Here is a 72089-nt window from a genome sequence, read left to right as displayed (position 1 = left end):
CATATACCATAGTATTTTCAACATGGAGTTCACAATGAGCTGGAGCATCACAAAGATTTTCTTTCAGACCATTGGGATACCTTCAAAGAACTGATAGAGGCAGGAAGAATTGTGGAAGGTGAAAAGGTTTTTGTGCATATAAATCATATTGTCTCCATTGACATGCTGAGGTACCATGTGAATAGAAGATTTGACAGCCTACCTGATCAATATAAATTCAACTGTAACTTGCACACCAGAAAGTGCAGAGTGCTTGAGGAAACCATGGCATTCCTTATGTACATTGTCTTCAGTCAAGACTTTTTGGATGAACAAGGGCAGGAGACTGAAGAAGAAGACACATCTGAAGCAGAGGAAAAAGAGGATGTTTCTTTGGTAACAGAAATGGCAGAGCAAGAAGAAGATATCAACCTTCAGGATGAGGGGCTGTAAGTGGCTACTCTTGACCTTGTTCAACTGAGGACAAAAACTCTTAGGGGAGCACAGCCAGTTGAAGATTTTGATGTTCAGAGCAGCAACTATGCAGTGCCCATGCTTCCAGGTGTCTTGATTGGTGGAAAAGATTATGTTTTCCTCCATGATATAGAGTGTATGTTGAATTTGAGGGAGGACTATGCCATTTCCCTTATTGCCCAGGCTTCAAGGCTTGACAAGGAGGTTGGCATAGAGGATGACCATTCACTACTGGCTTTGGAAACAATTTTTGATCCTGCAGAGGCCCTTACTTTTTGTTTCAAAGAGGCTGAAAAGTTCCAAGAGCCAAATGAAGCTGCCTTCCAGCTCACACAGGAAGCTATGAATCTCTTAGCACTATACATGAAAAAGCTTAAAGAAGAGGCTGGACTGGAGGGGAGAGGAATAAATCTTTGGAAAGATGAACTGCTTGTTGATGATGAAAATGAGAAGATACTTCAAATCAAATACTTTGTCTTCTGCTTAAATGTTTTGTAGGTTGTGTATTGTCTCACTCCAATCTTTTGATACAAATTGAGGATGACACATTCCTCCAGAGATCAAGTGGAAGCAGGCCAGTTGGTTTCGCAAACTATCAAGCCTAGCTCATTATATTCATGATCTAGGCAGTGCTAAGATCTTGATTTACCATAGGCAGTTGAGCAACAATGGAGAAGCCATTGTTTACTTCTTAAAATGTTTGTCCAGGGTTTTAGGTAAACATGATCTTTCATGGCAAAAGGAAAAGATCATTTTGATAGAGAGGTTGTCTGCCATAGATATATTTGGAGATTATGTGAATAAGCAGGCCTCTAGGGCCGCTTACTTTTTGTCTTACACTTCTTATGCATTAGCATGTGGTGTATCATCTACAACCACCTTCCCTATTTTGTCAAAAAGTATGGATGCCCAGCAATTTGGTCTACCCAAGGCATGGAGAAGTCTCACTACATGGCACGTAATGCATTTTTCAGACAGACACAACACTATGGAGGGAGTCAGAAGGCAAATAGTCTAAAGGAAGTCTTCTAATGGTTTTACCGAGGCATACTACAGAGGCTGCATGCTAAAAGAAAAGTTGCTAGCTCCAAAATCAAGCTTGCTTTTCTTCTAGCCCAAAAGAAAAGACGAAGACAAACTCTAGACAATTCAATGGCAGCAGAGAGACATAGACAATGGAGGGAATCAAAGATATTTAGAAACCATAAATGGACAAGTAAACATGAATAGGACTCATTTGTAACTTATTGGTGTTATGTCCACATGTTTTCAAACTCAATCAATAGAATTTTTTTTTGTGGAACAAGTGACTCTTGGTGTTATGCCTATATGATTTGAGACTCCATCAACAGTATTTCTTTTGTGAAACATATGATCTAAACGTAATACAATTTGTTCACAATTTCAATATATTGTTTGTTTAATATTTAACGACACCACTCTATCTAAATGTAAAAATCATTTCATCTTCAACTTATTGTTCATTTATACAAGATCATACCAGACATCAAAGACTTTGTACAAATCAGTTCAACTTCAATATAATGTTTGTGCTATATTTGATGACTAAATCCTATTTCTCCCAAGGCCTGCCGATCGGAACTCTCTTTTTTATCTTGATTGGAGTCTTTTTCTTCTTTATTGGCTTGATGTCGACTGTTTTTTTATCAATGCTTGCCTCTGTTGCTTGTTTGGGAGGGGTATCCTTTCAGCTGTCTCCACGTGTTCTTCTTCTTGGATTGTGTGGCTTGATGCAATCATGGGTGGCTCTCGAAACCTTATGAGCTTGTATTTTCCATAGCCCTCCAGACATTTGGGCTCCAAGACATAAGAATGCATAGTAAGTAATAAAAAAAAGAGGATCACACTTAAGTAAAAGAAGAAGACAGAACCTTACCATGTAGTGAGTTATATTGCGGGCTGTCCATGCGTCTTTCATTGACTTCCCAAAATGTTTAATTGCCTCCTCAAAGTTCTTGTAATCACTCTTTGTCCATGTTACTTTGTCACAGAACATGAAGAGTTGATCAAGAGACCTCCACACCTCTGCCTTCACATTTCGTGCTTCCCCATCTGCCTCATGATCTGTCACAGCATTATGGACTTGCTTCCACAATCCATAATTAATCTTTGAAATTGTTCTACCTTGCCTTACTTGCTTACTGTGTTTGGGTCGAGACAAGAATCTTCTTGCCTTAACACCACCAATAGAGGGCTTGATTGGTACCTCCTTGCCATTGGTAGACTTTTTAAAATCCTTTGTGATTTGAACATCTCCTCCATGCAGACCTATATCGGATAACACTTTTTCCAATGCTTGAAGAGCATCCTTTCTATTTTTTTCGAGATGGAGTTTCCAAGCAAATCCAATATATAAAAATACCAATTTCTCAATAATTCAACATAGACCATGCAATGTGTACAGATGTGAACATTACATAGTGGAATGTCCAGAATGGCCTTGAAGTCAGGGTCAACTTTATCTCTATTAGGTGCTCTCTTCCACCATTTTGAATCCATTACTTGAGCTGAATCTTTGCAGTAAAGACAAGGAGACTTTGAGTTGCCTCCTTTACTAACGTTATACATGCACTTAAGTGTTTTAAGATCCCCGGCCATGTGCCACTCTACTTGAAAATCACCTTTTCCTGCAACATGGAGATTCTCGCCTTGCACTTGTCTTTTGATTATTCTTGGTATTTCCGTGTGGTGAAACACCCAATCTAGTGTTTCATGGTCTTCTGTCTTCACCTGCCAGATTATAGAAAACAAAAGTCTTACTATAACAGATTTGAAAACAATGACCAAAATCAAGTACAAAACAAAAAATGATCATACTGGAACGAGCCTAACCACCATATGTGTTTCTCTGATTGCACACTAAAATACTTCGAACTCGCTTCAGTCAATGATGTATCAATTGCTCCATTCATCAATGTAATAGTAACTCTTTCCATTTTCTTTTCCTTTACAACCTCACACTCATCCAGTTTGATAACAAATTTCAAAATTCCTTTGCACTCCTCAAATGTTATTCCATAAAACTCAACCATTCTTCTTTGAAGTTGTTGTAGATCTACAAATATATTGTTCCAAGGATCATACACAGTGGTTCCTTTACCACCTTGAAATATTTCTTCAATATGGATATATTGCCCAATAAATTCATCTATACTTTCATTCAAATGACCTCTTATCCTCCACACGGTTGCTGGATTTGGCAGTAAAACTTGTTTAATCCTTTGGTCTTTCAAAGTTGAGGATATCGCATGGAAAATCGAAATATATCCCTTCCTGCTAACTCCACTAACATCAAGAGCCTCTTGCATTGTAGTGCCATCAACTTGATTATTGGATACAAAGTCCTCTACAACATTACGTTTGACTGTTTTGTATTTTTTTTCCTCAATCAAACCTTTTGCTACACCACAAGAAAGCAATCCTTTCATTTGTTTAACAGGAAGAAGGTTCGGATCCATATTTTCTTTTGCAGGCTCCAATAATTTCCTATAGTAACAACACAATATGCCTATATCATTCAGCACCTCCATTCTTGTTTTGCGGTAAGGGATGAAATAGATATAGTCATTTGAGAGCCTTTTTGAGTATACAAAATGATAAATTTCAATCTAACCTTGCTTCCTGAATTCGTCGCTTGCATCCACTAGTCCCAGCCTTCAAATTTGCAATGTTTTTAATCTTCCTGCTACGTAGTCTGTCTCCAAGCACAGTTCTCTTCTTTCTTGCTCTTGTCAACTCTTTTTTACTCTTTGAATGCTCCTCAATTTCATTCTGCAACTGATGCTCCAATTTTGCACGAATGGCTATCTCTTGTATCTTGGCCCCCTTTTCTTGTAGGTACATCATTTTATACGTTTCCGCAAATGCAGATTGCACTGAAATATAACCAAGAAGTCCATTTTGTCCATCGCCGGCAAACCTCAGTAATGTGGTGGGATGGACAAATGGAGGTGTAGAGTTTTTTACTTGACATTTTGGATATATGCTTCCATCGCACCATAAGTCAATATGTTGAAGCCCTTCTCTTCTCATATTTTCCCGCTGTTGAGCATTCAGCACTGTATCCTTTCGTCTTTTTTGTGCTGAAGCATATTGTTCTTCTAAATCGATGTGAAGATGGTGTAATCGCTTCTTCTAAGATAGTGACTCACCAGTATCGGCCATTTTTTGTGCTTCTGAGGTTGTGAAGTTCGCTTGTCAATCTCATAGTCGTTTTGTAACATGAATCGTGGAAGTGTGGCGGTATCCATGTGAATATTTTGAAAACTTGCAATCACCAAGTTCAGTGATGGATTCTTTATGAAAGGCCTGCACACATCGGCAAAAGAGATGTGGAATCTTTGGTAAATTAAAAAAAATCTAAGGAGATATTTAATGCAAAATCGTGTTAGTCAGACAAAAGATTATCTTATTCCTTTCTGAATTGACAGTTCTGTAGTCCTTACTGACAGTTCTGAGCCACGTTTTTGTATTTTACTATTTTTGAGGTCTTTCAGGAGAGAAATAAATCAAAAAATAGTGAATTTCTTACAGGGCCCCAAAATGAGTTCCCTTTTTTCCTAATGTGATAGCATGGAGCAAGATGATCTTTTTACTACAGCATTGACACCACTATTTGAGGGGTGCACATTCTCTGTTCTATGTGCCTCCTTTTAGTTACTAAACTTGCAGACCATCTATGGATGGAGCAATGCAAGTTTGAATGCATTACTCAAGTAAGCTTTAAAGTCTATTTTGCAAACATGGTGAATTATGCTAGTGGGTCAATTACTAGAATTCTTTTTCTCATTTATGGTCTTCACGTGCAAGCTATTGTGTAAAATTCTTCTAAGGGAGAATAAATTACCGACCTCAAGAGATACGGCAAGGCAACATGTGACCTATCTGAGGATTGGATTACAAGCGTATCCATGCATGCGTCAATGATTGCGTTCTGTTTCGTGGACCACATAAGGAGGCAAGAGAGTGTCCTACTTGTGGAGAGGCAAGATATAGTGCAGATCTCAAAACTTTGGATGTGCCTCATAAGGTTCTGCGATATTTTCCCATAATCCCTCGCATCCAACATATGTTCAAGTGCAAATCCATTGCAGAGCTCATGTCATGGCATTCCTCCCATCGATTAGCTGATGGCAAGTGGGGAACTCTCGCAGACACTCCTGCATGGAAGCATATTGAAGACACAGGGCCAAGCTTCAAGGAAGAACCTATGAACTTGAGACTTGGATTGGGTATGGACTGTGTGAACCCATTTGCTGTCCCCCCAAAGTCACTCACTGTAGGATATTGGATGAGAATTTGGGATGGTTCCACGACTCCTCCACCCTTGTCATGAGCCGGTAAGGGTTTGTGACTATTATGTGCTATATTGAATGGAAATAAATATTGCATGCTAACACCATCTTTTGTTTAGATACTCCATCTTTTATCGGCTACCATATTGGTCCCACCTTAAGATCAATCACCTGCTTGATCCCATGCATATCTTCAAGAAAGAGAGAAAAAGAGAGAAGGAAAGAGAGGAGGAGAGAGAAGGAAAGAGAGGGGAAAAGAGAGAAAGCATATGATTATGCTTATGCATGAGCATATGAGTATTTGCTCATGCATAAGCATACGCAAATGCATATGCTTATCAAAAGAGAGAAAAGATGATGAAAGAGAGGAAGAAAGGATGAAAGAGTAGAAGGAACAGAGAGGAGAGAAGAGAAGGAAAAGAGAGGAGAAAAGAGGGAAAAACAGAGAAGTAAGAGAGGAAAAGAGAGAAAGCATATGATTATGCATATGTATGGGCATATGCTCATGCATAAGCATATAAGCATAAGTATACGCAAATGCATATGCTAATGAAAAGAGAAAAGAAAAGAGAGGAAAAGAGAGAAGAGAAGACAGGAAGAGAGGAAAAGAGATGAAAAAAGAGAGGGGAAAAGAAGAGGAAAAGAGAGAATGAAGGCTTAAAGGAAAGAGAGGAAAGGAGAGAAGGAAAAGAGAGGAAAGAGAGAAGAAAAGAGAGGACAAGAGGAAAAGAGATGAAAAAAGAGAGGGAAAGAGAGGAAATGAGAGAATGAAAGAGAGGAGGAGAGAAGGGAAAAGAGAGGAAGAGAGGACCAATTGAGAGGAAAAGAGAGGAAAAAAGAGAGGGGAAAAGAAGAGGATAGGAGAGTATGAAAGAGAGGAAAAGAGAGGAAAGGAGAGAAGGAAAGAGAGAAGGAAAGACAGGAAAAGAGAGAAGGAAAGATAGGAGAAGAGAGAGTAAAAGAGAGGAAGAAGAGGATGAAAGAGAGGAAAAGAGAGGAAAAAACAGAGAAGGAAAGAGAGGATGAAAGAGACGAAAAAGAGAGAAAAAGAGAGAAAAAGAGAGAAAGTATATAATTATGCTTATGCATGAGCATATGAGCATATGAGCATGCTTATGCATGAGCATATAAGCATAAGCATACGCAAATGCATATGCTTATGAAAAGAGAGAAAAGAGGATGAAAGAGAGGAAGAGAGGATAAAAGAGTGGAAGGAAAAGAGAGGAGAAAAGAGAAGAAAAAGAGAGGAGAAAGAGGGAAAAAGAGAGAAGTAAAGAGAGGAAAAGAGAGAAGGAAAGAGACGAGAAGAGAAGGAGAAGAGAGGAAATAAGTGAAGAGAGGGGAAGAAGAGGAAATAAGAGAGGGGAGGAAAAAGAGAGGAGAAGAAAGAAGGAAAAGAGAGGAAAAGAGAGAGAAAAGAGAGGGGAAAGAGAGAGGAAATAAGAAAAGAGAAGAGAGCAAATAGGAGAGAAGGAAAAGAGAGGAAAAGAGAGGGAAAGAGAGGAAAAGAGAGGGGAGGAAGAGGGAGGGAAAGAGGGGAAAAAGAGGGAGGAAAAAAGAGAGGAGAAGAGAGGGGAAGAAGAGGAAATAAGAGAGGCGAGAAGAGAGGAAAAGAGAGAAGAGAAGAGAGGAAATAAGAGAAGAGATAGGAGAAAAGAGAAGAGAGGAAATAAGAGAAGAGAGGGGACGAGAGGGAAAGAGACAAAAAGAGAAGAGAAGAGAAGAGAGGGGAAAAGAAAAAGAGAAGAGAAGGGGAAAAAAGAGAATAGAGGAAATAAGAGTGGAGAAGAGACGATGAGAGTTCCTATGCCCATCACTACAGCTAGCGCTTAAGGCGCTAGCTGCAAGCCAATGCAATCACGAAAAGAAAAATGAGATGGAGAGGTGTTGGTACCACTTTTGGTGGGGGAGGAGGTAGGCACAAGACTGAGGATGATCCATTAAAGGGATGGCTATTGCTCCAGATGGCTTTGCCTCCAATCTTTCTAATATGTCCAAACACGACCTGTAAATTTGATCCCATTTTGCTGCTTCCCTCCTCTACTGCCTCTTTCGCCACCTAGTGATTGATTCAAATGGGCATTCATTCTTTTCAAGCATGCTATTGAAGTGGATGGAAAACTGAAATCCTGCTTTTGTCTCTTCCACATGTACTGACCGGATTGTCTATTAGTATAATTATATCTGGATAGATTTGAAATAGATGTTTAAATATAGATTTAAAAAATTTTGAACCAATTTAAATTCAAGAAAATATGTATTTAAACAAACCTGAATAGATTTAAGTAGATCATAGTTAGATTTGAAATAAACATATGGTCATACAATCATAATGAACCATAAAAAGTCGTAGTGAATCATATAAAGCTAGACATATAAAATCAAACATATAACATCAGAGATATAAATTCATACATTTAAAAAATCAAAATGAGCCATATAAAATCAACATACAGACATATAAATATCCCAAAAATTACTTAGCCTAAATGGCTTTGATACAGCAGCTCTGTGATATGCTCTACACACCCCAATATACAGCCCAAATGGCTTGGATACAACAACTTTGTGCTGCACTCCACACACCCTAGTATACTATGTTGTGGGAATGACCCTAGAACCTAAGATATCCTAGCCCTTCTTCCTTATCATCCTTTTCATCAAGTGACCCAAGGGACTGTCATCTTGGATATCCACAGTTGCAATATCTTCTGGGTCATATCCTGCATCTATAAGGTCTTTCATGATGTTATCAACCTTTTTTGCAATTCCATCCTATAGCTCTAGAGTTGAAGAGTGTGCAGCTCTGTTATGTATTGATGGATATTAAAAAAATGACAATCCAACAACAAAAGCTCAAATAAGTGAGTACCTCTAGCTAGTATGTTTCTATCGATAAAACATTAGCTTACAATTGATATCTAACTAGCACACGAGTAGAAGTTTGCCAAGTTAGTACTCTATTCATGAATACTAACTAACTAACATAGGGTAGTTGGGACCATATGTATACCAGTTTGTGCCCAATAGCATAACTTGTGCATTGAGTAGAATATCTAGTACTTCGAGTAAAGTACCATAGAACATAAGCTAGTTAGCTTTGAATATTTGTCAAATGGGGGTTGCCATGGTAAGATAACAATTTTACAAGGGTTTTCCTGGAAACAGGGTATTTTATTTATCATATATAAAAAGGACTAAGAAGTCTTTACAACTGTAGGAGACCAAGTTACAACTACAAAATCTACTATACAACATATAAGGTTTTCAAAAGTAGAAGAACGCCATATGGACTAGACCCTTGGTTCCACCCTGGCATGGACCTCAACAACAAGACATTGTATATCACAACTTCTTGTATGCATGTGGTTTAACAAATTTCTTAACAATAGGATCCTCTGTTGTGCTAGATGGCATCTTTTGTCTCTTTAAGGGTTCAAGTAGAGAAGCCTGGCAGCCATGTTTTCCAAAAGACTGTCATCACCCATGTCCATCTGTACAGTAGAAGCAGATGCCTCCAATTGCCTCCCAAGCTTTCTCAAGTCATTCAATACCTCAGTGATATCATCTGTCATCACATCCACATCTTTAGGCATGGGAACATTACCAAACACATCTTCAATGGGGACGACCTTTGGGGGCAAGTTCTCCTCTCCACCCGATTCATTTGTTGCAACCACCTTTCCAAGGTCCTCCTTTGCATCCAATGAGAGTGCCCTCAACGGAAGCAAGAACGGAACAGGGAGAGAGAGAAACAGAGAGCCACACAAGTTTTGCTGGGTGCAAAACACCCTAATCTTCTTTTTCATTCATTTATATATGTGTTTGAGTATTGTACATAACCGGGGTAAAGGCACAGTGACCTTTAACCCCCACAACCCCCCACTTAAAGGACAATGTGCCTTTAAGGGAGAACAACCAGTGAGCATACTATCCAATGCCCATCAATACACGACAATACTCAAACCGCTGACTAGGTAGACTCTTCGTCAGCATATCTACAAGGTTATCATCTATATGAACCTTGACAAGCTCTATGCGCTTGTCCTCAAGTACCTCCCTGATGAAATGGTACCTGACCTCAATGTGTTTGGTCTTTGCATGAAAGACCGGATTTCGTGCTAGCTGAATAGCACTCATGGAATCACTATGCAATGTTGGTACACCTGTATGAATCCCTAAATCTCCCACTAGCCTATCAAGCCATATAGCCTCCATGCAACCCTCTATGGCTGCAACATACTCAGCCTCTGTGGTAGACAAAGTAATGCACTTCTGTGCGCGAGACATCCACGACACTGCACCACCTGCAAAGGTGAACACATAACCAGAAGTGGATCTCCTACTATCCACATGCCCTGCATAGTCTGAATCTGTGTACCCAAGTACACGCATGTCTCCTCTACCAAAGCAGATGCACATCTTCTTGGTACCCTTCATGTACCTCATGATGCACTTAACTGCCTCCCAATGCCTCTTTCCTGGATTAGCCATATACCAGCTAACAACTCCCACTGCAAATGCAATGTCTGGTCTAGTAGCTATCATAGCATACATAAGACTCCCAACTGCTGATGCATAAGGAACCTTGGCCATCATGGCCCTTTCCTCATCTGATTTGGGACTATGTATATGACTCAGTTTCACATATGGAGGCAATGGAGTACTCACTGCCTTCCCCCCTCCATATTGAAGCGCTGCAATACTTTTGTAACATACTCTTTTTGTGAAAGCCAAAGGAGTTTCCTACTCTGATCACGCGTGATGCGCATACCAAGAATACGACCTGCAAGTCCCAAATCCTTCATATCAAAGGCCTCATGCAACTTGGCCTTTAATGCATCTAGCTCATAAGTATTCTTGCTAGCCAATAGCATATCATCCACATATAGTGCCAAGATTATCAGGCTATTATCCTTAGCCCTTTTAGTGTAGAGGCAGTGATCAATTTCACTCCTTCTAAAACCCTAGGACCGAATGAAAGCATCAAACTTCTGATACCATTCTCTAGGTGCTTGCTTAAGACCATAGAGACTCTTCTTCAGCTTACAAACTAAATGCTCTTTGCTCTTTTCTTCAAAGCCTTCCAGCTGCACCATGTAAATTTCCTCATGCAAATCCCCATGCAAGAAAGCTGCCTTGACATCCATCTGCATAAGGTCCATATCCTCTGATGCCACTAGTCCAAGCATGCATCTAAGTGTGGTCATCTTCACAACCGGAGAGAATATCTCATCCAAGTCCACACCCTTCTCTTGCTTGAACCCTTTAGCGACCAAACGGGCCTTGTACCTAGGCACATCATCACCTGTGACCTTCATTTTGTAGACCCATTTACATGGCAATGCTTTCTTTCCATGTGGCAAAGAAACCAAGTCCCAAGTCTTACTCTTCATAAGTGAACTCATCTCTGATTGCATAGCATACTCCCACTTGCATTGATCCTCGCGCATCATAGCCTCTCTGTAGTAAGAAGGCTCCTCGCAATCAATAAGCATCACATAGTCTACCCCTGGAACAAACCTATCAGGTGGTCTAGACACTCTAGATGATCTTCTCAAGGGCATTTCAACTTGCTGTCCCACTTGCATATCAGCCACATTTGGCTCATCATTTCCACCAATAGATGATCCATCATCTACCCTTGATTGTATACCTGTGGGAGTACTTGGTGGTACCATTTCTTGTACATTTGGTGCATGGACAGCTTGCTGTCTATCAACATATGCAGGTGGATTCACATCCTGGAAAGTGATTCTCCTCATTTCCACATCCCTCATGGGTGCCTTATGCATCTTCTTCTCATTGAAGACTACATGGTTGCGTATGATCTTCTTTGCTTCTGGATCCCAGAGACGATGGCCCATCTCTCCACTTTCACCATAACCCAGAAAGATGCATTTCCTAGACTTAGGATCTAGCTTCTTTCGAAGCTCTTTTGGCACATGTGCATATTCCTCACACCCAAATATACGCAATGAGAGTAAGAGGGCTGCTTGCCACTCCATGCCTCTTTAGGAATACCACCATCCAAACTCTTACTAGGTGATCTATTGATCACATGCACTGCAATCTTCATTGCCTCAGCCCAAAAACCACCAGAAAGACTTGCATTGGAAAGCATGCATTGCAACCTTTCTTGAATGGTACGGTTCATCTTTTTTGCAACTGGATTTTGCTCTGGAGTACGAGGGGATGTGAGCTCCCTCTTGATCCCGATCTACATGTAGCAATTGTAAATGGGTGAAGGAGGGTGACAAAATCTCTATAAAAGGAGCCCTCCTCTCCCTTGTTCATCATCTCTTTAACCATTAGGCCTCATGTTGCTGTAGTTCTAGTCTCCTCAATCCTCTTCCATGAGCCTTCTCTCCCTTTTGTAGATATTCACTTATGTAGACTCTTGAGTCCATCTCTCTCTAGTTTATTCTCTCTCTATGAGTAGTCTTGGAGCTTCCGCTCCCTCTTGTATGTATGAAACCTCTTCTTCTCCCTTGTGTTTGTAGTTTTTTTAATTACATTGGAGTGGAGTCTCACTCTATTGGTAATAAAGGTCACTTCAGGTTCTCTCTTGAGTATCTCTTCCCTTTTTCCATTGCTTTCTCTTCGAAAGTGCTCAGAAGTGTTGTCTATTCAGCTACTCATTGCGCATACATGGTTTATCTATTTCCCAAGCCACAAAGGGGGCTCTTCCTTCCCTTTTAGGTGACCTCTATGGGACTTGGATCGTTGATGAAGTCTAAGCATGGAGGTAGTATTCTCCCAAGTCCACATCAGTAGAAGGAGTAGGTGTTTTTCATGACAATCTAACCCCCTGTCAGTATTTTGCTCATAAATTTTTGCTCGGTGGTTCGATTTAGACGAAACTTATACCAATGCAAAGCTGTCTTCAAGGAGCATCATCTTATGTCTTTAGTTATTATATTAGATGTTAAACCAAAAATCTATGACTCTTTGTGTGTGACTATTTCTTTTTTAGATAGTTTTTACCCCCGTCCAGTAAACTGCCCATATCTTTCCGACTGCTTCTCTGTTTCTTACGAAACTTATATTAGAGCGAAGCTCATTTCAAGGCGCATCTTAATATGTGTTTGAATATTTGATATCATGTCTCTACTAAAAGTTATGGTCCTATGTGTCTAATGACAGTTTGCAGAGTGTTTTGAGCTAATTGTAAAGGTATCTATGAAGGAGGTGCAATGTTTCCCCGGAACCTACCCATCCGACCCAATCAGCCCCTTCAAACTCCTCGATATATATCAGTTCATGTCATGTTGAGTCGCAATATCTTCTTTCAACAACGTATCGCTCTTCTCTTTGGCACAGACTGGCTTGCTATGATTATGGCCTCCGCTGATCCTTTCCTTCTCTCTATGCTTGAGTACAACATCACTTGGGATGTTACCATCTTCATTCTCATATAAAGGGGGATAGTATGATGTGGTCTCTTGGTATGAAAGCTTCTTTTTAATGTCCCTTTCCCAATGATGAATATCTCTATCACTCAATTCGAAAAGTAGCAGGAAGTGAAGAGGTGCGTGAAGTTTATTACCCCCAACTTTATGTCACAATGTCTTTGCGGATTTTTTTTCTTAGTCCTGCAACAATGAAGCAGGCTATGAGGTACTTATTATTGGGGCATGGGTCACATTTGGCAATTAAGCATTTCATCTTGCCTAGGTATGTGTGTACATCTTCGTGCCGACCTTGTTTGAGCTTGCTTAGTTGGAGAGCGGGATCATCTTGAAGTTTGTCCATTTAAAAGAGCCTCTTGAATTTAGCTTGCAGTAGGTCCCATGTGGCTCTTTCTTCCACTAGGAGGTCTAGGTACCATTCTGAGGCTTCATCAATTAAGGCCATGGGGAACCATGCGACCTTGGTTTCATTTGATTGATCTCCTCTAGCTCGGCATGCGGCATCAAAATACTGGAGTAATCTTGTTGGATCGCCCCAACCATTGTATTTGAGTTTGCCCACGAGTCACCTGTCTTGATTGTTATTGTTGCGGCCAAAATTGTTGCGAGGGTTAAAAAAATTGTCCCCATCTACTTTGAGTTCAAGGTCACTATCATCGCGATGGAGGTGTTCTACCATGTTGTGTCGTGGAGGAGTCAAATGCATTGGCTGAATTTCAAGGGGGGAATTCGGGGCAGAGTGTTGTTAGAGGCATTGGCCAAAGTATAGTTGCATGCAAATTTGTCAAGAGGTGGAGCAAGTGCCTCTTCCGCAAGTGTGGGCATTGATGTTCATTGCAAAGTCATAAGATAGAACCAATGCTCATGAATACTTCTCATCTGTTATGGGATGCCCATACACTCTTACAACCCATTACACTCGTCTTCACCTTCATTTACAAGGGAGTCCTAAAGACTCTTTACACCCATATTTTAAAGAATCACCATCACTATGTCTAGCACCACTCTACATCCATATTTACATACTCTATACATCAACCATAATCCCCCCCTCAAGCTCATCATGACGTTGTACATCATATAGGACTAGAGCCTCTCTAAAAAATAAAAGATTATCTTACCCAATGGTTGGGTAAAGATATCTACAACCTGTGAATCTATCTTGACATATCTCATGTATCTCTCCACTTATCACTTCTACCTAGTGAAGCTCTATGTGTTTAGTCCTTGCATGGTAAATGGGATTCTTGGCCAGATTTATAGTGCTTATGTTGTCATAGTATATCACAACTGGACCACCAATGCATACACCCAACTCATGTAGGAGTAATCTCAGCCAAGTTTCTTCGCTTGCTGCTATGGCAATCCGTCTATACTTAGCTTTAGTGCTAACAATGCAACTATGGGTTGCCTATTTATTGCTCCAACTAATCACACCAATTCCAAGAGAGAATGCATACCCACTAGTAGATCTCCTATCATCAATGCTACCAGCCCAATCTACATGTGTATACCCATGTAACCATATTCCTCCTTCCATTGCATATAACAAGCCAACATTGATTGTGGATTTCACATATGTAAGTATCCTCCTCAGTGCATCAAGGTCGCTCTTATAGGGCTTTTGCATGAACTAACTCACCACACCTAATGCATAGCTCAAGTCTAGCCTAGTGATGATGAGATAAATTAGGCTTCCAACCATCTTTGTGAACATAGTGACATCCTGCAAGTAGTTGCCATCATCAACCATCTTTGCATTTTTCTGAAGAGGAGTTTCAGCCAACATGCTATCATACCATATTTTTCCAGCATATCCAGGGCATAATGATCTAAACACCATGAGAAGTGTCAATGACCTCAATGCCTAGAAAGTAGCTAAGCTGTCCTAGGCCTTCCATGTCGAATTCCCTTATGAATTGCTTCTTTATGGCTATAATTCTTGCATCATAGTTGCCCATAATGTTCAACTCATCAACATATATGATTATGATCACCATTTTGGAGTCCTCTTGTTGCTGATATGAAATACTCCCCACATATGGTGTTTCTTTCCTACAATTCATAACTTCAGCAATATTTTTTTCCTTAGGGGCATGATAGACACTGTTAGTTCCCCCTATGTAGGTTTTCTCTCATCATGATTTCAATTTTCATGGTCTCATAGGATCTTTTGGCCTTTTTTATATCCCAATAAATATTTATCTCCTGCTCTCCCCCCAATCTCTCTCTCTCTTCTCTCTCTCTCTCTCTCTCTCTCTCTCTCTCTCTCTCTCTCTCTCTCTCTCTCTCTCTCTCTCTCTCTCGTTAAAGATAGTGTAAATTGCACTATCTACATAGGGCATAGGAGAAAACCCTAACCCTAAGCCTAAGGGGTTCACATGTATATCTTCATGTTCATTGTCAATACACTTAGTGTACAGGTAGCTATATCGTGTGCACTCCTCTCTCTCTCCCTCTTTATCATGGTATTAGAGCACCAGGTGCTCCCACTCCCTTCATGAGTGTAAAGCCCTCCTTGCATGAGGCATCTTCCATCGAGAGAGATTTTTGTCAGAGAGAGTGAAAGCCCTTGCTTCATCAAGGCATAAGCCCTTTCTTCCATCAAGGCACAAGGGCTTCTTCATGGGCTTTGAGGAGACACAGGAGATCCGTGAGTGGGGGAGTGACTTTGGTTTCAGATGGATACCGTGGGGCCAGACAGCGAGATACCTTGGATGCCAGGTGGGTATTGACATTCAAGCAGAGCAACAGATTGCCCTGGTCCTTGAGAGTGTTTGGCGCAAGCTTCTCTATTGGAGCTCAACCAAACTTTCCCTCGCAGGTCGCACCTTAGTGGCAAACCAGGTCCTCTTCTCTTCCAATAGTGTTTTTTAGTGTTCTCTTATTTCCCTTGTAGTGCCTTTGTCTTTTCCACTCCATCCCCCTTCCTTCTCCTCTTCTCCTCACCTTCTCCTCCCCTTGTCCCTCTCTTCTCCCATCTCTCCTTTCCCTCTTTCTCTCGTGGAAACACATTGCAACAGTCTAGGAGCCACTTGAGTGATACTTGCGGATGGCTCGTGCTTTGCATTGCTCTCATAAGAGTAGCTTGGAGTGGAGGCTCCATTGGCATTCCTTCAAGATCCCCATGATAGGTGAGTCACTGTAGAGACTAGACATCTTTGGCGTCACTACCGGGGAAACAAGGTATGGTCTTGCATTGCACTTGCCTTCTCTCATCATTTACCAATTGTTTATTGTTTCAAGCTTAACTTGGAGCTTTGATATTGGAGTTGTAGGAGAGGAATGAGTAAAAAAGTGTGTTTGGATGGAAAAGATGCAATTGTCATTTTCTTGTTGGAAAGAATTTTTGATAATGTAAAGTTGTTTTTTATGTTTTTAGTGCTTTGAATTGATAGGAAGAGAGTTTAGAGGATTGCTAAGGTGTGTGTGATAAACATCGCCAACAAAAACACCCAAAAATGAAGATTGAAGCTCAAATTCGAAGTGGCTTTAAAGTGTTGATAGTCCCACATGTAGAAATCTCTCATTTGTGGATTAAAAGTTGTTTTTTTTTCTTTTTTTTGCTTAGTATAGGTAGTTTAGGTAGTCTATAGCACTCACAAACACTCAAAGTTGGAACAAAAACTCAAAAATTACCAGAAATCACCCAATAGAGGTCAAAAAAACTCATGTTCTTAGACAGCTCTTATCCCCATGGGTCATCGCCTTAGCCCCTATGCTATACCTACGATTAAACATGCGTCGACCCATCACCTGCGGCCTATCCCTAGGACTTGATAACTATCCGCCACCATTGAACCCGTTTGAGATGCATTGACCCATGACCTTGTGCCTATGCCCATGACCCATCGACTTACTGTCAACCCTACGACTATTGCCATACTCACATCCCTCCAAGGAAGTTATCCTAGTGACCGTCTCCTTAAGTCTATCCCTACACCCATAGGCTTATGGCCAACCCTCCGACCATCGCCATACTCACATCACATCGATCGTATCATCTCGTCACCCATTGCTTTAGCACTAACCCAATGACCGTGGGCATACCATCCTCACCCCCAACCTGCTGACATGTGTCAACAATCTATCCCTAGCCTCCCTATAGCAAGAAGGCTCCTCGCAATCAGTAAGCATCACTTTGTTTGCCCCTAGAACAAATCTCTTAGCGGTCTAGACACTCTAGGTGATCTTCTCAAGGGCATTTCAGCTTGCTATCATGCCTGCATATTAGCAACATTTGTCTCATCATTTCCACCAATAGATGATCCATCATTTACCCTTGATTGTGTACCTGGGGGCACCATTTCTTGCACATTTGGAGCATGGACAACTTGCTGTCTATCTATTGGAGCACCAATGGAGCAGGAACTGAACTCTTTATTCATGGAGAATGCCCAATATATGGGCAAGAGAGTATACATCTTTGACATCATCAATGATCTTAGGATGGAATCCTTAGATCCTATAATCACTCCCTGATTCTCTCAATCACACCAAATAGAACCTTCTACTCTAGCACACCTACACTCACACACTCCTAGCATAGGACTCCTAGCCCTTAGGCACACACCCATACATGAATTTGTCCTTCATTTCCCCCCCACAAATTGATGACCTCATCCCTCAACAGTAGTACATGGGATGCTCCATGGCTTGCCCACCATCATGTGGCAACACACATGGCCCCAACCTGTGACTCACTCCTAGGACTCTTAGTTTACAACTAGGAGATAGGCAATGACTATGTATGGAGATTCCCATGAGTCCAACAAGGTAAAACCTCAAAAAAAAGGCTAACAATCATTTAAGGATGGACTATCCATGGCATAGAACCATTATTGACCTCACACACAAAAAACTTAGAAGACATATGGGTCATCACCCTTGTCAAGATTGACTTGGGTGGTGAAAGTAGTGAGAGCTTTGACATCCTCTAGTTCTTCTTCTTCTTCTTGCTCTGCTTCTTCCGCAAGGTTTGCTAAACATTTCTTCTTTGCGTAGCACTCTTTCTCAAAATGTCCAGGTTTTCCACAAAAGTTGCACTTCATCTCGCTCTTGTTGGTGTATCCCTTAAAATTGTTTTTTGCGAAATATGCCCCATGTTCTTTGTAGTCACCATGTTCTTTGTAGCCATTCCTCTATTTGATTTTCATTTCCTCTTCCAAGAGGGATGCCTCAATTTCAACCAAACTAATCTCTGGTATATTGGTGAGAGTAGTGACAATAGTGCCATATTCCTCAGTTAGGCTTATGAGTAAGATAGCAATTACAATGTCATCATCAAGATTAAACTTGATGCTAGATAACTAAGTCAGTATGCTCTTCATGGAGTTTAAATGTGAAGAGATGGATTCTCTTCTATCCAATTTCATATCAAAGAATTTGATAAGCAAGCTAAACTTGGAACACCTCCCCTGTGCTCCAAAGAAAAGCTCAAGATGAGTCCATGCAGCATGAGCAGTCTCACAGCCATCAATGTGGTGGATAAAAGAATCACTCAATCCAAGAGCAATTATGGCTAGTGCTTTTTCATCCTTAGGGAGCCATAAAGCTTCTCCTTACCTAGTGGTTGGTTCCTTTTCTTTTCCATTAGCCACATTCCCTTTTTCATGAGAATAAATTTCAGTTTGGTCTGCCAAGTATGAAAACTCTCTCCCTCAAACTTATCTATCTTGGTTTTGGTGGCCATTTGGGAAGGTCTTACCAATTTAATGGCAGTGTCTAATCCCTTTACAAAATTAGTCTTTCTAAACAAAGAAATCACCTTCACCATATAAATGCAAATTGCTAGATAAAAATTCCAAAAAACCTAGTTGTTTGGCATATGCATAACCAGTTGGCTTCTCCCAAATCCTCTTAACTAGGATCTTCTTTACCTTGTACTTGTCCTTCTTGTAGTCTTCTTCAAGTGCTTAGCATTGGAAGAGCATTGAGAACTTGGCATTTTGACAAGATATCAATGCCAACTGAACTTCAAACTAAAGAGCATTCTCTGAATTGTAGTTTAACCCCACTTCATACCTCAAGCATCAACTTTAGCATTTACTTTAGCATTAAACTTCAAGAACTGTCAAAAATGCTTGCAAAAAATAGAGCAACCTTGGAGGACGAAATTCAACCAGATGAGAGTAGCTCTTTGAGGGCATTTGATGTGCAATGAAAGATGTACTGATAGAGAAGACCCCATAGTAAGCTTGGGCAAAGCATCGCATTAGATCGCCATCGCCAAAAGCTCAAATGATGACTAGTTTTTTCATTAATACGCCTTGATTTCTAGAGCATTTGCCTTCAAACTTCATTAGCAGCCAGCTCATAATGTTGCTCAATAGTAGCTCAGAGCATTTGTTGAGACATGGCTCCAGCAGGTAGAATTTCAAGAAATGGAGCAAACTGTAGATGAAGGCGGCACAGGCTATAGAAGGACTAACTTCAAAAATTCTCCAAGGTAGATGTGCATCCTAGTGAGGGGAAGCTTCAACAAAAAGGGCTTGGGAAATGGTGGCCTGTAGGTGGAGAACAAGCTTAAGGAATTTCAAGAAGGAAGTGGAAGAGAAACCTTCATTTGGGGAAGATGAAGAATCTAGGAGAATCTAGTGGAATCAAAGAGGACTCAAGGAGGCTCATGGAGGCTGAGTGGCTCTGATACCACATGTTGGATCATCAATGGAACATGAACTAAACTCTTTATTCATGGAGAATGCCCAATATATAGGCAAGAGAGTGTACATCTTTGACATCATCAATGATCTCAGGATGGAATCCTTAGATCCTATCACTCCCTGATTCTCTCAATCACACCTAATAGAACCTTCTACTCTAGCACACCTACACTCATACACTCTTAGCATAGGACTCCTATCCCTTAGGCGCACACCCATACATCAATTTGTCCTTCACTATCAACATATGCGGGTAGATTCACATCCTAGAAAGTGATTCTCCTCATTTTCACATCCCTCGGGTGTCTTATGCATCTTCTTCTCATTGAAGACCACATCATGGCTTCATACAATCTTCTTTGCTTTTGGATCCCAAAGATGATAGCCCATCTCTCCACTTTCACCATAGCCCAAAAGATGCATTTCCTAGACTTAGGATCTAGCTTCTTCCGAAGCTCTTTTGGCACATGTGCATATGCCTCACACCCAGATATATGAAAATGAGAGTAAGAGGGCTTCTTGCCACTCCATGCCTCTTCAGTAATACCACCATCCAAACTCTTACTAGGTGATCTATTGATCACATGCACTACAGTCTTCATTGCCTCAGCCAAAAAATAACCAAAAAGACTTGCATTGGAAAGCATACATTAAAACCTTTCCTGAATGGTGTAGCTCATCTGTTCTGCTCTGGAGTATGAGGGGATGTGAGCTCCCTCTTAATCCCCACATGTATCACAAAAATACTGAAAGTCATGAGCGAGATACTCTCCACCATTGTCATTCCATAGGCATTTAAGCGTTCTACCTGACTAATTTTCTACCACAGCAAATCATTCTTTAAATACCTGGAACACACCACTCTTCCAAGCTAAAGCATAAGCCCACACTTTCCTATTTGCATCATCAATGAATGTCACATAGTATTTAGCCCCACCTAATAACCATGTAGTGGGACCACATACATCTGAATGCACCAAATCAAGCCTTTCAAGATCTTTCTTTCCCCTTCTTTTATGGGATGATTTAGTCAGCTTCCCATAAAGATAGTGCTCACAAAATTCAAAATCAGAAATACTCAAATGCGGTATATAACCCAAACGACATAAGAGTTTCATTCCATTTTGGCTCATGTGCCCCAACCTGCAATGCCAAAAAGAAGTACTTGGCTTCTCGCTTATTTCAACAACATGATCAGACACCCCTGATACATGTAAGGGATACAATGTCCCACACTTGGCACCTCTTGCCAAAACCAGAGCCCTTCTAAATTTTCCAAATCTGAAAGCCAAAGGTGGTCTGAAAATCAGAATCATCTAGTTGACCCACTGAAATGAGACTCTTGGTCAGCTTATGCACATTTCTCACATTTTTCAAAACAAATGCAGACCTGTTTGCAAACAAAAACTTTATGTCACCTACTCCCACTATGTCAGTCATATGCATAGTTATTTCCAATATGCACACAACCTATCTTTCCACTATCATAAGTGGAGAACCATTCCCTATGGGAACTAACATGGAAATAAGCACTGGAATCCAAAATCCAATCCTGGGAATATGCATCATCTGAAGTGGTAAGCAACTCTGCAAGTAGACTACACATGAAGAGAATGTCATTGTCATTATTATCAGTGATGACTGCATTAATCTCCTCGATCTTCATTTTTCCTTTATCCTCCCTCGGACTCTCTTCGTTCTTATTTGCACCCCAATTTTCATTCTTTTCCTTATCCTTTTGCTCTCTTTTTAGCTTGTAGCAATCCTTTTTCATGTGGCCCTTCTTGCCATAGTGGTAACACTCAATGTTTCGTGCCCTAGATGTGCTATGAGACTTCCCTCTTTCTTGGGACTTCCCCATGAACTGTGATTTGCCCCTTTACGCATTTAAGGTTGCATCTTGCTTGTTGCCATCCATAGACTTCTGTCTGATCTCCTCAGCCAAAGCCACCCACAACATCATCAAACTTTAGTAGTCCACCAGGTGCAAAGTTACTGACGACAGTTGTACAAAAGGTATCCCATGAGGATGGCAATGAACACAAGAAGAATATTACCTTAGTCTCCGCATCAAAATTCATCTTATGATCTTGAAGCTGGCTGAAAATAATATTGAATTCATTCAAGTGAGAAGCAATGGAGACCCCTTCCTTCATCTGCAACTTAAACAACCTCTTCATGAGGTAAACTTTATTAGAGGCAGTTTTCTTCTCATAAGTGGCACATAATTTCTTCCACAAATATTTTGTAGTCTCCTCATTTACTACTGTGAAATAAACTGACTCTATAAGATGAAGTCTAACAGTAGACTTTGCTCATGCAACCAAATCATTCCAATCATCCTTAGACATATCCGCAAGCTTACCTCCAATCCTTGCCAAGGGTTTAATCTACTTCTTTTGAATAGGCACATCCCTTATATGTTCTTTCCACAAAGAAAAGTTTTTCCCATCAAACTTTTTAATGTTGAAAAACTCCTTTTTAAACATGAAAGAGGATGCCATAATGCAAATGAAACAAAATCCCAAATCTTAGTACCTACAAAAGAGAAAAATTACACCAAATACCAAGTGCACCCAAATGTGTATGCCAAAATGGAAGGTAATTTCACCAAACCTTAGAGGCTCAAAGCATCAAAATGCATCTGACTAATGTGCATATACTATGCATACATATGAGCAAATCTGGCCCAAAAGAAAATGCCAACTTGCAATGACAAAACAATGGCAACCCCAATGCCAATAAGAGCCAAATGCCTCAAGCATAAACACCATCCATGGGCATAAGCATCAATAATGTGTCATCCAAGAGAGCATAGCACTATGAGTGCATCAATTGCAATGTGTCAAAGCTTTCCCTCATCATAAAATAGCATCTATGTGCTAAATGTCCATCTCAATAAAGCATCCCACAAGGCAATTTGGGCCTATCAACGCATCCAACAAGGATCTCAATGCATCCCAATGGCCTGTAAAGCATCCACTACAATCCAATGAATGATAGCACACGACTCAGACTGCAACCAGAGTGATCTGCATAAGGTATATCCAAGAAACCACGGCCCCACGGTAATGACCGCTAGTGAAAATAGAATCTGGGATGCCTCAAAACATTCACTACATAATTGGACTCAGCAAGACAATCTACAAACATCTCTATTCTGTTGGAACTCCAAAATCTCAATTGATGAATGGGAAATGGGGAGTCAACCCTTGCAATTGACCTATAATCCAAAAATCAAAGATGTGATCCTTTGAATGGATTTTTGAAAGAGAAACATACGATTCGGTGCCTCACAGAGACGGAACTTATCCAAATCTCCATAGAATTGCATAAGAGCTGGCAAGTAGGGGATTTTGGGCCTTCGAAATGCAATGGAACAGATGGTTTTGAAAATTGTGGTCCGAATCACCGAGTCCCAACACACGGACCAAAAAACGTTTTTGCAAAGATACCTATTTGTAAGGACCACCAGAGTGCAAATGATGAGCAACATAGAAGTTTTAGGACCTCCTGAGTCCACTGGAACTGGTAGATTTGCGAATGGTTGTTTCAAACTCCAGTTTCAACACAATGGCAGAAAAATGTTGAAGCAGAGATAGTAAATGATGCCAAATTCAAGAACAAAGGTGTTTTTGAACTCTCTAAGTGAAATGGACACTAAAAGCAAGCAATGGTTTCCTCTACAAGTCATTCTGGACTCTCAGTAGTTGAAAAGAACAGGGGAATCATCAAAACACTCCTTTTTTCCGCTCAAAAACCACTCAAAGAACTTTCCGAAGATTTCTGCAAATCTCTACACACTAGGATTCAGGTAAAGTCACCAACAAAGCTTTTCCTTTTGCCCACAGAGCTGTAGTAGCAAACTTTGGGCTCTAGGCTTATACTCGGGCTCAGCTGAACACCCACACTCTGATACCAGTTGAGAGATCTCAATGATGGAAGAGAAATGAAAGAGGGTAAGAGAAAGGGAGAGCCAAAATTAAGAGCCACACAAGTTTTGGTGGGTGCAAAACACCCTAATCTTCTATGTCATCCATACATATATGTGTTTGAGTATTGTACATAACCAGGGTTAAGGTACAGTGGCCTTTAACTCCTATAGTATGTATGTATGTATGTTTCCCTTGCTTTATCCTTCCTGCCTTATCTACTCCCCTATAATCTTCTTTATTATAGCTAACCTTACTTTTACATGGTCATATAAGTATTTACATATATATTTATATACACATATACAAGTAACCCTCAAATTTTCATTGCATTGGCATAACTTTTTTTCTTTATATTCAGATTTGCATTTGCGTTCATGACGTTTTTCTTTACGACATTGCTCTTGTATCATTTTGTACTTTTTTATGCTTATATATATTTTTATTTACACTCTTTTCTACCTATTTAGTTATTATTGTATCCCTTTTTTCTATTCTTTCTAATTTATTCAAACAACTTATGTGTTTATCCTAACTTATCTATCTCCTACCCTTTTCTCCCTCCCCCTTTGGCCACAAAAACCTTTTTTCTTGTTACCACTTAATACTTCTTAGGATTTCAGTGATGTTAGATGATTTGATGAAATTTATTAATGTCCACTTAATTTTTTTATCTTATATTAATTTGATAAGGTATGTGTAAATCTTATTTTCTTAGGGTGTGAAATACCCCCCAACTAATCCTTTTTATTGAACTTTTTTAAAATATGTCTTTGTTAAGGGTGTGGACTATCCCCAAGACCTTTTTCTAACTAATTTAAAATTTTCCATTCAAGCAATTTACGTCCATTTATTTAATTCCTCTAACTTCTTTCTACCCAATTCTCCTCTCCCTATGAACAAAGTAACCCTTTTAACTCCTTTTAAACTTTTTGGTAGTATCAGGAATCGATTGATTTTTTCTAGAATCCAAAGGTTTGTTTAAAGTTCTTAGGCAAAGCGATAACAAAACACGAAATATAGGCCTTACTTATCTACCCAAATTCAAGTTTATTGTTCTAAAAAATGGGTGTTTGGATGGCTGCAGGTAAGTGGACCTTGACCTTAGAGCCTAGGCTACTTGATGGATTCAACATTTTGTTACCAATCTTGTGATCTTTTTTGCAAACACAATATTAGGAAAATTTTCACTTTTTTTGCAAACTCTATATGCAAAAAAACTCTCAATTTATTACAATTTTGTCCAAAATATTCAATTTAGTTATCTCAAATATTTGGGTCCATATCTCATATATAAACTTTTTATCCAAATGATGGAATTAATTGTATGGTTTATTATTTAGGGACTATTCAATCTAAATGCACACCTGTAATTCCCAATTATCCCTTGGTTGGGCTATTACCATTTCATACTTATTGGACAACTCTTTGGTATAGATAATTCTTAGTCATTTGTGAACCCTCACTTTTGTATACAAACTATTGAATTTGACTTGCAGAATTGATGGATTCCTTCTCTAGTAAAATTGGGCGAGTATTCAGACAAGAATTTCTTCCCCTCTCTTTAAACCATTGATTATAGTTATTCTAGCACTTATCTAAACACTTCAATTCCAATTACAAATTTCCTAGTTTCCATTGACAATTATTACACTATTAGGTGGGGAATAAGTCCCACATGGTGGGCTTACTCCCCACCATGTGGTCTTACCCTCTGGATTAGAGGTGGGCCACACACACTCACACATGCCTTCCCTAGCCAAGGTGCAAGGGAGACAGTGTGGATTATTGTTTTTATAATAAGGGGGATGGAAGAGACCCTTGGAGTATAAATAAATTTATTTTACATGATGGTAGGGGTCATTTTTATATTGGGGCCAGAATATACTTTTGGTGAGGTATGAAGCAATTGGCACTAACTCATTGAAGTGAAATGAGGTATGGAATGGTTACTATAGTAGGGCTAATACTATAGTGCACATTAAAACCCATGAAATACAAGTGCTGGGATATGTATACAAGTAATGGTTAATGGAGCTCGGCCTCATGGCAGAATGTGAGGTGGTGGAGTAAAAGGATAGTGGTGAATGGACACGAATGGTCAAGTATACACAAAAGTCATCAAAGAAAATAGCAATAAACTCAATCAAGTAGTTTCTAAAGGTTTCAACCATAAACCTTAAGTAGATGGTGCATTCTTGAGTCCAAAATGCATGCATTTGGTATCATAAACATAAATTTAGTAACAAAATCAATCTTAGTCTAATCATTGGATCCAACAAAATCTTATTATAACCACTATAGTCATCCATGAATGAGTGCACCTCTTATCTTACAACTTGATCCCAAATTCCATTTGTGAATGGAATAGGAAATGGATATGGTACAGTTTGGGAATTCAACTCCCAATAATCCACACATAATCTGAGCTTCCCATTTTTCTTACTCAAAATGCCCCCTAATTTCCCACCAAAGATTGTAGCAATGGGCTTGAGAGACTAAGGGCAAGTAACTAGTCTCCCACATTAAGATTGGAGCAACTAGTTGGAATAGCCTTGGAGCTACCAAGCCTTGGGTAGGAGGACACACAGCCACATTGATAGTCTATCGAAACAAAGCATGTGAGAGTAGTTGGCCCTAGCCTTGTGAGTCTCAAGAAGAAGTATTGTTTTAGCTTCCACACTCTAATGGCAAGAATGGAGATGGCACAGGTTGGAGTTGCTTTTAGAAGGCATGCTTACATGTAGAATACTCATGTGTGCCTCCCTAAAAGCATTTGTAGATTGTTTGTCGTGTTTTCCCTATGCAAGGCCTATGGGAATTTTCTCTATATATCTCCTTACAACTTGTGTGAGAGCTCCATCAAGTGAGTGCCTTGTGTGGTCATGATGATATGGAGATGGAGCTTCTCTATTGTCTCTATAAGAGTAACTCTTCCCTTTCTCATTTTGGAATGCCTACAAGCAAAGGACCTATGTTTTTATTTTATTTTACTATTTCTTGGCCCATGGCCCATGTATTGGTGAGCCTCTTCCTATGCTGCATCTATTTGGACATGAGGAAGCATGAGTAAGCCCCACTTTGGTCACATCTCTCAAGCACCCCCATAAATTCTTAGTAAAGCGGGGGGGCCTAATGGTGGAATTCATCATTGGGAAGCATGTCGATGACCCATATCTTGGATCTATGTGTTTGGCTTTCCTTTGCTTGTCCTTCATCAGCTAGTCAAATACTAGGATTTTGTTGTTCAAAAAGTACCCACCACGGTTCTCTAGGAATGTGGTTATGAACTTCTTTTATTTTGTTATGATTTAGCTTCTACAAAAATTGGAGACGACAATTTACATATGGGCTACGCATCATTGGCTCCATGTGGAGACCATCTTCAAGTACAAAGGCATGATACAGTTAATATTAAAACAGGATATATAGCCCACATGCATTGCTCCACAACAATAAATGTAAGCAGTCATAAGCTCCACTAAATAAAAGCATAATCAGTCATAAGATCCACAATCATAAGCATAATCAGTCATAAGCTCCACAATGATAAATATAAGTACTCATAAGCTCCACAAAGACTCCCATCATTTGGTGCACTTAAAGTCAAAATAAAATAAAAACTTTGGTGCACTTTAAGTCAAAGTTAAGTATTTTAAGTTTAAAAAATTAAATACGTAGATTTTTTACAATATAACATAAGAAATGGACTCATTCATATCATTCTGATCATTTTTTGTGACTACAAACATAATGATATTTGGAGTCATCTAGACCATGTTATGGGGTCAAATTGATGCAGTTTGAGCCAAAGTAGTTGAAGAAAATGTGAACAAATTTTTTTAGTCATGAGCTAATTTATGGCTTTTGTCGAGCAAAAGCCATAGAATGGCTCACCCAAAAAAATGTTTCCCCATAACTCGGTCCATATGACTCCAAATATGGCCACGTTTGCAGTCAAAAGTATCGCAATCAAAAGCCATAGAATGGCTCATGACCCAAAAAAATGTTTCCCCATACCTTGTTCAATATGACTCCAAATATGGCCATGTTTGTAGTCAAAAGTATCGCAATGCCAGAAGACTTCAACTTAGCATTGAGAGAACAGCATCCCCTTCTTTCGTTACACAGTCAGAAATGCCAGGAGACTTCAGCTTAGCAGTAGAGGTTGGCGGCCTTCTAGAGCTCCACATTGGGATTCTTTTTGGATTTCTGCAGAGATGCAGAGGAACTTTTGGAGGAGGCTCTGGAAATCCCTAAGAAATAGAAAGAACACTCTTTTCTTTTGGCTTTCTATTCATGGAGGGATTGCAGTGAACCTGTGGAGATCCAGGTTCATGTTTGGCCCCACTTGTCCTCGATGCCATGCAGCAGTTGAGTTAGTTCAGCATTGCCTTTGGGAGTGCACACAGGCAAGGACTATTTGGAAGGGTGTTGCTAGGATTCTTTGTATTTTTCATAGGGCACCCTTCTTCATGACCTGGGGATTAGTGGCATGGTTATCTCTCATTGGCCACTCGGGTGTTTTTCGAGGGACATGACTCGGATTCATCCTTCATTATACGACGACACTCTGTGGACTCATGTTCCCTTCGGGATGTTCTATTCACTCCTTTCAGAGCTGCTCATGCCTCGATAAACACATCATGGGAGATTCTGGCTAGCATTACTGCATGGCATATATGGAGGACTAGATGTACGGAGACGATGGAGGGTTCACAAATTCATCCCTTCCATTCTATGGCCAGTATATGGACTGATACTATACATACTCTAATGGCCATCTAGCCGAGCATGCAGGGATCCTCCAGAGTAGCTACTGCCAGGAGGGCTACCTTCTTCAAAGTTTGGAGAGGATCTCCCTTCTTCTCTGAGTCTCCCGGACCTGAGGAGGGTAGTAGTCATAGGTCTAAATATGATTATGTCAACCAACCTAGGCAAAGTATAATATGTCCTCAAAGGATAAATTCAGGATAGGAACTGGCTGGAATAAACACCACCTTGCAAGGCCAACAATCAGTTTTGGCTTGCCAAGATGGGAAAAGGATGGTTGAGCTAAAAGGATCTCTCTCTCTCTCTCTCTCTCTCTCTCTCTCTCTCTCTCTCTCTCTCTCTCTCTCTCTCTCTCTCTCACTTGCTCTCTCTCATCTATCTATCTATCTATCTTTCTATCTCCATCTCCATCTCCATAACTAAAACCGCTCGCCTAGGTTCGCTCGCCAAAACTACAGCCACTCGCCTAGGTTTGCTCGCCTAAATTTTTCACTCAGCTACCATGTTCTATTAAAATAAATGTGTTCTACCTTTGACCATTACCCAAGCTTCTTCTCGACTTTATTTGCAAGATTTTTGCCCCCAAACACATCAGTCCACCGTGATCGCCTTGGCTAGGGGACTGATTTTCTCTTCTTTGTCAATGATGACCCTAGATACTAGTACCCATGCTGCTTCTCTGCATGGTATACTCTCCTCTTGCTTTCTCCCTCCCTCTTTCATGTTTGAGCTATAGCTTGAACCGCTTGAGCAAGAATAAGGACATTCACCTTGTGTCAAATATTTCTAACGGTTTGGTATGGAGATGAGGAGTATTGAAGGTTTTTGATACCACTTATGGTTATAGCTTGCTTTGATTAAGCATGGAATCATGGTTGAGACTTTATAATCCGATGACCAAGAAGGTTATCACTAGTCGAGATGTTATCTTTAATGAAAATGTAGATCTACCCTTTGCTGGTTTGACAATTTATGAACCCTCTGACGAGCTGCTCTGCCCATTTCCTTTAATGATGCACTTGTTATGCCAATGGAAAATCACAATTTGCAGAAGTAAGATACTCTAGTGGGTGATGCCTTGGTTGAGCCTATTGCTGAGCCTGTTTCTCACAAGAAGAGATTGATGATGCCGTAGCACATGAAAGTATAGCAATGCAAGAAGCAAGATCAGTACCTCGTTGTCTGCTCCACACTCTTGGAAGGACAGCAAACTTTTAGCATCACTTCCTAGACATACACGGAGTGGTGCTAGAGACAGTCAGGATTCCCACTTCTATGAGTTTTCTTGGGTCAGCAACATACTTGAGGTAGATAAGCCTAATAGTTTTGATTATGCACAGGACAATATGCATTGGATGCAGGCAATGCAAGTGGAGATTGACTCCATTAAGAAAAACCACACTTGGGAGTTGGTGGACTTGTAGGCAATTGGCACGAAGTGGGTGTACAAGATGGGTCAATTGACAAGTACAAAGCTCGCCTTATAGCAAAGGGCTCTGCACAATAGAAAGGCATAGATTACAATGAAATCTTTGCTCCCACTTCTCGTATGACCACTATTAGGTGTGTGGCGGCATTGGCCACATTTCATGGATGGAAAATCCATCGATTGAACATTAAAAAGGCATTCCTGAATGGGGACCTTCAAGAGGAGTACTATGTTTCTCAGCCCATTGGATTTGTGAAACCTGGCAAGGTTCTCAACCCATGGATTGGCCACATTTCATGGATGGAAGATCCATCAATTGGACATTAAAATTGCAATCCTGAATGGGGACCTTCAAGAGGAGGACTATGTTTCTTAGCCCATTGGATTTGTGGAACCTAGCAAGGAAGTATGCAAGTTGAGAAAGGCCTTGTATGATTTGAAGCAAGCTCCACGAGCTTGGTATGCAACGAAAGAAGTTTTTTTGACTAGCCAAGGAATGTAGAATAATCTGCTTGAGGGCACCCTCTATGTCAGGAAGGAAGGAAGGGGGGGATTTTCTCATCATAATTGTTCTCTATGCTAATGACATGCTGCTCACTAGTACTAATCCTACAAAATTTGCAGATTTCAAGGCCGAATTACAGCAAATGTCTGAGATGTCAGATTCAGGATTTCTTCACTACTATTTGGGCATCCAGTTTATACAAGATGATAAAGGTATTGGGTTGTTGTAGTCCAAGTATATTGGTAAGCTCCTAGAGCAGTTTAGATTTCAAAATTGCAAGTCCATCTCTAATCCTATGGAGCCAGGGCTTAAGTTATCCATTCATGATGCCAGTGAAACTTTTGATGCCTCTGTTTACAGCCACACTGTAGGATGCCTTATGTTTTTATGCAACACACCTCCTTACATTCAGTTTGCAATGACCCAGTTGAGTAGGTTTATGCACAGTCCAAAGACTTCACATTGGCAAGCTGTGAAGTGTGTGTTATGTTATTTTCAGGGCACCTGAACTCTTAGTTGGCTCTTGCCCAAGGGGTGACTTTCACTTGCACGCTTACAGCGGTTTAGATTGGGCTAGTGATTTTGATACTCGGCAGTCCACTAGTAATAGTTGTTTCCTTCTTGGGCCCTCATGCATTTCTTGGTTAAGCAAGAAACAGTCTATAGTAGCTACCTCTTCATGTGGTGGACTTGAAGGCAATTAGCACGAAGTGGGTGTACAAGATGGGTCAATTGACAAGTACAAAGCTCACCTTATAGCAAAGGGCTCTGCACAATAGAAAGGCATAGATTACAATGAAATCTTTGCTCCCACTTCTCGTATGACCACTATTAGGTGTGTGGCGGCATTGGCCACATTTCATGGATGGAAAATCCATCAATTGGACATTAAAAAGGCATTCCTGAATGGGGACCTTCAAGAGGAGGACTATGTTTCTCAGCCCATTGGATTTGTGAAACCTGGCAAGGTTCTCAACCCATGGATTGGCCACATTTCATGGATGGAAGATCCATCAATTGGACATTAAAACTGCAATCCTGAATGGGGACCTTCAAGAGGAGGACTATGTTTCTTAGCCCATTGGATTTGTGGAACCTAGCAAGGAAGTATGCAAGTTGAGAAAGGCCTTGTATGATTTGAAGCAAGCTCCACGAGCTTGGTATGCAACGAAAGAAGTTTTTTTGACTAGCCAAGGAATGTAGAATAGTCTGCCTGAGGGCATCCTCTATGTCAGGAAGGAAGGAAGGGGGGGATTTTCTCATCATAATTGTTCTCTATGCTAATGACATGCTACTCACTAGTACTAATCCTACAAAATTTGCAGATTTCAAGGCCAAATTACAGCAAATGTCTGAGATGTCAGATTCAGGATTTCTTCACTACTATTTGGGCATCCAGTTTATACAAGATGATAAAGGTATTGGGTTGTTGCAGTCCAAGTATATTGGTAAGCTCCTAGAGCAGTTTAGATTTCAAAATTGCAAGTCCATCTCTAATCCTATGGAGCCAGGGCTTAAGTTATCCATTCATGATGCCAGTGAACCTTTTGATGCCTCTGTTTACAGCCACACTGTAGGATGCCTTATTTTTTCATGCAACACACATCCTTACATTCAGTATGCAATGTCCCAGTTGAGTAGGTTTATGCACAGTCCAAAGACTTCACATTGGCAAGCTGTGAAGTGTGTTATGTTATTTTCAGGGCACCTGAACTCTTAGTTGGCTCTTGCCCAAGGGGTGACTTTCAGTCACACGCTTACAGCAGTTTAGATTGGGCTAGTGATTTTGATACTCGGCAGTCCACTAGTAATAGTTGTTTCCTTCTTGGGCACTCATGCATTTCTTGGTTAAGCAAGAAACAGTCTATAGTAGCTACCACTTCATGTGAGGCTGAGTACAGGGTAGCCTTTAGGACCACAATCAAGTGTATTTGGCTGAGGAGCTTGCTGGGTGATCTCCATGCATTATTTAGAGGAGCCTAATTGTGAACGAGGGGAAAAAGGCTAAAAAAGATTGGAAAAGGCTCAAGTGTGGTTAGCACTTGATACTTTGGTACCTCTATTGCAAAAGAAAAGGTTTGAGGAAGATGACATCGAGACTTTTATGGGTACTATGAATCAATTTTTCATCAATACGGAAATGACATTAAAAAGAACCACTTTCCGCTATATCTGACCTTTTCACAATTTCTTGCTATTGTGAGTTATCATACATTCTGATTTGGTTTGTGCATTGTGAGTTTTCATACTTTCTAATCTAGTTTGTACACTACTATTGGTTTTTAGAAGCTCTAGCTTAACATCTGGAAGAGCCATTGTCATGAGCAAGTTACTATTGCACCTGCGTCTTGGTGGGAGATGTATGGAGTGGCAACGCCAAATTTAAGAATTGTTGCTATGAGTATCATCTCACACGATTGCGCTACTGCAGCTTGTGAGAGGAATTAGTGTACATGGTTATTCCATACAAAGAAGAGAGATGGTCTCTCCACACCTCAATTAGAGAGATTTGCGTTCTCTCATAGCAACCTACATCTATTAGAGAAGTTTAAAGGCTTAACAAAGCCCATGCAAGATTGTACACCACTAAGATCCTTTGCTTCCAAATATGTATATATGTACTATAGGTGAACCTAGATAATGTGGATATATACAACATAACTGAGATGCCACAAGAGGAGCGTGATGTATATGCATAGCAATATGGGGAGCTTATGCAAATAACACCATGTATGAGAGCTCACACTAGGGCCAGTGACGACCCCACCTTCATATGAGGATGCTTCCATAGAGAGCGAGAGGAAGAGAACACCAACTAGGAGGAGACAATGAGCTAGTCTTATTAATGATTTTAACTTTCAAGTTCTCATCTCCGAGTTAGCAAGTCCTATATAACAATTGCATGCTCAAGTCTACTAGGCTCTACTCTATAGTCTAGGAGTGGCTACTTTGATTTGTTTAAGTTTAACGTGTTTCATCATTTAGTTCTTGACATGGCACTACTTGACATATCTACTAGGCTCTACTTTGTAGTTAAGCCTAAGGACTAGGTCCTTTGATTTCTGTTAAATTTAACATGTTTTACCCTTTCGTTCTTGACATGGCATTGTTTTGACAAGTCTACTAGGCTCTATTTTGAGTTGAGTTTAAGATCTAGCTACTTTGATTTGTATTAACATGTTTATCATTTAGTTCTTAACAGTTGTATGCACGAGTCTACTAGGCTCTACTTTGCAATTGAGTCTAGGGGCTTGCTACTATGCTTTGTGATAAACTTAACGATATGTTTTATCATTTAGGTACCACATGCTCAAGTCTACTAGGCTCTACTTTGTAGTTGAGTCTTAAGGACTGGCTACTTTGATTTGTGTTGAACTTAACGACAAGTTTTATCATTTAGTTCTTGACCTAGCCAATTGGCAATTGCACATGGCATCTAGCATCATGCATAGCATATGAATATGACTTGCCTAGACCCTAGATTCACATTAACGAACCTTACTCAAGTAATAAACGTGCTCAACTATTAATGTGAACATTGTGGACACTGAACTCTGGATTTTAAGTAATTTTCAATGCACGGTCCCCTTGGGCATGTGTTTTGCATGTTCTCATACTTCCACCAAATCTACGTAACATTTGTGAAACTGTGCAGTTTAGGCATGTGTAAATGCATGAAATTTTTTTTTGGGATCCAAACGTTTGTAAAAGATGTAAGCATTTGCAAACATTTCCAAACGTGTTTGCAAACACCTGCTTTCCAAATGTATGGCAACTATGCTTTGAGGCTGCATTACTTTCCAACATTCCATTTTCCAGCACGCAGTCTTTTTACACGGGTATTTATTGCACCACTTCTGCTATCTTTTTCACTGTAAATTCGTTTGCAATTTCAGTTGCCCTCCTTGGGAAAGTGCATGACTGAAACAATTTTTTTTTTTTAACGTACAAATACTCGAGGGTTTTTGCAATAAAGTGAATGTTCACTTCCTCTAAAAATGCCCTTCGATTAACACTCCTAGATTCCTGATGGGATGTGTGAAATTTGCAGTCCACCAGTGCCCACAGAATTGACTTTGGTTATGTAACAGCCTCAGGTGCAGAATTACAATAGGGGGTGTGTAAGCACACAAATCTTGTACTCGCCAAACAAATATTTGCAAAACCTAGCCCAGTAAACAATCCATAGACAGCACTTGCTGAATGAAGCTTCAGAGCACGACGGAAAAGGTCACCAGCAAATGCTGGAAGAAGAGCTCCACAAGCAACTACCATCCAAAAGTCTAGCCCACTGTAACCTATTCCAGCAAGAATAGAAGCTATAGCTGCAAGAGGGCCTGCAAAGCCAGTAATTGCAGCAGCTAACAATGCACCACGCCAGTTTCCAATGGCACCATAACTTGCACTTGCCACAGCTGCACCCCGTGGGAGCCCATGCAGGGAGACAGGGAGCAGCATATGTCTCCCTAAACCATATGCTTTAGGGGCAGCAACACCCAAAGCGAGGCCCTCAGCAAAAGCATGTAACCCCACAGCGCCACAGGCAAGATAAGCTTTTGTTGAGATAGGGCTCACTGAGAAAAGCGGCCCAGAGCAAATAAGCCCCCTGTCTACCACTTTGGGTGAAAAATATTTGTGTATTGTAGTTTCAATTGCATAGTATAAGAAAGAGCCAGCAGAGAAGAGTGCTATGACCAAGAATGGGTTCATCTTGCCACCCCACCATAGCTGCAAGGGACGCCAAGCCAACAAGACAAGACTTATCCCAGTTGAAGTTCCAGTAAGAAATGATTGTGACAATTTGATAGAGCCAACTACTGTCACCAGGACTATTCCACCTAAAAAGGGTCCGAGGCCAAAGAGAAGAGAAACTCCAAAGGCTGTCATGCTCTCCCACCTGCAAAATAAGAACAGGAGAATAGAGCAGTCCCTAACAAAAGCTTCTTAGAAAGAAGACACTAGAAATTTAAACTCCAATATGTACTCCAGGATAATAGAATTGAGAGAAACCAAAAACAACGCAACCCACCAAAGCAGCTGTTAATATATTAAATGAGATAACAGAGCCTCTGAAAGAAAAAACTAATAGCAGAAACAATTCTTCATGTGTCATGTGGATTTGTAACTTAAACCTATGAGTGCTTTTTCTTTTTTGCTTTTCTTCTTCTTGGGGGGAAAGATTTCTTTCCATTATAAAGAGAATCCTGCAAACAACACGGCGGACTTTACAGAAACCTATAGCTGTACAATTAGCAATTGCCTTTTGGAACGCACGCAAGCGCGCACACACCTATATACGAGAGTAAATACGTACGTGCGCACACACAAGTGTGTGCGTGTGCGCGCACGCGATCGCGCATGCATGCTCGTGTGTGTATGTGTACAATACACATTATTTCACCCCAAAAAGGAAGGGTGTGATGACACACATACGCATGCGCTCTCCCGCATGCACGCACACACAAAGAGAGACACGCACACGCACGTGCACCCATGTATGTATGTGTGTGTGCAGTGTGTGTGGGTGGGTGGGTGGGTGGTTAGTCAATGAGCACACTCTTTTTTTGTAAAAGAAAATTTGCATTAAGAAAGTATTTACATTCATAGCAGTCCCAAAGGGGGACAGCCACTACTCATAACTTAAACAGTAATAAAAAACGTCCAACTGGGCTGAGGAAGGTCTCCAAGGCATCCTATAGAGACTGAAATAGAGAAGCTCGAACGTATGGGAAGACATTCACTTAACAGTGTTCATACAGTCGAATGGTACAAGCACGATAAAATGACCAAAGACTATGAGTATAGTTTCCAGAAACGCCATTTCAGGGTGTCACCAATTCGTATTTCTCCCAAGAAATAAAGAAAAGTCTTTATCACATTGACTTGGTCAAAAAAAACTGACTTTGGTTCACTAGAAGGGACTAGGATTAGTCCAAGAATTAGGAATGCATGCATTTCGCTAACCTTTAATGGGTTAAAGTGTTGGAATTTGTTTGTGCCATGTGTAGGACCTAAGTGAGTGCAAAAAGGACCCAAGAGTGGGGAGAAAAGTGTTAAATAGCACGTCCCACAAGGCTCAAAAAGTAAAGACAAGGGGGCGCCTCTTTAAAAGGAGGGCCCATAAGATTTAAAGGTGCCTAAAAGCTCCAGAACACAAGATTTATAAGGAAAAAGACTAAAAGCTTGGCTTTTTGGTAAAAGTAGCTTTTAGAAAGCAGGCCCTAGCTTTTAGCTAGGCCTAGTCTATACCCCTGGCCTCCCAGATTCATTCAAGATTGTACTCAGACTTATGCTCTTTCATGAGCCAGTTGTACAAGATTATTCTATTGCAATAAAGACCTTCGGGGGGGTCCATCCCTTAATTATGGGCCCTAGTGTTGTGCGTGCTGCGTCTCCTTCTCTCCCTCTGTTCTATCGCGAAGAATCTTTGAGATAAGTGCTGCAATTCTGATTTTCAGATTTCAGTTTGTGTTCTTCAATTTCTATCGCTAAGTTCCTATGAAATATTGCAAAAACATTGCACGGAAGTAGCAATTTCTGTTCTTTCTCTCCCTCTCAGTTCGTTTTAATTCCTAAAAATCTGCTGCTACTCCTCGTCAGATGAAGCTATTAGATGCTGTTTTCCCCAGTTATTTATGAAATCTTCCTTGGATTAGCTCTATCCATAGATAATCCTCATCCACGCTAGCTCCAATCTCAACCTTTGTCATTCCTGGCTATCGATTGGATTTTCCTAAGCCTTGGCAATCATTGAGACTAGGGTATCCTAGTCTCAACCCTAGCCACGGCCAAAACTAGGTTAGATGATCATTAACCCTAGAGACTAACCTTAGATTATCCAATCATGGTTAGGTCTTGGTTAGCCTTGTTAGGGGCATAATATGTGCCCATCTTAACTAGTAGAATCAGATAGGCTAAGGTGTACCCTCATGATAGATGGGCTCAGGTGTACCCTCACGAGATGATAGATCCTTGAAAGCTTAGGTCATTCTCAAGGACTCTATGAGATGGACAATTCCCTACAAAACTTGCCTGAAGTGCAGAGGATCAATTGTCCTATATCGTTAACAACCTGATATCAACAATCCTCCTATGCCCAAGAGATTTTGGAATCTTTTGAGGGCAATAGTTCCCTAATAGTCGTATGATGTGACCCCTTTGTGAGCCCTTGCCCAGGGACACTCAGGGACAAGCTATGTAAGTCTCTCAGCCTTAGGGGCACGTTAGACAGATCAGTCCTTGTTCACTGGTACCCATTGGAGAACAGTAGGGTAGTGTTTCCATCTTAGGTTTAGAGTTAGGTTTAGGTCCAGCCTAGGATAAGAGCCCTTCTGGGGCCCCTCAGGGCTGGAACAAGTGAAGGAATGGCAGGGGAAGGGCTGCCTTTATAGGCTACCCTGCACCCCTCCCTAGGCTGCCATTTATGGGGCCTAGGGCTGCCTTTTATGGGGCCAAGGGACCAGCCAACCAGCCAGGAAAACCGACTGAAAAGTCGGCCATCTTGGGCTGGTTGGCTCAGCCCTTCCAGCCCTATAAATAGGGGGCCTCCAGGCCCCCATTTCGGATTCAGTTCCCCCCTCCTTCAGCCTCCTACAGCTCCTCCTCAGCCCCCTCTGAACAGCCTGACACTCACCCCCAATGGCCCTTTGACTAGCCTCAGCCTTTGGCATCAATTCAGCCCTCTGGGAAGATATTCACGCAGCGCATCAAACAGGGAGTCCGGACAGCGAACGGAGTAAGGTTTGGGGTCTGTTTCAGCAGCTCTTTTCAGTTATCTTTTACAGTGTTGCACAGCTCACTCTCAGCTCTATACTTCAGTCATCCCTCAGCTCTCTTCTAGGATCTATCACTCCTAGATTTCACTCTCTCACTCACGCAGTAACCCTGTATTCCGGTGGACAGCACAAGCCTCTCCCTTGCCTTGAAGAAGCGTCCTACATCGTCAGTGTGGACAGCATCAAGTTCTCGGTATTGGTCGGCGTTGCCTCTCAGGTATTTGTCTCTACTCTATGTGTGCACAGTGAGATCTTCAAAAGTGCGTTTCCGTGCTCTCTCAAAGAGCGTTCTTTGTATTTCTCAGTTCTCCAAGTATAAAGAAAATTCTCCCCTGATTGGGGGAGGGGCCCTCTGTACCCGGCTGTCGACTCTACTCTCTCTCTATCCTCATCTCCTTTCTCTCCTATGGTGGATTACGCTAATTCCTCGCTAAAACTTTGAAGAAGGCCTTGCTGTGAATTACACGATCAGATTACCGTTGCATGTTACAAATAGGCTAAGTAACTTAAAGATTGGACGTACCACAAGGTCGCAAGGTGCATCCAATATTTCATGTTTCTTTGTTTTTTTTTTAATTACAACCCGCTGGTTTTCTAATTTATATTACTAGAGCTACAGGATGATGAAAGACACAAGATAGCAAGAATCTTGGACCGGGGAGAAATACTAGTACAAAACTCGAAGATACCTATAGGGCTGATTGCTTGGCAGAGCTTACTCTATCAGATGCTACCTACGAATCCATTTACCAGATATGGAGAGCTTTCCAACATTTTATCATGGAGGATGTTGATTCCTGAAGATGCAAGGTTCCAATAATGTTATGTCCATAACTAGACTAAATAGGGCCTCGCTAAGAGGGAATTGTCTAGGTGATGGTCAGGCTAAACTATGATCTTGCATTGGATCTAGCGTCAGGGCGTGGTCTTTCCTCGATATGTCACTTCAACCACTTTGAAGACCTCAACGTGGTTAAGATTTTTGAAAGGGGCAATTGATTAACATAATAATGTGTCAGTCTTATAGAGGGACATAATGGGAAAGTGCATCATGAGAAGACACTCGGCAAGATGACAAGAGAGGAACCTTATAGGGCCCAAGGGACAACACACAGGTGAAAGGTATGCGCAAGCTGTGTATCGAAGACTCCATGTGTGTGTGTGTGTGTCTGTAAAGAATCCTTTCCACACAAAAAAAAAGTGTGTAAAGAATCCTATAGAGGGATCACACAAGGGGCATAATGGGAAAGTGCACAATAAGAGCACTTGGCAAAATGCCACATGAGGATCTTTATAGGTTCTAGGAGACAACATGCAGGTGAAAGGTATACACAACCTTTGTATGGAAAAAACGTGCAGCAAAACTTGTCTTCATATATACATATATATACCTTTGTAAGGCTAGCATAAATCCAATCGTACAAATTCAGATTTCGTTGTTCAAAAGTCCTGAATTCTACATTTTAAATTTCATATATATATGTGTGTGTGTGTGTCTCTGTGTGTGTGTGTGTGTGTGTGAGACGTGAGAGAGATTCCATGCGGCCTCTGCTCTCCAGCCTCGCCCAGGACTCCTTGCAGGCCCCCCTTCTATCCATGCGCCTGTACGGTCGCCGTATGGTTTCCGTACGGCCGTACAGGCAGCTAGGGTAGATTCGCCTTACCTCTGCGCAGATCTGCACGCAGGTCCGTTACCTGTCTGCCTCGCCGGAATCCTCTGCTGATGTCTGCTTTCCATACGTCCGTACGGTCTTCTCAGTCTCTCCGTACAACGCAGTCCTTTCAGTGCCCAGTCAGCCTTTCCGTACAATCCAGCCTCTTCCATACAGTCCCGTTGGTTTTTCCGTACAGTCCGTCCTTGACCGTACAGTCTTCTCCATACAGTCCCGTTGGTATTCCGTACAATTCTGGGTTTCCCTCCTCTGCTTTTCCGTACGGTTCTCTCTAGTTTAATCTTTCACTCTATACTTCTTTGTACCGTCTTTCTTGCCTTGCCGTATTTCAATCATGGCTTCAGGTTCAGATGTTTGTACATAAGCTAGAAAAGAAAGACCCGCAGATGCCAAGCGTCGTCTTTCACAGCTTGCATCACAAGATGATGAACTTACTATCGAAGCTCAATACGTGTTTGATACACTTAAGGATGATTTTCAGCAATCACGACAGGAATGGGGCAAACCAATTCCAGAGGTCACATATAAGTTGAAATTGCCATCCCTCGTGAATCCTCTCAGGAAGCTATCTCAAACTGCGGTAATAATTTTCTTTCCAGGAAGAATCCCAGCAGCCAGTGATGTTGCACAGTGGATCAAGTCCATCCTTGGAGGATGCTTTGTAGAGGGAGTCTATTTTGCATCTAGAGGCTTTTATGAGGTGCATTTATCACATGCTTTGTGCAAGCAGAGGCTACTTTAGCTTTCTCCCCTCTTTTATGGGAAGCAGATGGTACATGCTATGCCTTGGTCCCCAAACAAGGATTAGCAAAGTCTTATACGACATCATTGTCCTGTATGGGTTGAGGTTGTTAGCTTCCCGGATTATATGCATGAAGAATTGCCTGGCCTGGCTGCTTCTTTGGGACAGGTCATTTGTCCTCCACGCCCTATGGGAAACCGTAACACGTTCTGCATTCTCTGGGACACTGATACACCTACCCCTCCTTCTATTGCAATGGAAGTTGAGGGAGTGCAATTGGGAAAAAAGTATTTTGAATTGAAATGGGGTGTGTTTGCAGGAGCTTATTTTGCCTACCACAAGTTTGGGCATCTAGCCTCTGAATGCCCAATGGTTCTGCATCAACCCCCTCCTAATGCTTTGCCGCCCCAAACACGGGAAAAGAATGAGAATTTGCAAGCTAAGACAGCAAATAGAAATGGAGCAAAGAATGCCAAATCAATTAATCAGGTGCAATCACTTGCTGGAAAAGGAAAAGAAAAAGAAAAAGAGAAGATAAAGGAATCTGTGGGAACTGATCGGGATGGTTTTCAACAGCCTAAGAAGGTGGTTGTATTGAAGCAACGCCCCTTTCAATCTCGTCAATGGGATGCTTCCTCTCCCTCACCAGGCCAAGCTTCCACTTCAGCTCCTGTCCTTCAAAATTGGGTGGGGGTTTTGAAGAAGGGCATCCCCAGATGTGATTCTGAAGAAGGGGAGAATGCTACTTCATTCATGGATCATGAGGAAATGCAGCCCATGCAGGCAGAGGCTTTACCTCTCTGACATCTTGTTCTATATTTATACTTTACTATATATACTTCTTTCATGCATCAAACGCTTAAATGCTTTACATACAATGTACAGAGCCTCTGCAATGTCTCAAAGTGGAGGCTTTTATGGAATTATGTATATAAAATGCAGCCAGATATTGTTTGTTTGCAAGAGCATAATCAACACTCTAAGGTTGGTCATCATGATTATTTTGGCGGTTATTACATATACTATGCTGGTACCACTACCTACTCAGGGGTATGCATAATGGTTAGACATGAGCTGGAGCCTCAGTTAGCCTTCAATGACAGCAGTGGCAGATGGATAGTCATACAATGTAATATCAATGGTGATATTCTTGAGTTTGCATCAGTCTATGCCTCCCAGACTTCTGCCTTGAGGGCTTCTTTATGGGATTCTTTAAGCAAATATCCATGGAGATCTAATGCATTCATTTGTGGAGATTTTAATAACTCCCCTCTGCCAAGAGATAACACCACTTCAAGATCTCATATGCTATCATTGGAAAGGCACAAATGGGATAGCATGCTTCTTTCTGTGCAGGCTGAAGATTTATGGCTGCTTCTCCAAGGGTCAGTGCCTAGATATACTTTTCATCATAATGCACTTACCACATACTGGGCAAGGCTTGACAGATGGTATTTGTTTTACCCACAACAATATGCAGATTTTAGCCCTCATATCTTCGTAGATTTCTCATTGGGCTTGTCAGATCATGCCCCATTATGGATGAAACTGCAACTGAAGTATGGGACCAAAGGGTTACCCAGTTGGAGCTTCATATTCAGGACTATGCTGAGAAGCTTGATTTTGAAATGACCAAGCTTGCTCATGCAGATATAGCCCTGGATATGGCGTGGCATTCTAGGAAGAATCCAGCCATTGATTGGAAAAAGCATGTATATCAATTCAAGATGAATGATGTGCTTTATGTCTTGCGAGGTGAGAAAGATATACCTCAGGGACCGTTGGTTTCCGTGATGGAAATCCGAAAAGCTCAAGAAGAGTTTTTATTCCTTTGCACAGCATCGGTAGAGCCGGTTGATGATTCTTCGGCTAGCACTGATGTTACGCAAAATGGTGAGATGGCCAAGCTGGCTAATCTTATAACAGAGGAGTTCTCTGAATGTTTTAGGGATGAACTACCTTATGGGTTACCTCCAGAGCGGAATGTTCAGCATAGGATTGAACTGATCCCGGGGGCAGAACCTGTAAATAGACCTCCCTATAGAATGAGTTTTACTGAAGAGGCGGAGGTGCGTAGACAACTGGAAGAATACCTCAAGTTGGGGCAGATTCAACCAAGTTTCTCACCTTTTGCTTCGCCAGTGATATTAAAGAAGAAAAAGGATGATACGTTTCACCTCTGTATAGATTACAGAGCATTGAATAATATCACTGCTAAGCACAGGTATCCGATGGCTCGGATTGATGATTTCCTAGATGCATTACATGGAGCCGTGATTTTCAGCAAGATAGATCTTAAGTGTGGCTACCATCAGATCTGGATTAGAGCCGAGGATGTGCATAAAACCGCTTTTAGAAGCAGGTTTGGTCATTATGAGTTTTTGGTAATGCCCTTTGGACTTACCAACGCTCCAGCGACATTCGTCATGCTTATGAACGATTTACTACGTCCGTATATCGAAAAGTTTGTAGTATATTTTATTGACGATATTTTAGTGTTCAGTAAAAGTATTATTGAGTATCGTGAACACTTAAGAGTAGTGTTCAGTACTTTGAGGAAAGCCAGTCTTTATGTAAATAAAAAGAAAACTATATTGTGTATGATTAGGCTTGAATATTTAGGATTCATAATTACTCCACAGGGGGTAAAATTGGATCCGAAGAAAGTGGCTGCGATACTAACTTGGCTAATCTCTCAGAGTCTGACCGCGTTGCGATCATTCTTGGGATTTGTCCAATTTTATAGAAGGCATATCAAAGGATATTCCGGAATAGTATCGCCATTGACTGATCTGACCTTAGATAAAGTACATTTTATATGGGGACAGAATCAACAAGAAAGTTTTAATACCATAAAACAAGCTGTGGTCACAGGACCGGTGTTAAAAATAGTTGATCCCCAGAAACCGTTGTTCCTGGAAACCGATGCAAGTGGCATTGCGGTAGGAGCAGTCCTCCTTCAAGAGGGAAGGCCAGTAGCCTTTGAAAGCAAGAAGCTTTCTCCCTCTCAAAGAAATTGGCCAACTCATGAATTGGAGTTGTATGCTGTTATCCATGCTTTGAAAACATGGAGGCATTATTTGTATGGTTCAGAGTTTTATGTGGATGTGGATCATGATACTCTGAAACATTTTTGTAAACAGCCTGACTTGAGGGGCCGCCAAGCTAGGTGGGCAGAGCTCATGCAGGAGTTTAATCTAACGATTCGGTACCGAAGAGGAAAAGATAATAAGGTTGCTGATGCGTTGTCTCGCATTATGCACAATATGAGTTTCACGGTATTAGAGAGTGCTCTAATGACCGAGATCAAAGAAACTCAAAAGATGGACGAGTTTGTCCAGAGCTTATGGCCTAAAGCTCATGTGTTAAAACCCAGGGAAAATGGGATGACCTGGCATCCAGAAAAGGCCAAACATATGCAAGATATACCATAAGGGATGGTATGTTGAAAAGAAATGGCAAGGTTGTAGTACCTAGTCAGAATGATCTCAGGCAGAGAGTCATTCGACAGTGCCATGATAACCCATGTGCGGGACATCCAGGAGTCGAGAAGACATATGATCTCGTGAAGCGAGATTTCTTTTGGCCAAAGATGAAAAAGCATATTCATGAATATGTGACACGGTGTTTCTCGTGTCAGGTAAGTAAGGCCGAGCGGGTGAAGCCACCCGGACTTTTACAGCCCTTGGAAATACCTCTGAGTAAGTGGGAGAGCATTTCCATAGACTTTATTGTAGGGCTGCCTACGACACAAGGAGGGTATGATTCTATCCTTGTGGTGGTTGATCGTCTAACCAAGATGGCTCACTTTATTCCGACTAGAGAGTCCGTTAGTGCCCCGCAAGTGGCAGATTTGTTTATTAGACATATATTTCGTCTGCATGGATTGCCTAGATCCATAGTGTCAGACAGAGATGTCAGATTTACCGGTCATTTTTGGACAGCGGTATTTGAGACACTAAGGACTGAGTTGGGAATGAGTAGTGGGGATCATCTTGAGACGGATGGTCAGACGAAAAGAGTCAACCAGACTTTAGAGGATATGCTGAGGGCATATGTGTCATTGAGGCAACATACATGGGACAAGTGGTTGCCATTGTTGGAGGTTGCCTACAATGATAGAAAACATTCCTCTACAGGATTCAGTCCGTTTGAGCTGAACTATGATTAGACCAGCAAATCCAACTATAGTTAGAGTACCTCAGAAAGTGCCTAGTGCCGCGAACTTTGTGGTTCAGATGCGGGAGATGCTAGCACTTGCGAGAACTAATATCCGTCAGGCTATGGATAGAGCCAAGGTGTATGCGGATGAAAACCGGTCTATAAGAATATTTAAGGAAGGAGAAAAAGTTTTTCTCAAAGTTCCTTCATACTCGAAGTCGTTAACTTCAGGAGAGTGTGCTAAGTTATCACCTCGATACTGTGGGCCGTGGTTAATTCTAAAGAGAATAGGCAAGGTAGCCTATAAATTAGAATTACCATAGGGGTGTAAGGTGCACCCGGTTTTTCATGTTTCGCGCTTAAAGAAATTTTTACATACAGATGACTCACTAATCGAAGGTGTGGTTTTGTTTCAAGAGATAGAGGATAATGCAAGGCGCAAACCAACAAGAATCCTGAACTGAGGAACAATGCAAATACGAAATCGAAAGATACCCACGGTGTTGGTTGCATGGCATGGTCAGCCTCTATCCGAAGCTACCTGGAAATCCGTATACCAATTGCGGAGAGTGTACCCAGACTTTATCATCGAGGACGCTGATGTCTGAAGAGAGAAGGAATGTTACGCTCTAGCCGAGGTAGCATGACCTCGGAAGAATCAGTCGACATTTCCCTTAAAGGATCTATAATTGTAGTATATTTGTTTGCGCTTCTTGTAAATGATCGAGAGGGAATTAATGTCAAGGTCCTAGGTGAGGGCTGATAGCACCAGACTAGGTGGATCTAAGGCTAAGGGCCTAATGCATGAAATGTGCCTAGGGGCAATTGAAATATAAGGATCCCAAGAGAGGGGTGTAATGTTGCATTAGGAAGGCCCTATGATGATGACATGTGGCATCTAGATCCATCTAGGGAGATGGGGCTTGTTGAAGCTAGTGAGAGAAGAGAATGTGTATTCACGTATGTTTTTGGTATCGGATTTTTCTCTGTTAGCTCTCACGCTTCAACAGGATTTGGTTGGGTGGAATAACTTTGGTGCTGCTCCCGTGATCTGCAATAGGAAATAGAAGTAGTGTTTAACATGTATATACATGTATGTGTGTGTGTGTGTGTGTGTGTGTTTCACCCCCACAAAAAAGTGTTTGTGTGTGTGTGATTTCACTAAAAACAAAAGAGTGTGTGTGTGTGTGTGTACACACACACACACACACACACACACATATAGATATGATACGTATACATATACATATGTGTGTGTGTTTGTGTGTGTTTGTGTGTGTGTGTGTGTGTACACACACACATACACACACATACATATATAGATATGGATATATGTGTGTATATATATACATATATATACGTGTGTGTGTGTGTGTGTGTACACACACACACACGTGTGTATATGTGTGTGCATGTGCCCGTGCAAGGCGGATGCGTGCGCGTGTGTATGTCTGTGTGCATGTGTGCACGCGCGTGTGAAGACAAGTTTTGCAGCACGTTTGTGTTTGGCTGGGTGGGGATGCTCCCTTGCACACCGCGGTGTTCTTTTGTATTATGCAAGTTTTACAGGTCATAGAAAGATGCAAGACAATTGACCTTTAACAACCTGAAGTCTACCAAGATCAAGCCGAACATGGTGGGAAACGCCTTTATTTGCCCTTTTACTGATCCTCAAGCATCTCAATGACTCTATTGGTCAATGTTGAGGTGGTATTGGCTGTTGGATCAACTTGTGTGGCCATCTTCTCAAGAAGCCTATTGTAATGACGGAAATCTTGCTTCTTCTGCCCTTGGATGTGACAGCGGTAACAAGGATTCTCCTTAGTGTATTTGGCACTTGTCTCTGCATCCAAACGACAACCATATGCATTATTGTCCTTCACTTTTTAGTTGACCCTTGCTCATGATCTCAAAATTATGAGCAAGTTCGCAAGCAGCATTGTTGTCCTTGTGCCTAAAGCTTCAAACATACCACTACATGTCTAATATGAAACTATGGAGAATCTTCCTGTAATTGTATGGCCCTTGTATGAACCTATTGGCCTCTTGGTCGGCCTTTTGTTTGCTTTCTGGACATCTCAAAAAAGGGATCACTTCTATTGGTCCCAATACTATGGGGGCGAGAATCAGAAAGAAAGACCCTTGATGAAATCCTTCCATTCATATCTGACAAGCTCCCAAGTGACATCATAGTGGTCACTATGCTACTTGTACCAACAAGTGATAAGTTCATTATCAAATGCATGGAAGCTAAAACACACTTCTCATTGTCTAAAGCATATGCAGCAGACTGTCATCAGATTTGAAGTAGTCTTATTAAGACTATAGAAAACGCACATACCTAGGAGCTTCATCAAAGTTTTCCATGGCAGTACTCAAAGACTCCATAAAAGCAACAGAGAGAGTTGCTGCTGAAGCCACTTGTTGCGGGTTTGCCTCCTGCAAAGATGATCACCAGGGATTCATACACAATATACATAATTCTGGGTCTTCATTTAAGTGCATGGATGTCGACAATTGTCATTTGAACCATCTAAAAACAACTGGCTGTCACATTCAAAGCCCACCTTGAAACTGTCAGGCACAACTTCAGCCAGAACCATCCAAATCATACACCCTGCTGCAAAACCCATACATGATGGTAGGAACTTTTGAAACGATTCTGCACATATAAAAGCAGGGACCGCCACCAAAGGCTGCACCCATAAGCCAAAGAACTTTCAATAACCAGATTGAGCAATCCAACAAGAAATTTTTATGCCAAGAACCATGTCTAACAGCCAAAACTGAGACTAACATCAACTTGGCAGGAAAAATGTAGAACTTATGCAGGACGCATTTCAAGAACCAAATCGCCAAATTTTCATGCAGAAAGTGGAATCCACCCTACCAGGTGCCTACTCAATTCATCAGCATCCAATAAGTGGTTGCAAGTCCAATTTCATGTTCTACATTCATAAACAGACCAAACATTATTCTCAGTTGTTTCCACAAATTCTGCAAACAGGCTGATTCACAGCACAGGCAAGCATCCTGCAGCATACCTTACAGATATGCTAGAGAGGATTATGCACACAGTGCGCCTCCATATTTCAGGAAGGAATGCACAAGGGTTTTCTAAACAACAAAGGGAAATTTCTTTAAAAGATCTTTGCATCACTGGATTCATTTAAATCAAAAGGTAAACTAGTTTAAGTAGCAGGCTTGTAAACGTTCCAGCAAAGGGCAGTCTTATAATTCTAGATTGTGTGATAATTGAAAATGCCTCGTGTAAGCAAGTATATACCTAGATGAATCCAAGAACATTCCCAAACTCATCCTCTAAAACCACAACATAGTGCAGTTTCAATCTCATGAGACTCACTCATAAGATTGAAAACCATAAACTCCATCACGCATAACAGGGACTAGCTACTATGACATCCCCACTAACGTCATCAGCGCCCAACAGTGGGTGTAGACCATAGTGTAAAAGTATGCTCTCACACATACAAATCCACACACCCACACATACTTGAGCATCCATTTATACAAAGTCTTCGTATTGAGTTTCTGTCGGCACTCCGGAGGTGAAGGGCAAACTCAGCCATGACGAAGGCTAGCACTAAAGGAGAAGGCTAATCAAAAAGTAGTCCAAATCTCTTCATTCAAGCTACAACTGCTTGTGAAGTCTAAACGATTTCATTTTAGTCTCTCCCAAACGAGCATCTAAGTCTAAATCTATCTGATAGGGCAACGCACCATTTAAGATAGAAAGAATTATCGCAATACCAGCAGGCCGCAACTTGGACGAAAACTTCACAAGGTGAAATTTGCATGTCCGCTAATACGACAGAAGCATATACCTAGATGAATCCAAGAACATTCCCAAACTCATCCTCTAAAAACACAACATAGTGCAGTTTCAATCTCACGAGAGTCACTCATAAGATTGAAAACCATAAACTCCATCACGCATAGCAGGGACTAGCTACTATGACATCCCCACTGACGTCATCAGCGCCCAACAGTGGGTGTAGACCATAGTATAAAAGTATGCTCTCACACATACAAATCCACACACCCACACATACTTGAGCATCCATTTATACAAGTCTTCGTACCGAGTTTCTGTCGGCACTCCGGAGGTGAAGGGCAAACTCAGCCATGACGAAGGCTAGCCTCGTGTAAGCAACCCCTGGCCTTTCTGTCACCCGCATAGCCACATGCGCTGCGCCGCCTTCGCCTCACCTTGCAAACCTTAGCCCACAAGGTTTGATTAACCAAGGTTAGCTAGGTTGGGTTAGGTGTAGTTAATTGATTTGGTTTAGTTAAATTAGGTCAGTTAGGTGTAGTTAGTTTGGGTGAAGCTGACTTTGGTTAAATGATTGGGTTAGGTTATCCTAACTCAAGGTCCTAACAGTCCTAAAGGTTTTAGGTTAGTGCTGTCCTATTTGTCCTAGGCAACCTAGGAAACCAACCCCCCCCCCCCAAAAAAAAAAAAACGGGGGGGGAAAGACAAGTTTTTCCAGCCTCTTTTTAGGACCTTTCACAGCCCCAGTTTGGAGTCATATGGGCTCCGTTTGAAGCCTCTTCATCGATCTTCCTCTCGAGTTTCGCCATTGATATTTTCAATGGGAGCTGGCACCCACCTTCTTTCGAGCCTCTACATCACTTTTTGAGTGGGACAGGCAAGAGTTCACACTTGCATACAATTGGCACAGGGGACAGCTTTATTACACACCATGGGACATCCAAATGCACATGGATGGAACATGGGGTAACATACCTCTAGTTTGGGGCTGCTTACAAAGCGCTTTGAGCAGCATGCAAAAAGATTAGGGCAGCTTCAGAATGAGGGATTCACAGCCTAACGGAATCCTTTTGATTACAATCAGCAATCTGTTGTAACCCATTCCATTGAGTGTGTTGTGTCAACTATTCTCCCCTTTTGGGCTTATTGAGATGATTGCATCACATCAGACTTTAGGTGGACTCCAAGCTAAAATGCACTTTGCCTCATAGGCTAGTGCATTGCAAGCACGAAACACCTGGCATGGACGGGATATATATGACATGGTTGTACCTGACATATTCAACGCTTAGATTTGACAGAGATATTGTTCTATGCTAAATGTGGAGATACAAATGCCATAGAGCAGCCACAGCTCCGATGCCTAGAGATATGACAAAGGCTAAGCAAGCCTATAACAATGCACACCCAACATCTAAGGAGACGTATGCCAATGCTGGTAATGCAGCCCAGCCGTGCTACGCCTCTTCCTAGTACACAGCCAAATGATGCTTCAAGGCCATTGAAGATGCCTTGTATGCAGGACAAAATTTTGGTTATTTTCACGCAATTACAGCTACAATACAAAAGAGTTTTGTGAGGCTAGCTGCTCGAACAAAAACAACAGCCCACTTGATGGAAACAAAAATGGACAGCAAGAGAAAGGCTGTTATATCAGTTTGCAGAAGCAATACATTGCTCCAAATGATGCCCTGGCAGTTCAACATACTAATGGAAGAGATACATATATGCAGGGAAATAAAACAAGCCTACATAACAGTGACAATGAAGCAGGCCCGATGGGTGAAAAGATATATGATGAGCGAAGCAATGATTGAGCACATATATGTCAAAAATCAAGATGGAGACCAGCAAGGTAAGGACTTGGATGTGCTGACACTTGATACTTTTAGGCATGCAAACTTCAAGGACAAAGTTTTCCAGGCGGAGGTATCAGCATTGTATGGTCTCCATAAAGGGGAACCTGATTGGGAGCATCCAAATGCTGCTGTGCATCAGCATGTGCAGGTGTAACATGCAACGGTAATCTGATCGTGTAATCACAACAAGACCAGCTTTAAACCTTTAGCAAGGAATTAGTGTTATGCAGAATGGAGTCGACAACCAATTGGGTCCCCGTACCCACTGAGGGCCCCCACCCCCAATCAGGGGAGAATTTGCTTTATACTTGGAGAACTGTGAAATACAAATAACACTCTCTACGAAAACGTGCTTCTGAAGAGTACACTGTGCACATGTATTGCAAACTCAAAGACCTGAGAGGCAATGCCGACCAATACCAAGACCTTGATGCTATCCACACTCACAATGTAGGGCACTTCTGCAAGGCAAGGAAGAGGCTTGTGCTGTCCACCGGGATGCAGGGTTACTGTGTGAGTGAGAGAGTGAAAGCTAGGAGTAATAGATTCTAACGAGAGCTGAGAGATGGTTGAAATATAGAGCTGAGAAGTGAGCTGTGGAAAACTGTAAAGAAAGTTGTAAAGAGCTTCTGAAACAATACTCAAACCTTACTTCATTTGCTGGTCCGGATCCTCAACTGTGGTGCTGCGTATACACCTTCCGAACAGGCTGAACTGAAGGCCAAAGGCTGAGGCTGATGAGGGCCAACTCCGGAGGTGTTCAGGGCTGCACACAAGAGGCTGGAGGGGAGCTGTTTTTATAGTGCTGAAGGCTGGGGAGCTGGATGGGAAATGAGGGCAAGGGGACCCCCTTTATATAGGGCTGGAAGGGCTGAACCAACCAGCCCAAAATGGCCGACTTTTTAGACGGTTATTTTGGGGCTGGTTGGCTGGTCCCTTGGCCCCATAAAAGGCAGCCCTTGGCCCCATAAAAGGTGGCCTAGGGAGGAGTGCAGGGTAGCCTATAAAGGAAGCCCTTCCCCTGCCATTTCCCTTCACTTGTTCCAGCCCTGAGGGGGCCCAAAAGGGTAGCCTATAAAGGAAGCCCTTCCCCTGCCATTTCCCTTCACTTGTTCCAGCCCTGAGGGGGCCCAAAAGGGCTCCTATCCTAGGCTGGACCTAAACCTATCTCTAATCCTAAGACAGAAACACTACCCTACTGTTCTCCAGTGGGTACCAGTGAACAAGGACTGATCTGTCTAGCTTGACCTAAGGCTGAGAGACTGATTTACATAGCTTGTGCCAAACTGTCCCTAGACAAGGGGTCACAGCATACGACAAAATCTCCTATTAGAGAGCTATTACGCACTTGTCGACATAGCCAGTGTGTCACATTGCACCCAAGTGCAGGGGTGCATGTGACAACAGGCTGAATATTCTGGTCTTCTTCTGGCTCTTCTGAAGTTCCCTCAATTTGCAACTGGAAGTAACCCTTCTAACACATCCTAAGAACTTGTATCCAACTGGATATCAAACTCAATCATGGACTGATCTGAGTCTTCTGAAAAAGCCACACCTGAGTTTTCTGCAAAAACCAATAAAATGCACTCAATGGCCTTATCATCCAGCTTGCTTCTCAACTAACTAGGCACATGTGTATAGGTTGTGCGCCAAACACCCTGAGGTAGTCAAGCTTGGGTTTTATGTTATACCAAGCCTCGAAGAGAGTAATGGTTTTTAGGGTCTTGTTAGGGTATTTGTTCAAAATGTGTACTGCACACATTATTGCCTCCATCCAAAATTTGTGTGGCAATCTTTTCCCTTTAATCATGAATTGGCCATTTCCATCATAGACCTATTTTTCTGCCCCGCGAGGGGAAGGGCTTAGTGTTGATGTTCTCCTTGAAAGTGAATCCCATCTATTGGTCCACCAAGTTTAGTGTCAGGCCCTGCTATTTAACCTCCCATGTGCCAACATGAGTTGGTCGCATCAATTTCGGATTCGTTTTTGCACCATTCTCTTGTATTTCACACCGTTCTCTTGTATACCCCCCACAGGCCACAGCTGCCACCCATGCCTATCATCCCCATGCTTCAGGCAAGGAGCTATCTAAAAGCCGAAGACGCAATGGATTACTCAGTTCAGCGATCAAGAGTGTCAGTGACGTTCCATCTGTATACACTTTACGTTGCTTGTTGTGCCTGCCTCTATAGATTTTACCTCTGTGTGTCGTCTACTCTCGTAGACAGTTGTAGGTGTGCCTAAAGGTAGAGCTGCCTCTTGAAGTTTGAGTCCAATACCCATTTCCTTTCAGCAGGCCTCTTGAATGATATATGTTTCTCTCAGCAGCACCATTTTGCTGCGGTGCATAGGGCTGTACATTGATGCTTAATGCCTCTCTCTTTCAAGAAATCTTTGAAGGCATCTGAAAAAAACTCCCTCCCTCTGTTCTCGAAGTCTAGACTCTACACTTTGCACCCTCAACTAGTTCTCAGACATAGCAAAAACTGAAACTGTTTATACAAACTGCTTATAGCACTGAAAGGCATCTGATTTTTCTTTTGAGGGATAAAATCATCTATGAAGGTCACAAAATAAAAATGATGTCCAAAGAAGGTGTCCTCGTGGGACCACACACATCACTGCGTATGAGCTACAATTATCTTTCAGCTCTAACAAACCCATCTCTCAGAAAGGCAAATCATGTGCATCTTTCTCAAAATGCCATTCACAAACATGTCTAGGACAAGTCTCCAAAGAAGGCATATTCTGTACATCCCATGTGTCTGAAATAGCTTAAACTTCCTTAGTTCGAATGGCCATATCTTGCACTCCCATAGTTCACATGGCCATATCATTGCTGAAGTAACCGATGCCACACATGCAGTTGACATGCTACTGTCATGTTTGTCCAACTGGTACAAAGCATTATTTAAATTTCTGTAAATGCACTTATCATCCTCAAAAATGACAGCACAACCTCTTCTCCCAAAAGAGGAAATTGTCATAAGACATGAAGAATTGTTGGCACAAGACACTCTCTTGCCAATTGGAGCAACAGCAAATAGATTCGAAGTGATGTGCCTGTTCGCTCCTAAGTGAGGTAATCTCATGGTTGGCATCATACTAGACCATCAATAGAAGGACCAATCTGTGGAGGCATTATCCTTCTTTGGATAAGTTGTGTTGGAATCTAAAACTGTCATTCCAGCTTCCTTCTATTTCTCTCTTTTTCCAACCTCTTCTTGCATTCATTGATAAGGTGTCCAAGCTTCTTACATGAATGACACTTATCTTTCTTTTTCAGCTGACCTGCACTATCTGAGCTTTTCTTTGATGTCTGAGCTGAATCATCCTAGACTGATGACCACCAAAATGAGGCTTGTTCTTGCCTTTTGCCAACAACACTTATCGGCCTCATGCACATCAATAGACATGTTCTTTCTTGCCTGTTCTTCGTCCAATAACAATCCCACTTAGTTCTTGGAAAGTAAGTCGAACTATACTACCCCTCATGGACAGATTTAGAGAAGTACGAAAAGACAAATAAGACTCTGGAAATGTGTTCATAGGAGTAGACACAAGCTGGCTGCCATGTATCACCTCATGATCTGAGCGATCCCAGATGTATGCACATGCTGCTCACTAATTCAAGAATATACAATGCCCCACTAGCCAACGTTTGGCTAAATAATGCACAATCCCCATTGAATTCTAGATGATCTTGAAAACAAAATTCCCTTGGCACAAGGGCCAACAAAGCAAGCAGTGGAGTGCGAAACGCCAAAATTTTTAAGGGCAACAAAAGCCCAAATGCAAGCAAGAGGAATAAATCCTTACAAGGATTATCCACAAATGTGTGGACAACAAACACCTCAAGCAACATGATTGGCCATATTTATATTGCTAAACCTTCGAATTGCATGACTGGAGTTTCAATATTTTGAATAAGGGTTTGTCATTGCTTCGATTACATCCATAGCTACTTGATGCTACAAATAAAATCAAGGTCATACTTTGTAGACAGGCTTTTGCCTAACAACTTCATAAGGACTGGCTACGGACTTGTATTCAAATCTTGTTGGTTGGTGTATACAAAAAAAAGGGACTATGGTTGCAAGCACGCAGAGCTATGGCACATGGTTGCAAAGAAAGGTTCAACTAGCTCATGCAAACAATAAAAGCACAAAAGCATTGGAATTACATGATGTCATGCATTCCTGTCATTCAAATGGTTGTCAACAGTTTGACTAGACATATTGCCCCAATGCAGCACACAAACAATATTAGATGTAACCAATAGTCATTACAAGACAAAAGGACATCGAGATTCTACAGCCACTTCTGTCTCTTTCGAGAACACAGAATTACCTTTATGCCTCAGAATAAAATATTATAATAAAAATATAAAAAGCATTGAGCACCCTTATGCGTGTATGATGTAGTATGCACAACCATTATACACCATCTGTCAGCTAATTTCTAGTGAACACTGCACCACATGACCATGGATTACTTTTCCCATCACTCCTTTTGAAAATCAACCAAAGGCTAAAATGACAAAGGAAGCAGCAGGATACCTGGGGTAACGATGTAAAAATACTCCAGAGCATGGCACTTTGAGCAGAAACTCCACGTGATGCCAGCACCATACTCACAGCTAAGCCTTCAGGAATATTGTGCACCGCAATGGCAAGGGTTACCATAATGCCCTGTGGAAGCCCCCTCGGACCAGCAAATGAAACTCCAACCCCTGAACCCTCACCAAAAGAGTGAAGTGTCATGATACCAATCACCAACATCATCTTCTTTGCATCAGCTCCTTTTAGATCCAGCATGCTCACCTCGCCATATCTTTCTAAAAACTGCAAAAGCCACAGCAATCAATAATTAAAATATAAAGTACAACGGGAATCACACATCAGGGCTTCAATATCTTCTCCACGAACATACAAATCACAATCATGTATTTTACTTTCAGCAGCCAACATCAGATGACACAACTGAGTAGAGACACTAAACCACATAGAAGTAAATTAACTGTAGGTTGAGACATCGGAGTTTTTCACTCAAAACACTGTTGCTTACTCGCTGGATTTCTATTGAAAGATAAAACTTGGGGTTGTCCAACATTGTCATCTCATACCTTCTGACAGCAAAGAATGAAGAATCCTCCCGCAACAATTCCCAGAACGACCCAAGTGCCACCTCCATACTTCTGGCCTTCTTGAACAAGATCAAAGCTAGCAGCTAGCATCACCCCTGCTGCAATACCATTGCATATCCCGGCCCACTGAGCTTGCAAGTCCATAAAGAAAAACGGCACTGCACCTAAGCCTGTTGCTGCTGCCATGACAAGGGTAAGGACCGCAACTGTAGATACAGCCACCCTCCTAGACGCTTGCCTGTTAGCGGCATGTTCCATGTTGCCACCAAACTTCGATGAAATCCCGGTCTCATCTATCGATTCATCCTTCACAGCAGCATCCCCATAGTTGATTTCGATTTGTGGCCTGTTGCCTCCCATTTGTGCGGTTGCTTTCGAAGCATCCGAGGCGAGATTGCCCTGACGACTGTTCGTGACAGCTTGAGAACGTGCGGCAAATATGAGGAAATATAGAGCGATAATATACCATCGACTTGTCAGAGCCATGCTTCTGGTCCGATGAATAAAATAATCCTTCGAAAATTTCCGAAATCAGCATGCCTTGTCAAATCAGATTTTGTGATCCGTTGCTCTGCATCCAAGCCTCGTTGATCGACGATAAATACAACTGCGTGGGGGTAAGAAGACGCAAATTAAAAGCGCGTCGTCTCGCCCGCACGAACGCCGATCGGGATGGAATTCCCCGCAAACGTTAGTGCGAAGAACCATTCAAGGGCTCGAACCTGCCAATTTCAACTGCAATGCTGGATTGCCAGTAGCATGCACCATTCTTCGAGAGGCCAGGCAATAGGGAACAGCGTAGGACGCCACTGGTGAAGCGATGCGCGAAGACAGAAATGTTGAAAGCAAAGGTCAAAATAAACGATTGTGGGCGTCGATTTTCAGCAGGGGGGGAGGATGATTCCGGTGGGGAAGATTGGGTAAGGCAAAGGGCGATCGATCAGAGATGGATGAAGCTGAAAGAAGGTGCAGAAAGAGCTACAACCCAAAAACGGAAGCGATGCGGATTTGTAGAGGAAATCGCTTGGTTGGTGGGTTTGGCAAAAGCAATCAATCACGGCGGTGCTAACAAAGACCAAACTAAGGACATCCAAAAGCCATATCCACCAACTCGACAGGAATCAGAGAGCAACCTCAGGATCAGCAGATCGGAAGGCCAATCAGCCCTTCAAAACCAACAGTCGACAGAGCTTCAAAATCAAAAGTACAGAGCAACTCCGGAGCTCTCCATCAAACCATTTGAACCTCAGTGTACCTCGGAGCTACAACGGACACCTGAAGCTTAGTTCCTCAGAGCTGCAACCAACACTTGACTCTCAGTACCTCAGAGCTTCAACAAAGACTTCAGAGAAAGATTCAGATTGAGCTCCAAATTGGAGGTGCTGAAGTCGGAGGTTTGAAATTAGAGAGGCAATTCTATGCTCTCAGAAAATCTCTCCCCTTCTCTGTTGCTCTTGTGATTCTGCCCAAAAGAAGACTGAGCTGAGGAAAAATCTCTCTTCTCTGTAGCTCTTGTGATTCTGAAGCCCCAAAAAGTACATAGCTCAGGAAAAATCTCTCCCCCTGCTCTGTTGCTCTTGTGATTCTGCCCAAAAGTCTGCTCACAGAAGAAAAAATCTCTCCCCTGCTCTCTTGTGATTCTGCCCAAAATTATAGATGTCACAGCAAAGGGGGGCAGGGAAACTGATGATTATTCACAAATCTCTCTCTCCCCTGCTCTGTTGCTCTTGTGATTCTGCCCAAAAGTGATAGATGTCCAGCAAAGGGGGGCAAGGAAAGTGAAGATGTATTCACAGAAGGGGAAGAGTCTCTCCCCTTTAACTTTTTCAGCCCAAAAGCTATTACTAGCTGAAAGGAAAGGCAAAAGAGGGGCTGGGAAACTGAAGAATGGTGAGGGGTAAGCTATTGGCAGACTGCATGAGCACCCATGACAAAAACCCACACGCAATGAATGGAAGATTTCACACGAAAAAGGCAAGCTCCAGAGGACAAAAGACCACTTTGAACAGATAACAGAAGGAAAGATGTCAGGCACAAGCATGGAATCATCCACAGGACTCCCCTGCACCCACAGAATGGAAATAACCCAATTTAAGAATCAGCCCACAGATTATATAGATCTTTCTCCTTTTATCAAGCCCCTCCTTCCAATTTCCAACATAAGTAAGTACCTTCCACAGTCTTTAATGCTTGAAGTCTTACTCCAAGTCGGCAGTGGGTCGGTCTGGGTTGGGGATTAGAGTGTGGGGATAGGTGTGGGCATCATAAATTGTGTGACTTTTCAAATAAACCCACTACTTAGGTGTTTACAAAGCCTCAATACGGCCCCATTCACACCACCCACCCAGCTGCTAAGTATATTGAAAGTAGCTAATCATAGGCCAGTTGCTCTAACGGCTTAGAAGGTGCCACATGGCTTCGCAGGATTTTAGAGTTTCATAAAACGCTCTGCCCTACATAGGCTACCCTTCGAGGCGACTAACACAAAACCCCGCGAATCGCGTTAAGTTGAACCCACACCACTGGATTCAAATTTATCCTACTATCCACTAGACCAATCAAAAGCACGTGTAATTAAATGGTGGAAACTTGGTGGGTGGGTGGTTTGAGCCACCCCACCCGACGGCCCTGCCTCCATTTCTCTCTCTCTCTTCCATGGGCGGGCAGGTGGTGTCAACCCGCCCTAATATAGCTTTTGGCAAGCAAGGTTGCATACATATAGCGATGGCTTGGCGAACCTTGTGCATGTGACAAAAGGTTGTGCATTCAAGCACCACCCGTTGAACCCGCATTTAATACTTTCGAAGAAGACCCCCCTCGGCATTGGGGCAGGGGTGCCTTGCCCACCCAAGTTTGGACAAGTAGCGTGATTTTCAAGATCTATCATATGGCAAAACAAACCTGTATTTTTTAAAAGGCGAGCAGGCAAGCCAGCAATGTGTAAACACCCTGATTCCTTGATTTATCTTGTTTAGCATTGACTACAAGGACTTGACCTTCCTAGAGAGGTATTCTAAAATGGGAAGAGAGTGCAAGTTGAGCTGTCTTTGTCATTCATTGTTCACACACATGACCAAACCATGCTCTTTCCCACCTACCAAGGAATTTCTATGTAGGGACATGGCCCAACCAAGGAATTTTAGAAGAGGTATTTAGCAAGTGGTCAAGAGCCCACAAGCCAAATTCATGGACCTTTCAACCTTGAATTTTGATTGAAAGACGCCACATAAATGGAAATTTTTGAACCATAAATGATGCTAGTTAAAGTGATAATGGATGGAGGAGATGGAAAGCAGTAATCTATGGGCCAAAATTCATGCTAATTTTAGTAAAATGATGCTAATCATGAGCCCTTGGATCAAATCTCTTACCGAAAATGCAAAATTTAACAAGCACTAATGGGACATTGTTGGTTTCTCATTTTGAAACTGCAATGATCAGTCAATGGAGATTTCATCTCCACAAACCTTGGACTTTTACGTACCCAGGGAGGTCAAGAGGCCATTCATGCAACAAACATTCCAAGAAGACTTGGGAGATTTCTCTACATGAATGTTTATGGGTTTTAACCCCTTGAATCTTACAAATTTAGTCGAACAATCAAATCTAAGGGCCCAAAAAAGGAGTTGAGCATAGGCTCTTAGATAAACCTTGCAAGAATTCAATTGCACACCCCAAAAATGGCATCCACTTTGAGATTCCACCTAAGAACCTATTAAAAATAGTATGGTGGTCCACCAATCATGAGCCTTTGCCCATCACTCTTGATTTTGGATCCATATAAACTAGATTAAAGAGCATATCAAGCATTTTACGCTACATTGTGAAGCACCAATTGCTCTTAAACCCCCCAAAAAATCCACACAAAATGGTTTACACTATTAAGTACATTCTGTGAGCTTTCGATCACAATGTCATCTTCTTTCCAAGGCCATTTTATTTAGCTATTCCTTATTAGAGAAGTGCTTTTGTGGAGACCTCAAAGTCATCGAACGTGATTTTCCAAGTGCTTTTAAATACTTTTTAAATCTTTGGTAGATGATTTCTTTTATCCCTCTTATATATTATCATTTCCTCAATAAGGCAATGCTTGAGCAAAGACTTCAAAGTAGCTTAGTGTGATGTTCTTTGTGTTTTCTTTAAAAATCTATCCTTTTCATCTCTCTCTCTCTCTCTCTCTCTCTCTCTCTCTCTACCGCTCTTAGTCTCATCTCGACCAACATCTATGCCGCTCTTAGTTAGCAGACTTGTTGGTTACGTGAGTGCCTCTTGTTGTTGGGTGTGTTGAGTTCGATCCCCTGTATCGACATATGATGACCTCGTGAGGGCCTTGCCTTGTGGGCCTAACATTAAAAAAAAACTTCTTCTTCCTCTCACTCTCCCTCTCCCTCTCCCTCTCCCTCCCTCCCTCCCCCTCTGTGTGTGTGTGTGTGTGTGGTCTCATCCCAACCAACATCTCTGCCGCTCTTGGTCAACAGACTTGTTGGTTACATGAGTGCCTCTTGTTGTTGGGTGTGTTGAGTTCGATCCCTAGTATCGACATATGATGACCTCGTGAGGGCCTTGCCTTGTGGACCTAACAAAAAAAAAACTTCTTCTTCCTCTCCCTCTCCCTCTCCCTCTCCCTCCCTCCCTCCCTCCCCCCCCCCCCCCCCCCCCTCTCTCTCTCTCTCTCTCTCTCTCTCTCTCTCTCTCTCTCTCTCTCGCCCCCTATTAGTGTACTTTAAAATATTGAAGTCTTTATTGCAATTTGTGACACCCCTCACACTTAGAGAATAATGTTGTCTCAACTTTACTGAAGCTTACAACAATAATGACTTCATCAATTCATCTCTCTCTCTCCCTATCTCTCTCTCTTTCTCTCTCTCTCTCTCTCTCTCTCTCTCTCTCTCTCTCTCTCTCTCTCACACACACACACACACACATGGTTGCACAAAATGTGTGTCTGTGATGAGTTTAAATTTATATCATATACTTACATATATCTTGTGTTAACTTGTACCATGACATAAAAATCTCAATTCATCGTCGTCACCTCTCTCTAAAGAGAGTAAAAAGAAATGATCTATGGTTTCTAATGGATCCTAAATCTTTCAAAAATTATAATTCAACATGTACAGCTCATAATCAACAATAATAATACATCGTTGGATTGTCCTTGCTTATAAATGTAGAAAAGAATGCACCAATACTCCTCACAAACTCTTACATAGGTGGGCTCGCTTTTGAGATGTTTTTAATGTTGAGATATCGAGCTCCACTCGTGATATGCCAGGGTGACCGTTGTGCATTTATGTCACCGACTTGTTAGCTGCAGATGCGATTAGTACACCGCCCACGAATAATAGCTGGATGACAGCTATCCCTATGTACTCTAGTTCGTGGCTCAGTTAGTATGCCACCTTAGTTAGCTGAGTTTGGTTTGAGACCCACATATAGGGTTCTTCTATTTCTTTGTACTAGAGTTCCTTTGGCTTTCACAACTAAGAAGAGGAAGACTGTTTTCAGCCTCCACCTTTGTGTGTATTCCCCCATTGTGCTTGTGAGAAAGCCGCAAGTGAGACTCCTTCCTTCTCTCCCACTATCTTCATATGGTATCAGAGCCTGGTTCGTGGTAAGGAGCTCAAGAAAGCAAACCAATTTCGCGGTGACCTGGTAAGAGGACCAGTGTTGCTTTCCTTTTTCGAGTTTGGGAGCAAATCTCTGCAGGTAGCACAGCCGGAAAGTGCAAGAGTGCATTGTCTCAGATTGAGACGCCCTTTGCGATGTGGCGAGAGGGCAATATATGCTGTGAGAAGGGGCAAAGCCCTCGGTGACTTTATTTTCCTGAATTGAGGCCATTTCGGGGCCCATTTTGGAGGCGGAAGTTCTCCGAAGCACTGAGAAAAAGGCCCTGTTTTTTCTGTGCGACCATTGCTCTGCAGGTCGGTGAAAAGTTACCGCAGAAATTGCATCGTATGCCTGTGCACAGAGATACTGAGAGTTACAGAATCATCCTTATTGCCTGTTGATGCAAAATCGTCATTAGGAAGTGACTGTGTGGTCAAATACCACTTTCGTCAGTTTTGCAGATTTGCCCGTGTGAGGCAGAAGCTGTGTTTTTTGCAGTGACAAAATATTTTACAGTGTTCTATAATGGTGTCTGATTCTCTTTCACAGATTGTCACTAAAAAGCTTGACAAGAACAACTTCCAAGCATGGAAGTTTAGAATGACGAATTTCCTTATGGCAAAAGGCTATTGGGAGTTCATTACAAGAAATGAAGAAGAACCAGTTCTTCCTAATGTTCCCAATCAACAGGAAATGCAGGCATTTAAAGGATGGCATGAGAGAGCCAGAAAAGTTATGTACTGGCTGTCTATCAGTATTTCGGACTCTATGATTGTGCATATTCAGGATGCAAGTACGCCAAAGGAGGCATGGGATACTTTGGCAAAAATATAAAGCACAAATACGCAAGCCAGGAAAATGCAGCTTAAGCAGGAGTTGCACAATGTGCAGAGAGAAAATATGAGCATCAATGACTACCACATGAAGGTGAAGAAAATTGCAGATGCACTTGCTTCCATTGGGTCGCCAGTGGGAGATGATGATCTAGTTTCTGTGACCTTGAATGGTCTAGGAAAGGATTATGCACAGTTTCGGACATCCATTGCCGTCCGTGACAAATTTCCTGATTTTGCGGAGTTGTTTGCTCTTCTAATTTCTGAAGAGCAGAGAAATGGTGGTGCATCTTCTTCAGGAGGAACTTCAAAAGAAGCTGTCTTCTACTTAAATGCTGGAAGAGGTAGAGGTAGAGGCCGATCTGGAGGCCGTGGTAGAAATCAAAATATGCAGCAAACTCAAGAAAACCAGTCCTATGGCGGAGGATGTGGTAACTCTAGAGGCAGGGGGAGCCAAAGAGGTCGTGGTGGATGGCAAAGAGGCCAAAATGCAAACAGCAATGTTGAATGCTACTACTGTGGTAAAATGGGTCATATGGCTAAAGACTGCTACAAAAACCAGAATGACATTATGAATGGAAAATTGCAGCAAGGCAATTATGCATCTTCTAGTAGACAGGGTGATGACAGAAATGAGCATCTATTTATGGTGCAGCACATGACCAATTCTGTGACAAGCGGTGACAAGCGCAAAAGAAAGAAATGATGTGTGGTATGTTGACTTAGGTGCGTCAAACCACATGACAGGTCATGCAGAATGGATGCAGGATGCAAGGAAAATGGATAGACTAGGATTTGTGGAGACTGGTGATGATACTGCACATCCTATTGTGCAGATTGCTAAAATTCCTTTGTCTATGCAGGATGGGAAAAAGAAATACATGTCTGATGTATTTCATGTCCCGAATATCACCAAGAACCTGGTTTCTGTTGGCCAATTGGTTGAGCAGGGCTTGCAGGTCAGATTTAATCCTCATGGATGCTTTGTTGAGGATATGAAAAATAACGGTCGCTTGATAGCAAAAGGAAAGAAGAAGGGTAGGATGTTTACGTTGGATGCGGACATGCCTGAATTGAGTGCAGCAATGTTTGCACATGGGACCGGTGTAGTTGCAGATATTTATATCTGGCATAAACGCATTGGTCATGTTAATGTACAGCGACTTAAATCAATGCAGGCCCAAAACATTGTTGCATGATTGCCTAAATTCAAGATTGCAGAAATGCATAAGGTATGTGAATCCTGTCAATTTGGAAAACAGTCAAGGAAACCATCTCCTAGACATGTTCAAGAGAGTAAGAAGCCATTGGAATTAATCCACTCTTATGTGTGGACTACTAAAGCTGCATCTATTAGAGGCTGTCATTATTTTGTCACTTTTATTGATGACTACAGTAGAAAAGTTTGGGTGCATTTTATGAAAAAGAAAAGTGAAGTGTTTGGGCATTTCAAAGCTTTTAAAGCTATGGTTGAAAAAGAAACCGGCCTGCAAATAAAATGCCTAAGGTCAGATGGAGGGGGAGAGTACCTCTCAAATGAGTTTGCAAGGTTCCTGCAAGAGCATGGCATAAAGCAGCAATATTCATGCAGTCATACCCCACAGCAAAATGGACTTGCAGAAAGGAAAAATAGGCATATTGGAGAGGTATCTCAGGCCATGCTAAATGAAAAAGATCTACTAGATTATTATTGGGCTGAAGCAGTTGCTATAGCAGTTTACATAATGAACAGGACTCCCACTGCAGCAATACATGGCATGACGCCAGAGGAGATGTATACTGGTAGGAAACCAGATATTTCTCATTTGAAAATTTTTGGTTGCATTGCCTATGTTCATGTGCCAGATGAGTTGAGGTCCAAGTTGGATCCAAAAGCTGAGAAGTGTATCTTTATTGGTTATTCTCTACAGCAAAAAGGGTATAGATGCTATAACCCTTCTACTTGTAAGTTTACAGTGAGCAGAGATGTTGTTTTTGATGAGATGAGCAGCTGGTATAAACCAGTAAATGTGATTGATGATGTAGATGCACAAAATGGTAATGCTGCACAGAATTCACATCATCAATCACAAAATATTAGTGGACCTGCAGTGTCCTCAAGCAGTGGTTCACATACTTCGCCATGGACAGGCAGATTGAGATCAGGAGAATCTCCTCAAAGCAATGCAGATAGTGGTACGCAGGTATCACGAAAAGGAAAAGAGAAGGTAGATCAGCCCATGTTTGATGTGAATGGAGGTCACTCTTATGTGGATGGTGAATCCAATGGCTCAGAACATAGCATTGATGATGAGTTGGGTATTCCTTCTGTTGTTACACCTGAAGTAAGGAAGACCAGGGATGTTTTGAGAGCACCTGGGAGTGAGCCTATTGTGCGCAGGTCTACCAAAGGTAGATATCCTGTGGATAGGCTGAAATATGATGGATTTACAGCCATTCACTATGCCTATATGGTCAAAGTGATACAGGAACCAGAACCCACTTCTTTTGAGCAAGCCATGGGAAAAGAAAAATGGGAGAAAGCCATGGATGAAGAAATGGATGCCTTGGAAGCAAATGCTACATGGGAATTGGTGCCTTTGCCTAAAGACAAGAATGCAAATGGCTATAAGTGGGTTTATAAGGTCAAGCGCAATGCAGATGGTTCTGTGAACAGATACAAGGCAAGATTAGTTGTCAAGGGGTATGCACAGACATATGGCATTGATTATGAAGAAACATTCAGTTCAGTTGCAAGGATGGCAACCGTAAGAGCAGTCATTACTATGGCTGCATCAAAGGGATGGTCTTTACATCAGATGGATGTAAAGAATGCCTTCTTGCATGGTGATTTGCAAGAAGAGGTGTTTATGGAGCAGCCACCAGGTTATGTTCATGCTGTTCATCCTGAGTTTGTTTGCAGGTTGAAGAAAGCCTTGTATGGCTTGAAGCAAGCACCTAGAGCATGGTTTGACAAGATAGGACAGTATCTTGTCACTATTGGCTTTCAGATTTCCAAGGCAAATTTCTCACTTTATGTGAGAAAAACAGAGAAAGTTATTATGCTGCTTGTCATTTATGTTGATGATTTGATCATCACAGGTGAAAGTGATGAAGATATCCTTCATGTGAAAATGCTATTGAAGCAGAAGTTTGAGATGAAGGATTTGGGAGAGCTGTGTTATTTCTTGGGCATTGAGGTGATTAGATCACCAAGTGGGATACAGCTCTTGCAGAGGCAGTATGGATTGGACATGCTATCCAAATATGGGATGACAGGCTGTAAGCCTATTTCAGTTCCTTTGGAGCAGAATGTGAAGCTGAGCGCAGATGCAGGTGAGCTTCTGGAAGACCCTACTATGTACAGACGCATAGTAGGAAGTTTGATTTATATGACTATTACCAGGCCAGATTTGAGCTATGTTGTTGGATTGGTAAGTCAGTTTATGCAGACTCCAAGGAAACCACATTTGGATGCGGCTAGATGCATACTCAGGTATGTGAAGTCCACATTGCAGTATGGACTATTTTATGAGACTGGGGTTTAGATACAGTTGCATGGATACACTGATGCTGATTGGGCTGGTAGTATTTCTGATAGACGATCTACCAGTGGATATGTGTTCTCTTTTGGGAGTGCTGCAGTCACTTGGAGCAGCAAGAAACAGCCTACAGTTGCCTTGTCGAGCACAGAGGCTGAGTACAGGGGTGCAGCAATGGCTGCATGTGAGGTAGCTTGGTTGCATAAGCTACTTTATGATATGCATCAGTCTACAGATGGGCCAATTGTCATTTATTGTGACAACATGAGCAGTATACACTTGGCAAATAACCTAGTCTATCATGCTAGAACAAAGCACATTGAGGTGCATTATCACTATGTGCGGGAGAAGGTTTTACTAGGTCTTATTGATCTAGTTTATGTCAGCACAGAGGATCAGGTAGCTGACATATTCATGAAGGCGTTGGGTGCAGAGAAGCTGCGCAAGTTCAGAGACCTGCTTGGTGTGCAAGAATTGGGATTGAGCTCGAGGGGGAGTGTTGAGATATTGAGCTCCACTTGTGATATGCCAGGGTGACCGTTGTGCATTTATGTCACCGACTTGGCAGTTGGTACACCAACCACAAATAATAGCTGGATGACAGCTATCCTTATGTACTCTAGTTTGTGGCTCAGTTAGTATGCCACCTTAGTTAGCTGAGTTTGGTTTGAGACCCACATATAGGGTTCTTCTATTTCTTTGTACTAGAGTTCCTTTGGCTTTCACAACTAAGAAGAGGAAAACTGTTTTCAGCCTCCACCTTTGTGTGTTTTCCCCCATTGTGCTTGTGAGAAAGCCACAAGTGAGACTCCTTCCTTCTCTCCCACTATCTTCACATTTAATAGGGCTTGATAATGCCTTAACAATGCTTTCTTTTGCTTTATATCTCATCTCTTTCCATTTGGATGTCAAACACAAGCTGGTGAAAGAGATTTTTCTTCTCTTAGAGCACCCTTCCTCAATAATGATAAATATTCCTCTCTATTTTAATCATTTCCCTCTCCTCCCTTCTTAAAGCCCCCCATGACTCTAGCATCGCGGAAAGATCTCACAATGATGTTCATGATGGCTCCAATCTGGCACATATTTAAATTATCTGTATTGGTGTGTCTAGCTATTTTCTCTCTATGCTGATATTGCATTTTTTATTTCATCCTTTTCTTTTCTAGCATCTTTAGATCAATTAAAAGGTCCATAGTTTCACTCAAATGTATAACACTCTTTATATTGGCTCTACTTTCTCATAAAATCTATAACTTTCAATATGGAATTATGTGGAGCATGATTCTAAAGTCAACATTTCGTTATTTTTGTGTATAAAAATCCCATGCCACAAGACTAATTTGAATTATTAAATTAGGCGAATCTTCATTAAGCTAAGGGAAACACTAATTGACATGAGCTACTTTAAGCAAACGTAACATAACTTGATCTAACGTAACATAATGTAGGAGAGAAGGGGAAGAGGGGTTTGAGGGGGTTGCTGAGAGGGGCTAGGAGAGAGGAGGAAGGGAGAGGGGGAAGGGGAGGGCATTGGGAGGGGCGAGGAGGGAGAGGGGGAAGGGGAGGGCACTGAGAGGGGTGAGGAGGGAGAGGGGAAAGGGAGGGCAGGGAGAGGGGCAAGGGAGAGGAGGAGGGAGAGGGGCAAGGGGAGGGAAAAAATAGGAGATAAGGGGATGGCTAAGAGGGGCCAGGGGAGGGAGAGGGGAAGGAAGGGAGAGGTAGGCGATTGAGGCACAGGTAGGTGAGAGAAGAGGGAAGGGGAGGTGAGAGAAGGGGGAAGAGGAAAGATAGGGATGGCAGGCGGTAGGGCAAGCCTAAGAGAAGGGAGGGGCAAGCGAGGGAAGTGGGAGAGGGATGGGGAGGGGAGAAGGGTGATGGAGGGGGGAGAGGAATGGGAGGGGTAGGCAGAAGGCGTGAGACGGAGGAGGACGGAGGGGTAGGTTAAGGAGGCGTGAGAGGGACAGGGAGGGAGGGGGGAAGGGCAAGGGAGGCTGGAGAAGGATGGCGAGAGACAGGCGAGGGAGGTGATGTAGGTGGGAGGGGGAGGCTAGGTAGGCAAGGGAGGGGAGAGTTGAGATGGGACGTAGGAGAGACAAATTAAATTTTCAATTTTGGGAGGGGGTGAGTTAATTTGATGTCCAACTTAGACTGAAAAAGTTCATTTAGTGGGGTCATTAAGTTAGCTTACAGTTCATTCGAGAGGGGAGAACTAACTAATTGGATTTTTGCTTGAAAGTTTAGTGGTGGGGCATATTCATTCCAATTTATTGCTGCCCGTGTCATATTCACTAGATACAAAGCTACCATCTCAGATTTCGTAGTAGAGGTTGAGTTCTCCACAACTTTCTTATTTGCCAAAATAATTTTTTGTCTCTTGATTTCTATCTATTTATTTTGCACATTTACCTTTTTTTTCAACATCTTTTTTCAACTATTTTATATACTTGTAAAGAATTGATTTTCTATTGAAGCAAATCCAACTAACTAAAAAATTCTGCCTACATCTCATCAAGTCAAGACTTAACTAAAGTGAAAGACTTAGACTTTGTTTGTTAACTTCTATGCCATTTTTGTGCATTGATTGTGATGGTTTTCTATCTGGTTGGCCAGTGTTTCTTCAACATGTTTTACCTTGTCCTACAAGGTCTATATATGCACATGCTATTAGTGTAGTTGCTACTCTATGTCTTTCTAGTGTACATCAAGAGTTGCTTTCTTATGTAAGTGATGATGCACAAAAGAACTCAAGGTGGACAAGGCATCTTTGGCCTTCCAATACTAACTTCTGTGGGGGTTAAAGGTCACTGTGCCTTTACCCCAGTTATGTACAATACTCAAACACATACATAAATGAATGAAAAAGAAGATTAGGGTGTTCTGCACCCGCTCTTTGTTTCTCTCTCTCCCTCTTCCATTCTTGCTTCTGTTGAGAGCACTCTCAATTGGTATTAGAGCCCGGGTGATCTAGTTGAGCATGTGTGAATGCCTGGAAGCTCAGCTGCTCTGTGGGAGGAAGGAGAAGCTCTGTGGGAAGCTTTGTGGGTGATTTTACTTGCATCCGAGTGCGGAGAGACCTTGAAGGAACCTTTGGAAAGTCACTTTAGATTTGCGAAGTGGTTTTGAGAGCTTGTTAAGTGTTTTCAAAGAAAAAAGTCATTTTTTAAGCTTTTCCGTGTTCCATTCGACAACAGAGACTCTGTATTGACTTGTAAAGGCAACTATTGCTTGCTTTTGGTGTCCATTTCACTTCAGGAGCTTGGAAACACCTTCATTCTTGAATTTGGGATCATTTCATTAGATTTTTGACTCACTGTATCAGTTTCTACGTTTTTCTGCCCGGGTGTTGGAACTCAAGTTTAGAGCAACCATATGCAGATCTATTAGTTCCGGTGGACTCAGGAGGTCCTAAAACTTCTATGTTGCTCATCATTCACACTCCGATGGAGTTTACAAATAGTTCTGTTTCCAAAAAACGTTTTTCAGTCCATGTATTGGACCCAGTGATTGAGACCACGATTTCCAAAACCGTCTGTCCCATTACATTCCGCCGATGCCTAAAAACCCCTACCTGTCAGTTCTTGCACGATTCGATGGAGTATTTTCAGAGTTATAGATCTCTGTGTATTGGATTTCGTCTTTGTGTTATGCATTTTTCATTCTAAGGTTTTGAAACCTTAGATTTATGCCACATGGCAGTGGATAAGTGTTGACTCCCATTTCTCACTCATCGGTTGGGATTTTGGAGTTCCAACAGAAGAGAGATATTTGCAAATTGTCTTGCTGAGTCCGATTATGCAATGGCGCCCATATTTTGAGGCATCTCAGGTTCTATTTTCAGTAGCGGTCATTGCCGTGGGACCATGATTTCTTGAGCATACCTTATGCAGATCACTCTGGTTGCAGTTTGAGCCATGTGTGCTCATTTGTGGTGTGCATTGGGTTGCAGTGGATGATTTATAGGACATTTGGATGCATTGCGATCCTTATTAGATGCGCTAATAGGCCCAGATTGCCTTGTGGGATGCTATTTTTTATGGACGCTTTGCACATGGATGATATTTTATGCTGTAAAGGATAAGAAAAAGAATGCAAATTGGGGTGCAAATCAGAAGGAGGAGAGTCCAAGGGAGAACAAAGGAAAAGTGAAGATCGAGGAGATCAATACAGTCACACATGATAGTGACAATGACATTCTCTTCATGTCTAGTTTATCTCCAGAGTTGCTTACTGTTTCAGATGTTGAATATTCCCAGGATTGGATTTTGGATTCTGGTGCTTCATTCCATGTTACTCCCCATAGGGAATGGTTCTCCACTTATGACAGCGGAAAGACAGGTTGTGTGCATCTTGGAAATGACTATGCATGTGACATAGTGGGAGTAGGTGACATAAAGTTTTCTTTTGCAAATGGGTCGGCATTTATTTTGAAAAATGTGAGACATGTGCCTAAGCTGACCAAGAGTCTCATTTCAAGGGGTCAGCTAGATGATGCTGGCTTTCAGACCATTTTTTATTTTGGGATTTGGAAAATTCAAAAGGGCTCTATGCTTTTGGCCAGAGGTGCCAAGTGTGGGACTTTGTATCCCTTACATGTATCAAGGGTATTTGATCATGTTGTTGCAATAACCAAGTAGCTAAGCACTTCTTTATGGCATTGCCGGTTGGGCCATATGAGCCAAAATGGGATGAAACTCTTATGCCGTTTGGGTTATGTACCGCATTTGAGTTTCTCTGATTTTGAATTTTGTGAGCACTATCTCTATGGGAATCAGACTAAATCAGCCCATAAAAGAAGGGGAAAGAAAGAGTTTGAAAATCTTCATTTGGTGCATTTAGACGTATGTGGTCCCATGCCTACACGGTCATTAGGCGGGGCTGAATACTATGTGACATTCATTGATGATGCAACTAGGAAAGTGTGGGCTTATGCCATAGCTCAGAAGAGTGATGTGTTCCAGGTATTTCAAAAATGGCTGGCCTTGGTTGAGAATCAATCAGGTAGAACGCTTAAATGTCTACGGACTGACAATGGTGGAGAGGATCTCTCTCATGACTTTCAGCATTTCTATGATACACGTGGGATTAAGAGGGAGCTCACATCCCCTCGTACTCCAGAGCAAAATCCAATTGCAGAAAAGAACCGTACCATTCAAGAAAGGTTGCAATGCATGCTTTCCAATGCAAGTCTTTCTGGCAGTTTTTGGGCTGAGGCAAAGAAGACTGCAGTGCATGTGATCAATAGATCACCTAGTAAGAGTTTGGATGGTGGTATTCCTAAAGAGGCATGGAGTGGCAAGAAGCCCTCTTACTCTCATTTGCATATATTTGGGTGTGAGGCATATGCACATGTGCCAAAAGAGCTTCGAAAGAAGCTAGATCCTAAGTCTAGAAAATGCATCTTTTTGGGTTATGGTGAAAGTGGAGAGATGGGCTATCATCTCTGGTATCCAGAAGCAAAGAAGATCATACGTAGCCATGATGTAGCCTTCAATGAGAAGAAGATGCATAAGGCACCCATGAGGGATGTGGAAATGAGGAGAATCACTTTCCAGGATGTGAATCCACTTGCATATGTTGATAGACAGCAAGCTGTCCATGCACCAAATGTGCAAGAAATGGTACCACCAAGTACTCCCACAGGTATACAATCAAGGGTAGATGATGGATCATCTATTGGTGGAAATGATGAGCCAAATGTGGCTGATATGCAAGTGGTATAGCAAGCTAAAATGCCCTTGAGAAGATCATCTAGAGTGTCTAGACCACCTAATAGGTTTGTTCCAGGGGTAGACTATGTGATGCTTACTGATTGCGGGGAGTCTTCTTGCTACAGAGAGGCTATGATGCGTGAGGATCAATGCAAGTGGGAGTATGCTATTATGCAATCAGAGATGAGTTCACTTATGAAGAATAAGACTTGGGACTTGGTTTCTTTGCCACATGGAAAGAAAGCATTGCCATGTAAATGGGTCTACAAAATGGTCACAGGTGATGATGTGCCTAGGTACAAGGCCCGTTTGGCCACTAAAGGGTTCAAGCAAGAGAAAGGTGTGGATTTTGATGAGATATTCTCTCTAGTTGTGAAGATGACCACACTTAGATGCATGCTTGGACTAGTGCTAGCAGAGGATATGGAGCTTATGCAGATGGATGTCAAGACAACTTTCTTGCATGGGGATTTGCATGAGGAAATTTACATGGTGCAGTCGGAAGGCTTTGAAGAAAAGGGCAAAGGGAATTTAGTTTGCAAGCTGAAGAAGAGTCTCTATGGTCTTAAGCAAGTGCCTAGAGAATGGTATCAGAAGTTTGATGCTTTCATTCAGTCCCAGGGTTTTAGAAGGAGTGAAATTGATCACTGTCGCTACACTAAAAGGGCTAAGGATAATAGCCTGATGATCCTGGCACTATATGTGGATGATATGCTATTGGCTAGCAAGAATACTTATGAGTTAGATGCATTAAAGGCAAAGTTGCATGAGGCCTTTGATATG

At 41.9% G+C, this 72089-nt stretch overlaps 1 protein-coding gene across 1 annotated transcript; it reads right to left on the bottom strand.

The window, feature by feature from the left end:
- Positions 1-34277: 34277 nt before the first annotated feature.
- On the bottom strand, positions 34278-57767 carry LOC147879720 (ZIP metal ion transporter family). The gene is made up of 5 exons (XM_087371677.1): positions 55611-57767; positions 55045-55329; positions 47400-47528; positions 47174-47271; positions 34278-35378 (listed from the first exon to the last, which is right to left on the bottom strand). Exons 1-5 carry the CDS (start codon positions 56115-56117, stop codon positions 34562-34564), a joined length of 1836 nt encoding a protein of 611 aa, XP_087227803.1. The 5' UTR covers positions 56118-57767; the 3' UTR covers positions 34278-34561.
- Between the last annotated feature and the right edge of the window lie 14322 nt (positions 57768-72089).

This window comes from Dipteris shenzhenensis, chromosome 33, assembly GCF_047967505.1.
Source record: "Dipteris shenzhenensis isolate YYH24624 ecotype China chromosome 33, Dip_SZ_1.0, whole genome shotgun sequence".
Lineage (NCBI taxonomy): Eukaryota > Viridiplantae > Streptophyta > Polypodiopsida > Gleicheniales > Dipteridaceae > Dipteris > Dipteris shenzhenensis.
The sequence above is the reverse complement of the archived record's forward strand: the minus strand, read 5'-3'. Positions and strand labels throughout refer to the sequence as shown.

Bases quoted from the DNA above. Each gene is read 5' to 3' on its own strand.
- LOC147879720 (XM_087371677.1), bottom strand. From the start codon at position 56,117: ATGGCTCTGACAAGTCGATGGTATATTATCGCTCTATATTTCCTCATA. The intron at 47,529-55,044 runs GTATCCTGCTGC...TTATGGGTGCAG, and splicing joins TTTTTACATCGTTACCCCAG to CCTTTGGTGGCGGTCCCTGC. The intron at 35,379-47,173 runs GTATGTGCGTTT...CTTATTTTGCAG, and splicing joins AACTTTGATGAAGCTCCTAG to GTGGGAGAGCATGACAGCCT.